This window comes from Oncorhynchus tshawytscha, linkage group LG13, assembly GCF_018296145.1.
Source record: "Oncorhynchus tshawytscha isolate Ot180627B linkage group LG13, Otsh_v2.0, whole genome shotgun sequence".
In the NCBI taxonomy this organism is placed as follows: domain Eukaryota; kingdom Metazoa; phylum Chordata; class Actinopteri; order Salmoniformes; family Salmonidae; genus Oncorhynchus; species Oncorhynchus tshawytscha.
In genome coordinates, this window is record NC_056441.1 from 78,750,651 (window position 1) to 78,821,292 (window position 70,642).

Here is a 70,642-nt window from a genome sequence, read left to right on the forward strand (position 1 = left end):
ATCATGGAATGGTGGTCGGGGTCTGTTGACATCCCCATGTCTCATCATGGAATGGTGGTCAGGGTCTGTTGACATCCCCATGTCTCATCATGGAATGGTGGTCAGGGTCTGTTGACATCCCATGTCTCATCATGGAATGGTGGTCAGGGTCTGTTGACATCCCCATGTCTCATCATGGAATGGTGGTCAGGGTCTGTTGACATCCCCATGTCTCATCATGGAATGGTGGTCAGGGTCTGTTGACATCCCATGTCTCATCATGAAATGGTGGTCGGGGTCTGTTGACATCCCCATGTCTCATCATGGAATGGTGGTCGGGGTCTGTTGACATCCCCATGTCTCATCATGAAATGGTGGTCGGGGTCTGTTGACATCCCCATGTCTCATCATGGAATGGTGGTCGGGGTCTGTTGACATCCCCATGTCTCATCATGGAATGGTGGTCAGGGTCTGTTGACATCCCCATGTCTCATCATGAAATGGTGGTCGGGGTCTGTTGACATCCCCATGTCTCATCATGAAATGGTGGTCAGGGTCTGTTGACATCCCCATGTCTCATCATGGAATGGTGGTCAGGGTCTGTTGACATCCCCATGTCTCATCATGAAATGGTGGTCAGGGTCTGTTGACATCCCCATGTCTCATCATGGAATGGTGGTCAGGGCCTGTTGACATCCCATGTCTCATCATGGAATGGTGGTTGGAGTCTGTTGACATCCCCATGTCTCATCATGAAATGGTGGTCGGGGTCTGTTGACATCCCCATGTCTCATCATGAAATGGTGGTCGGGGTCTGTTGACATCCCCATGTCTCATCATGGAATGGTGGTTGGAGTCTGTTGACATCCCCATGTCTCATCATGGAATGGTGGTTGGAGTCTGTTGACATCCCATGTATCATCATGGAATGGTGGTCAGGGTCTGTTGACATCCCATGTCTCATCATGGAATGGTGGTTGGAGTCAGTTGACATCCCATGTCTCATCATGGAATGGTGGTTGGGGTCTGTTGACATCCCATGTCTCATCATGGAATGGTGGTTGGGGTCTGTTGACATCCCCATGTCTCATCATGGAATGGTGGTTGGGGTCTGTTGACATCCCATGTCTCATCATGGAATGGCGGTTGGGGTCTGTTGACATCCCCATGTCTCATCATGGAATGGTGGTTGGGGTCTGTTGACATCCCCATGTCTCATCGTGGAATGGTGGTCAGGGCCTGTTGACATCCCCATGTCTCATCATGGAATGGTGGTCAGGGCCTGTTGACATCCCCATGTCTCATCATGGAATGGTGGTTGGGGTCCCCATGTCTCATCGTGGAATGGTGGTCAGGGCCTGTTGACATCCCCATGTCTCATCATGGAATGGTGGTCAGGGCCTGTTGACATCCCCATGTCTCATCATGGAATGGTGGTCAGGGTCTGTTGACATCCCATGTCTCATCATGAAATGGTGGTCAGGGCCTGTTGACATCCCCATGTCTCATCATGGAATGGTGGTCAGGGCCTGTTGACATCCCATGTCTCATTGTGGAATGGTGGTCAGGGCCTGTTGACATCCCCATGTCTCATCATGGAATGGTGGTTGGGGTCTGTTGACATCCCCATGTCTCATGAATTTGGGGGTAATCCTGTTTTCTCTATTTTGGACTCCTCTTAGAGAAATATGTATCTGTCAGAGGCGTGGAGCCAAGTGGACCTCAGACACACACACTAACTGGAGGAGAATGCAAATAGTGAATCTGTATAAATTCACGAGACAAAGAGAGAAAGAGGGAAAGAAAGAGACAAAGAGAGAAAGAGAAAGAGATATACACACACCACTGCTCCTGAATGCACAGCATGGATGAGAGGACAGTGGGAGACCTGTCCATATCCTGTAACCCATATTACTCTGTAGCTAGTGATGGGACAGAACAGAAGCATCCTAGCTAGCACATAACGTTCTGAGAACCATATGTTTCTTAAAGCTTGGTGAGAGCGTGCCTCTGTTCTGTGGTTATTTTCACATGACTTTCCCACAACGTTCCCGGAATGGTGCAGGATACCCAGCTAGCACATAACGTTCTGAGTACCATATGTTTCTTAAAGCTTGGTGAGAGCTTGCCTGTCCTATGGTTATTTACACATGACTTTCCCACAACGTTCCCGGAATGGAGCAGGATAGTTGCTTGGCTTTGGAAAATTCTCAGCATATTTAAGGAACTTGCATAAAAAATACGGCATATTAGCTCCATCCTAGTAGCACAGTGGACCAATTCTAATTCTACTCTCACTGATGCCGTGTCACAATAAAATAAAACATATTTTTCCATGATTAATGCCTAAGGAAATGAATTTCCATGTGTCCTATCTGTGATTTAAACAAAGCTAGAAGTGTGATTAAAAGTCATTAGCCGAGGCACCAATACCACGGACAGTCTGCAAAGTTTTATTCAACATTTCAGCTTGTAGAGGACCATTTCCAGAATCGAACACTGTCACATGACAGGTACTGGTAGCCTAGCAGTTAAGACCAGGAACCGACAGGTCGCTGGTTGGAGTCCCCGAGTCGACTAGGTGAAAAATCTGACGTGCCCTTGAGCATGGCATTTAACACTAAATGTTCATGTAAGTCGCTTTCAATAAGAACATCTGCTGAATTACAAAAAGTGTTCCAGGTGGTGTATTAGAAATTCACCGTCTGATCTCCAGGCAACCAATCAACCAACTGTCAGTGGCTGTGCAGGTATGAGTCACTGCCTGATGGCTGTTGTTTAACTTGCTTGTCTTTCATTGCAGAAAGCCCTGAGGCACAGGAGAGTGAAGCATTATGGTTACTAGTTTCGCTACAACAAAACAACATTGTGGACAAAAACAAACCGTTACCTGGAGGTGTTTGTGTCTCTCAGTCCCTATGACCATGATTGCGGTGTTGGAATATACTCTCAGTGAATACACTCTCAATGTTTGTGGTCCTGTTCCCAGGTCTTCTCCAGGTGTGTGTCCCTGTGCTGGGGAAGTGTGTGAGGCACAGACACACAGACGTCATGCCAGACCAGCTGACTGTGAACCAGTACCATTCTGGACAAGGTGAGTGTAATCTCATCTCATCCAGCAGCTGTAGTACTCTCCTTAACCACACAGAGGCAGCAGAGCTCTGCAGTCAGAAAGTAGAAGGCAGTAAAGGCAGTATCAATGCTGTTGTGGAATCAAACTAGTGTGTTGAACTGGAAATGAACAGTTATTCAGAGGTCATTTACAAACCATTATACTTGTTGGTGTTTGGATAACTAATGTTAGTAGTGCTGGTGTTTTAAGGTATACCATTAAGGCAATGGTTCATTTGTGTTCTTGTTGTCAGGTATTCCTCCTCATGTGGACATTCACACTGCCTTTGAAGACCTCTCCCTCAGCCTGGGGGCTATGGTACATCTACATTGTGTGTGTGTGTGTGTGTGTGTGTGTGTGTGTGTGTGTGTGTGTGCATGTGTGTGCGTGTGTGTGTTGAGGGGACCGGGGACAGGGACAGTGAGGGTAGGGTTGATGATGGGGATGGGGACTGTGAGTGTAGGGTAGATGATGGAGACGGGGGACAGGGGCAGTGAGGGTAGAGTAGATAATGGGGATAGTGGAAGGGGACAGTGAGGGTAGGGTAGATGATGAGGGTAGGTTAGAAGATGGGGACGGGGGGACAGGGACAGTGAGGGTAGGGTAGATGATGGGGACGGGGGGACAGGGGCTGTGAGGGCAGAGTAGATTATGGGTTGGGGGACGGGGACTGTGAGGGTAGGATAGATGATGGGCACGGGGGACAGGGGCTGTGAGGGCAGAGTAGATGATGGGGACGGGGGACGGGGACTGTGAGGGTAGGATAGATGATGGGGACAGGGGGACGGGGACTGTGAGGGTAGGATAGATGATGGAGACGTGGGGACGGGGACTGTGAGGGCAGAGTAGATGATGGGGACGGGGGGGGGGGGGGACGGGGGCTGTGAGGGCAGAGTAGATGATGAGGACGGGGGACAGGGGCTGTGAGGGCAGAGTAGATGATGGGGACGGGGGATGGGGGATGGGGACTGTGAGGGTAGGGTAGATAATGGGGATGTGGAAGGGGACAGTGAAGGTATGGTATATGATAGGGATGGGCGGACAGGGACAGTGAGGGTAGAGTATCAAATCAAATCAAATCAAATCAAATCAAATGTATTTATATAGCCCTTCGTACATCAGCTGATATCTCAAAGTGCTGTACAGAAACCCAGCCTAAAACCACAAACAGCAAGCAATGCAGGTGTAGAAGCACGGTGGCTAGGAAAAACTCCCTAGAAAGGCCAAAACCTAGGAAGAAACCTAGAGAGGAACCAGGCTATGTGGGGTGGCCAGTCCTCTTCTGGCTGTGCCGGGTGGAGATTATAACAGAACATGGCCAAGATGTTCAAATGTTCATAAATGACCAGCATGGTTGAATAATAATAAGGCAGAACAGTTGAAACTGGAGCAGCAGCACAGTCAGGTGGAAGTTGAAACTGGAGCAGCAGCATGGCCAGGTGGACTGGGGACAGCAAGGAGTCATCATGTCAGGTAGTCCTGGGGCATGGTCCTAGGGCTCAGGTCAGTTGAAACTGGAACAGCAGCATGGCCAGGTGGACTGGGGACAGCAAGGAGTCATCATGTCAGGTAGTCCTGGAGCTCAGGTCCTAGGGCTCAGGTCCTCCGAGAGAGAGAAAGAAAGAGAGAAGGAGAGAATTAGAGAACGCACACTTAGATTCACACAGGACACCGAATAGGACAGGAGAAGTACTCCAGATATAACAAACTGACCCTAGCCCCCCGACACATAAACTACTGCAGCATAAATACTGGAGGCTGAGACAGGAGGGGTCAGGAGACACTGTGGCCCCATCCGAGGTCAGATGGGTGAAGATGAAGATGATGGAAACGGAGGACGGGGACTATGAGGGTAGGGTAGATGATGGGGACGGGGACTGTGAGGGTAGGGTAGATGATGGGGATGGGGGGATGGGAACAGTGAGGGTAGGGTTGATGATGGGGGATGGGGACTGTGAGTGTAGGGTAGATGATGGAGACGGGGGACAGGGGCAGTGAGGGTAGAGTAGATAATGGGGATAGTGGAAGGGGACAGTGAGGGTAGGGTAGATGATGAGGGTAGGTTAGAAGATGGGGACGGGGGGACAGGGACAGTGAGGGTAGGGTAGATGATGGGGACGGGGGACAGGGGCTGTGAGGGCAGAGTAGATTATGGGTTGGGGGACGGGGACTGTGAGGGTAGGATAGATGATGGGCACGGGGGACAGGGGCTGTGAGGGCAGAGTAGATGATGGGGACGGGGACGGGGACTGTGAGGGTAGGATAGATGATGGGGACAGGGGACGGGGACTGTGAGGGTAGGATAGATGATGGAGACGTGGGGACGGGGACTGTGAGGGCAGAGTAGATGATGGGGACGGGGGGGACGGGGGGACGGGGGCTGTGAGGGCAGAGTAGATGATGAGGACGGGGGACAGGGGCTGTGAGGGCAGAGTAGATGATGGGGACGGGGGATGGGGGATGGGGACTGTGAGGGTAGGGTAGATAATGGGGATGTGGAAGGGGACAGTGAAGGTATGGTATATGATAGGGATGGGCGGACAGGGACAGTGAGGGTAGAGTATCAAATCAAATCAAATCAAATCAAATCAAATGTATTTATATAGCCCTTCGTACATCAGCTGATATCTCAAAGTGCTGTACAGAAACCCAGCCTAAAACCACAAACAGCAAGCAATGCAGGTGTAGAAGCACGGTGGCTAGGAAAAACTCCCTAGAAAGGCCAAAACCTCAGAAGAAACCTAGAGAGGAACCAGGCTATGTGGGGTGGCCAGTCCTCTTCTGGCTGTGCCGGGTGGAGATTATAACAGAACATGGCCAAGATGTTCAAATGTTCATAAATGACCAGCATGGTCGAATAATAATAAGGCAGAACAGTTGAAACTGGAGCAGCAGCACAGTCAGGTGGAAGTTGAAACTGGAGCAGCAGCATGGCCAGGTGGACTGGGGACAGCAAGGAGTCATCATGTCAGGTAGTCCTGGGGCATGGTCCTAGGGCTCAGGTCAGTTGAAACTGGAACAGCAGCATGGCCATGGACACTGTGGCCCCATCCGAGGTCAGATGGGTGAAGATGAAGATGATGGAAACGGAGGACGGGGACTATGAGGGTAGGGTAGATGATGGGGACGGGGACTGTGAGGGTAGGGTAGATGATGGGGATGGGGGATGGGAACAGTGAGGGTAGGGTAGATGATGGGGACAGGGAGCGGGGTCTGTGAGGGTAGGGTAGATGATGAAGGTAAGGTAGGGTAGATGATGGGGACAGGGGCGGGGACAGTGAGGGTAGGGTGGATGATGGGGATGGGGGATGGGGACTGTGAGGGTAGATGATGGGGACAGGGGGCAGGGGCTGTGAGGGCAGAGTAGATGATGGGGACGGGGATGGGGGACGGGGACTGTGAGGGTAGGGTAGATGATGGGGATGGGGAATGTGAGGGTAGGGTGCATGATGCGGATGGGGGACGGAGACAGTGAGGGAGGGTAGATGATGAGGGTAGGGTCGATGATTGGGGCGGGGCTACGGGGACTGCGAGGGTAGGGTAGATGATGAGGACAGGGAACGGGGACTGAGGGTAGGGTGGATGATGGGGACGGGGACGGGGACTGTGAGGGTAGGGTAGATGATGGGGACGGGGGACAGGGACAGTGAGGTTAGGAAAGATGATGGAAACGGAGGACGGGGACTCTGAGGGTAGGGTAGATGATGGGGACGGGGACTGTGAGGGTAGGGTAGATGATGGGGATGGGGGATGGGAACAGTGAGGGTAGGGTAGATGATGGGGACGGGGAGCGGGGTCTGTGAGGGTAGGGTAGATGATGAAGGTAAGGTAGGGTAGATGATGGGGACAGGGGCGGGGACAGTGAGGGTAGGGTGGATGATGGGGATGGGGGATGGGGACTGTGAGTGTAAGGTAATTGATGGGGATGGGGGACGGGGACTGTGAGGGTAGGGTAGATGATGAAGGTAGAGTAGATGATGGGGACGGGGGACGAGGACTGCGAGTGTAGGGTAGATGATGAGGACAGGGAACGGGGACTGAGGGTATGGTGGATGATGGGGATGGGGACTGTGTGGTTAGGGTAGATGATGGGGACGGGGACTGTGAAGGTAGGGTAGATGATGGGGACAGGGACTGTGAAGGTAGGGTAGATGATGGGGACGGGGACTGTGAGGGTAGGGTAGATGATCAGGACAGGGGAACGGGGACTGAGGGTGGGGTGGATGATGGGGACGGGGACTGTGAGGGTTGGGTAGATATGGGGACGGGGACTGTGAAGGTAGGGTAGATGATGGGGACAGGGACTGTGAAGGTAGGGTAGATGATGGGGACGGGGACTGTGAGGGTAGGGTAGTTGATGGGGAAGGGGGCGGGGACTGTTAGAGTAAGGTAGATGATGGGGATGGGGGACTGGGACAGTGAGGGTAGGGTAGATGATAAGGGTAGGGTTCATGATGGGGACGAAGACTGTGAGTGTAGGGTAGATGATGGGGACGGGGGACAGGGACAGTGAGGGTAGGGTAGATAATGGGTATAGTGGAAGGGGACAGTGAGGGTAGGGTAGATGATGGGGACAGGGGGATGGGGACTGTGAGGGTAGGGTAGATGATGGAGACAGGGGGACGGGGACTGTGAGGGTAGGGTAGATGATGGGGACAGGGGATGGGGACTGTGAGGGTAGGGTAGATGATGGGGACAGGGGGACGGGGACAGTGAGGGTAGGGTAGATGATGAAGCTAAGGTAGGGTAGATGTTGGGGACGGGGGACGGGGACAGTGAGGGTAGGGTGGATGATGGGGATGGGGAATGGGGACTGTGAGGGTAAGGTAGGTGATGGGGATGGGGGACGGGGACAGTGAGGGTTGGGTAGATGATGAAGGTAGGGTAGATGATGGGGACGGGGGATGGGGACTGTGAGGGTAGGGTGGTGATGGGGACGGGGACAGTGAGGGTACGGTCGATGATGGGGATGGGGACAGTGAGGGTAGGGTGGTGATGGGGACGGGGACAGTGAGGGTAGGGTTGATGATGGGGATGGGGACAGTGAGGGTAGGGTCGATGATGGGGACGGGCGAACGGGGACTGTGAGGGTAGGGTAGATGAGGGTAGGGTTGATGATGGGGAACGGGGACTGAGACAGTGAGGTTAGCGTAGATGATGCCAAACCCTCCCTAACCCGGATGACGCTAGGCCAATTGTGCGTCGCCCCATGGACCTCATGGTCGCGGCCGGTTACGACACGGCCTGGGCGCAAACCCAGAGTCTCTGGTGGCACAGCTGGCACTGCAGTACAGCGCCCTTAACCACTACGCCACCCGGGAGGCTTGCCCACCCTGTTTCTGTCTCGGTCTCCCTGTCTTGGTCTCCCTGTCTCGGTCTCTCTGTCTGGTCTCGGTGTCTCCCTATCTTGGTCTCTCTGTCTCGGTCACCCTGTATCGGTGTCTCTGTCTCGGTCTCCCTGTCTCTGTCTCTCTGTCTCGGTCTCTCTGTCTCGGTCTCCCTGTCTTGGTCTCCCTGTCTCGTCTCGGTCTCCCTGTCTTGGTCTCCCTGTCTCTGGTCTCCCTGTCTCTGGTCTCCCTGTCTCGTCTCGGTCTCGTCTCGGTCTCCCTGTCTCTGTCTCTCTGTCTCGGTCTCCCTGTCTCAGTCTCCCTGTCTCTGTCTCTCTGTCTCGGTCTCCCTGCCTCGGTCTCTCTGTCTCGGTCTCCCTGCCTCGGTCTCCCTGTCTCTGTCTCTCTGTCTCGGTCTCCCTGTCTTGGTCTCCCTGTCTTGGTCTCCCTGTCTCGGTCTCCCTGTCTCTGTCTCTCTGTCTCGGTCTCCCTGTCTCTGTCTCTCTGTCTCGGTCTCTCTGTCTCGGTCTCCCTGTCTCTGTCTCTCTGTCTCGGTCTCTCTGTCTTGTTCTCCCTGTCTCGTCTCGGTCTCCCTGTCTCGGTCTCCCTGTCTCGGTCTCCCTGTCTCTGTCTCTCTGTCTCTGTCTCTCTGTCTCGGTCTCCCTGTCTCTGTCTCTCTGTCTCGGTCTCCCTGTCTTGGTCTCCCTGTCTCGTCTCGGTGTCTCCCTGTCTCGGTCTCCCTGTCTCGGTCTCCCTGTCTCTGTCTCTCAGTCTCTGTCTCTCTGTCTCGGTCTCTCTGTCTCGGTCTCCCTGTCTTTGTCTCTCTGTCTCGGTCTCCCTGTCTCTGTCTCTCTGTCTCCCTGTCTCTGTCTCTCTGTCTCGGTCTCCCTGTCTCGGTCTCCCTGTCTCCCTGTCTCTGTCTCGGTCTCCCTGTCTTTGTCTCTCTGTCTCGGTCTCCCTGTCTCGGTGTCTCGGTCTCTCTGTCTCGGTCTCTCTGTTTCGGTCTCTGTGTCTCAGTCTCCCTGTCTCGGTCTCTCGTGCCCGGTCCCTCTCCCCTCTCTCTTTTTCTCTCTCTTTTTCTCTCTCTTTTTCTCTCTCTTTTTCTCTCTCTCTCTCTCTCTCTCTCTCTCTCTCTCTCTCTCTCTACCACTGCAGTGAAAAAGCTTTTCAGGGTTTCTGTGAGAGTACTACTGTAGCAGTCTAATTGAAATGTTTGAGGATAAGGAGGTGTAATTTTGTGTACTCACGTCTTTGTATTAAGGTTTCTCCGTCTAATGGGAGGGTTAGTTATATTTAAGTCCTTTCTCTGCTGGAGAGGCCCTCACAATTATGTTTAGTATCCCACAAGAGACCCAGACACATACAAACTCTACCGTGGAGAGCTCCTTCTCATAGACCGAGTTGATGGTGCGTCTCTTTGAAGACTGTTTATTTTCATTCATGGTGAGTTAATGAAAGAAATACAAAGACAGATGGAGAAAGAGGAAAGAGGGGAATGGAAAACGAGAGAGGTCCCAATGTCTCATATGTTTGTGTGACGTTGTTCCCTGTCACAGCAACTGGGGAGACACTGTCAGCACAAGACTGGTTGACAGGCGGGGGCAGCTTTTACTGTGACATGCTGATAGGGCGGCTGCTTCAGATGCGACAGGGGTAGAGGGGGGTGGCTTTATATGCGACACCTCATCTGTTCCTCTGTGCCTGCAGTGCAAGGGTGCCATTAGCAACAGCCTCTCTTATGACACAAGATCAATTACAGACAGCCAGAGTGCACCGTGATCTTGTCTACGTGCCTAACAGAATGATAAGGAACTTCTCGATATGGGATTTTTTTTTTAACCAGGATTCTCTTTTTTTATACTTTTTATTTAAGAACACACAAACAAAAAATGAAAAACGGTCTGGCAGGTACATCACACATCATGCGTACAACAGATTAGTTACAGTAACATTATCTTTGAATTAGGCCATTTTCAAGTAAAAAAACAGTTTTTCCCAGTATTCCTGTACTCTCTCCTCATGTGTTTCACACATTCCATATAGTGTATTTCTATAACAATGCCTACCCATTGTGTCACGACTTGTTTTATATATAATAGACACTGTAGATATCCTTGTCTCTGAAGCTGTGGTGAAGTAGGCAGTGTTGAGTGATCGTTTGTGATACTGATATCATTTGTAATACTGATATGGTTTGTAATATGTTTTTGTGATGAAGTGTCGTGAGGGACGTCTATGTTTTGTAATGAAGTAGTAGGCGGTCTTGAGGGTCTTTGTTTCCTCAGTAGAAATACATAGTGCTGTAACTGATAGTTGTAGGATTATACTGTGTTATTATTTCTGACATAGTGCATTAGGTTATCTAGAGTGATAGGTTAGGATTATACTGTGTTATTATTTCTGACATAGTGCATTAGGTTATCTAGAGTGATATGTTAGGCCGACTTGAAGATATCTTTGTGTCCTCTGCAGTAATAATTTAACAGGAAGTCATCAGGCAATCGTAATGAATCAGTAAATTGAGCTGTCTTTCTATTCAATTGGTGAGTGTGTGTGTGTGTGTGTGTGTGTGCGTGTGTGTGTGTGTGTGTGTGTGTGTGTGTGTGTGTGTGTGTGTGTGTGTGTGTGTGTGTGTGTGTGTGTGTGTGTGATTAATTGTTGAGCGTTGAAGCATAACAAAGCTGTCTGGTTCTGGATTGATTTGGTCACAGCCGAGCGGCTCCATTGATAGGTTAATACTCCTCATCTGAGAGGAGGATGAGAGCCCAGATCCTGTGCGTGTGTGTGCCTTCGCATGTTTTTATCAATAGGGCCTGCGATTTGATGGAAGAGAAAGTGGTGTAGAATGTTGTGATCTGTTCCTGCTATGTAGCACACAGGTTCAGCAGTGTCTGAAGTTCAATTATATCCTGTCACTCTCTCTCTTCTTTCTCTCGCTCTATCTCTCTCTCACATGATGGATTTCCATCATCCTGAAGGGTGCTCCTGTGGTGTTGCCACCACTGAAATGGGGAGGGGGAGGGAGGAAGATGGGGAGGGAGAGAGGGAGTGAGCGAGTGAGAGAGATAGGGGAGAGAGTGAGAACAAGAGAGAGAGTGGGAGAGATGGGGGAGAGAGAGATGGGGGAGAGAGAGAGTGAGAGATAGCGAGAGAGCTGGAGAGAGATAGGGGTGAGGGATGGGGAGGTATGGGGAAGAGAGATCAGCGGGGAGGGAGGGAGAGAGAGATAGAGAGGGAGGGAGGAGATAAAGAGATGGGGAAGGAGGAGAGAGCGAGATGGGGAGGGAGGGAAAGATGTGCGGAGGGAGAAAGAGAGAGACATGAGGGAGTGAGGGAGAGAGATGGGAAGAGAGAGAGATGGGATGGGAAGGGAGGGAAAGATGTGCGGAGGGAGAAAGAGAGAGACACGAGGGAGTGAGGGAGAGAGAGAGATGGGATGGGAAGGGAGGGAAAGATGTGCGGAGGGAGAAAGAGAGAGACACGAGGGAGTGAGGGAGAGAGAGAGATGGGATGGGAAGGGAGGGAAAGATGTGCGGAGGGAGAAAGAGAGAGACACGAGGGAGTGATAGAGAGAGGATGATGGGGAGGAAGAGAGATAGGGAGATGGGGAGGAATGATGATGACTCCATGCTGTCCCCAGTCCACCTGGCCATGCTGCTGCTCCAGTTTCAACTTCCACCTGACTGTGCTGCTGCTCCAGTTTCAACTGTTCTGCCTTATTATTATTCGACCATGCTGGTCATTTATGAACATTTGAACATCTTGGCCATGTTCTGTTATAATCTCCACCCGGCACAGCCAGAAGAGGACTGGCCACCCCACATAGCCTGGTTCCTCTCTAGGTTTCTTCCTAGGTTTTGGCCTTTCTAGGGAGTTTTTCCTAGCCACCGTGCTTCTACACCTGCATTGCTTGCTGTTTGGGGTTTTAGGCTGGGTTTCTGTACAGCACTTTGAGATATCAGCTGATGTACGAAGGGCTATATAAATACATTTGATTTGATTTGATTTGATTTGATACTCTACCCTCACTGTCCCTGTCCGCCCATCCCTATCATCTACCATAGATGGGGGATGGAGAGAGGGAGAGATGGGAGACAGAGCGAGAGAGTTGGGGAAGGGAAAGAAAGGGTTGGGATGGAGAGAGAGAGATTTGTGAAAGAGAGAGATGGGAAGGGATTGGAGAGAGAGAGTGGGGGAGGGAGAGAAAGGTGGGGAGGGAGCTAGAGTGATGAGGGATGGAGAGGGGGAGAGTTGGGGGAGGGAGAGAGATCGATGGGATGGAGAGAGAGAGATGGGTGAAAGAGAGATGGGGGAGGGGGAGAGAGAGCGGTGGGGTGAGGGGTAAATTGAGAGGTGGGGGGTGAGGTGGAGGGAAGGGGAGAGAGAGATGGGGAAAGAGAGATGTGGAAGAAGGTAGAGAGAGAGATGGGGGAGAGATAGAGAGAGAGATGGGGAAGAAAGGATATAGAGAGATGGGAAGGGGTAATGATAGAGAATGGGAAGGTAGAGGGAGATGGGGAGAGGGAGAGAGAGAAGGAGAGAGAGAGAGGGGGAGTGGAGACAGATTGGGAGGGAGAGGGAGATGGGGAGGGAAAGAGAGAGATATGTGGAGGGAGTGAGCGAGAAAGATGGAGGAGGGAGAGAGAGAGATGGGGTGGGAAAGAGCAATGGGGAAGGGAGAGAGAGAGGTGGGAGAGGGAGAGTGAGAGATGGGGGAGGGTGAGAGATCAAGAGATGGGGAAGAAAAGATATAGAGGGAAGGGACAAGGATAGAGAATGGGAAAATTGAGAGGTGTGGGAGAGTGAGGTGGAGGGAGGGGGAAAGAGAGATGGGGAGGGAGACAGATCAAAAGATGGGGAAGCAAGGATAAAGAGAGATGGGAAGGGAAAGGGAGATGGGGAGGGAAAGAGAGAGATGTGGAGGGAGTGAGCGAGAAAGATGAGGGAGGGAGAGAGAGATGGGGTGGGATGGAGAGCAAGTTGGAGAAATGGGGAGGGGAGGAAGATACATAGATAGTTGGGGAGGAAGGGATGGAGAGATGGGGAGGGAGAGATGGGGAGGGAGGGGTAGGGGAGGGAGAGATGGGGGAAGGAGTGAGAGTGACGGTGGATGGAGAGAGGGAGAGAGAGAAAGTTGGGGAGGGAAAGAGAGGGAGAGGATGGAGAGAGAGAGAGAGATGGGTGAAAGAGAGAGATGGGAAGGAGAGAGAGAGAGAGAGAGAGAGAGAGAGAGAGAGATTGGGAGAGAGAGAGAGAGAGAGAGAGAGAGAGAGAGAGAGAGAGAGAGAGAGAGAGAGAGAGAGAGAGAGAGAGAGAGAGAGAGAGAGAGAGAGAGAGAGAGAGAGGGAGAGAGAGAGATTGGGAGGGAGAGAGAGAGATTGGGGAGAGAGAGAGAGAGAGAGAGAGAGAGAGAGAGAGAGAGAGAGAGAGAGAGAGAGAGAGAGAGAGAGAGAGAGAGAGAGAGAGAGAGAGAGAGAGAGAGAGAGAGAGAGAGAGAGAGAGAGAGAGAGAGAGAGAGAGAGAGAGAGAGAGATGGTGAGGGAAAGAGCAATGGGAAAGGGAGCGAGAGAGAGAGGTGTGAGGAGAGAAAGAGGGGTGGGGGGAGAGAAAGAGAGAGATGGGGGAAGACAGCTGGGGGTGGGAGAGATCGGGAGGGAGAGAGAGTTATGAGGGATGGAGAGAGGGAGAGATGGGGGATGAAGAGAGAGCGATGGGATGGAGAGACCTTGTCCATAGACAGTTTACAAGGTAAGGAAACCAATATCATTTTGTAATTTGGGTGATGAGGAAAGAGAGCTGGGGAGGGAGAGATGGAGAGGGATAGAGAGACCAAGATGAGGGAGGGAGAGGGAGCGGGAGAGGGAGAGACATAGAGCGAGATGGGGAGGGATGGAGAGACCTATGGACCCACATGTACGAGAGATGGAGGGGGAGATGAGAATGGAGTAACAGAGAGAGATGGGGAGGGAGAAATAGAGCTGGGGAGAGAGAGTTGATACTTTTGGACTCACTGTTAAGAGAGAGATGTAAATGGAGAGAAGGAGAGACAGAGTTGGAAAGAGAGTGGGGGTAAAGGTTTCAGGATTTCTGCCACAAATGTTAGTATGTGTAAACATTGCCATGGACACCAAGTCATGGATTGGATTAACTCCATGGGGATTGGAGCGGGAGGGCCTGGAGGTGGAACCAACAGGGCCCATTCTGGACGCCCGCGGGCAGCCAACAGGTTGTCTAGTCGGATGGACCTGTCAATAAGTTCTTAGAGGGAGAAGGTGGTGTCCCGACAAGCTAGCTCCCTGCGGATGTCCTCCCGGAGGCTACAGCAATAGTGGTCCATCAGGACCCTGTCGTTCCACCCCGCCCCAGCGGCCAAGGTCTGGAACTCTAGCGCAAAGTCCTGCGCACTCCTCGTCTCCTGACGCAGGTGAAACAGCCGTTCACCCGCCGCTCGGCCCTCCGGTGGGTGGTCGAATACGGCCCGGAACCTCTGGGTGAACTCAGGGTAGTGATCCCTCTCCGAGTCTGGGCCATTCCACACTGCGTTGGCCCACTCCAGGGTTCGACCCGTCAGAGAGGAGACGAGGACGCTCATGCTCTCCTCCCCCGAGGGAGTCGGACAAACGGTAGCCAGGTACAGCTCCAGCTGTAGTAAGAACCCCTGGGACCCAGCCGCCATTCCATCGTACTCCCTGGGGAGCGCCAGACGCGGAGCACCGGATCCGGATGTTGGAGGAAGGGTAGGTGATGCTGGCAGAAGGGGAGCTGGGGGTGAGGTAGGGAGGCCACTCCTCTCCCATCGGTCCATCCTCTCCATCATCTGGTCCATTGCCGACCCAATACGGTGGAGAATGGCCGTATGGTGGAGGATTCGCTCCTCCATAGATGGGAGAGGAGGTGCAGCTGCTCCTGCAGACTCCATTTGAATGGTGCAGGATTCTGTCACAATCGCCTGGAGTGGTGGGTGCAGAGTCAATTGCAGAGAGCAGAGGATACTGGGAAAAAACGTCTTTACTGGGATTTCCACACGAACGCCCAAAACCATAGACGATAAACAGACTAACAGAAAATAATACCACACGAACATAGGCGGACCTAACAAGGGACAGGTGCAACCAATAAGACCAAACGAACAGAAAAGGAAAAAGAGATCGGTGGCGGCTAGTAGACCGCCGAGCGCCGAGCGCCAAGCGCCGCCCGAATAGGCAGGGGAGCCACCTTCGTCGTGACAATACATCTTGTGTCTGAGCCGTTGAATTGTGACTCCACTTTGTCCCTGTACCGGCATTTTGCTTGTTTGATTGCCTTGCGGAGGGAATATCTACAATGTTTATATTCAGCCAATTCCCAGACCTCTTTTCATGGTTAAATGCAGTGGTTCGTGCTTTCAGTTTTGCTTAAAATCTGCCATCCATCCACAGTTTCTGGTTAAGGTAGGATTTAATAGTTACAGTGCGGTACAACATCTCCAATGCACTTCTTTATAAACTCACTCACCGAGTCAGCGTATAGGTCGATGTTGTTCTCTGAGGCTGACTGGAAAATATTCCAGTCCGTGTGATCAGAACATTCTTGAAGTGTGGATTCCGATTGGTCAGACCAGCATTGAATGGTTTTAGTCAAATCAAATCAAATCAAATCAAATTTTATTTGTCACATACACATGGTTAGCAGATGTTAATGCGAGTGTAGCGAAATGCTTGTGCTTCTAGTTCCGACAATGCAGTAATAACGAACAAGTAATCTAACTAACAATTCCAAAAAAACTACTGTCTTATACACAGTGTAAGGGGATAAAGAATATGTACATAAGGATATATGAATGAGTGATGGTACAGAGCAGCATAGGCAAGATACAGTAGATGATATCGAGTACAGTATATACATATGAGATGAGTATGTAAACCAAGTGGCATAGTTAAAGTGGCTAGTGATACATGTATTACATAAGGATGCAGTCGATGATATAGAGTACAGTATCTACGTATGCATATGAGATGAATAATGTAGGGTAAGTAACATTATATAAGGTAGCATTGTTTAAAGTGGCTAGTGATATATTTACATCATTTCCCATCAATTCCCATGATTAAAGTGGCTGGAGTAGAGTCAGTGTCATTGACAGTGTGTTGGCAGTAGCCACTCAATGTTAGTGGTGGCTGTTTAACAGTCTGATGGCCTTGAGATAGAAGCTGTTTTTCAGTCTCTCGGTCCCAGCTTTGATGCACCTGTACTGACCTCGCCTTCTGGATGACAGCGGGGTGAACAGGCAGTGGCTCGGGTGGTTGATGTCCTTGATGATCTTTATGGCCTTCCTGTAGCATCGGGTGGTGTAGGTGTCCTGGAGGGCAGGTAGTTTGCCCCCGGTGATGCGTTGTGCAGACCTCACTACCCTCTGGAGAGCCTTACGGTTGAGGGCGGTGCAGTTGCCATACCAGGCGGTGATACAGCCCGCCAGGATGCTCTCGATTGTGCATCTGTAGAAGTTTGTGAGTGCTTTTGGTGACAAGCCGAATTTCTTCAGCCTCCTGAGGTTGAAGAGGCGCTGCTGCGCCTTCCTCACGATGCTGTCTGTGTGAGTGGACCAATTCAGTTTGTCTGTGATGAGTATGCCGAGGAACTTAAAACTTGCTACCCTCTCCACTACTGTCCCATCGATGTGGATGGGGGTGTTCCCTCTGCTGTTTCCTGAAGTCCACAATCATCTCCTTAGTTTTGTTGACGTTGAGTGTGAGGTTATTTTCCTGACACCACACTCCGAGGGCCCTCACCTCCTCCCTGTAGGCCGTCTCGTCGTTGTTGGTAATCAAGCCTACCACTGTTGTGTCGTCCGCAAACTTGATGATTGAGTTGGAGGCGTGCGTGGCCACGCAGTCGTGGGTGAACAGGGAGTACAGGAGAGGGCTCAGAACGCACCCTTGTGGGGCCCCAGTGTTGAGGATCAGCGGGGAGGAGATGTTGTTGCCTACCCTCACCACCTGGGGGCGGCCCGTCAGGAAGTCCAGTACCCAGTTGCACAGGACGGGGTCGAGACCCAGGGTCTCGAGCTTGATGACGAGCTTGGAGGGTACTATGGTGTTGAATGCCGAGCTGTAGTCGATGAACAGCATTCTCACATAGGTATTCCTCTTGTCCAGATGGGTTAGGGCAGTGTGCAGTGTGGTTGAGATTGCATCGTCTGTGGACCTATTTGGGCGGTAAGCAAATTGGAGTGGGTCAAGGGTGTCAGGTAGGGTGGAGGTGATATGGTCCTTGACTAGTCTCTCAAAGCACTTCATGATGACGGATGTGAGTGCTGCGGGCGGTAGTCGTTTAGCTCAGTTACCTTAGCTTTCTTGGGAACAGGAACAATGGTGGCCCTCTTGAAGCATGTGGGAACAGCAGACTGGTATAGGGATTGGTTGAATATGTCCGTAAACACACCGGCCAGCTGGTCTGCGCATGCTCTGAGGGCGCGGCTGGGGATGCCGTCTGGGCCTGCAGCCTTGCGAGGGTTAACACGTTTAAATGTCTTACTCACTTCGGCTGCAGTGAAGGAGAGACCGCATGTTTTCGTTGCAGGCCGTGTCAGTGGCACTGTATTGTCCTCAAAGCGGGCAAAGTCACTGGTACATCTTGTTTGAGTTTCTGCCTATTAGACAGTAGGAGCAAGATGGCGTCGTGGTCGGATTTGCATTACGAAAGTTAGAGTAGCAATGATTGAGTGTATTACCCCTGTGCATAGTGCAATCAATATGCTGATTGAAATTCCTTGTCCATAGACTGCTTACAGGGTAATGAAACCAATGGAATTTTGTAATTTCGGAGAACTATCCCTTAAAATGTGTGTTTTCTGTGGTTTTTACATTTGAGTAATTTAGCAGACACTCTTATGCAGAGCGACTTCCAGTAGTAAGTGCATACATTTTCATATTTGTTAGTACTGTTCCCCCGTGGGAATTGAACCCACAACCCTGGTGTTGCAAGTGCCATGCTCTACCAACTAATAACCCCCAGGAAGTTTGATGTGGTGCCAGCCTGTGACTCAGAATCTCCTGCTGCAGTGACCTCTGACCTCATTAACCATAGTAACCTCACCCTAAGGGGAGGGGCACCAGGACCTCTCTCACCTTTGTAAGTTGTGCCTGCACACCATGTGACTGCAGTGAGCTCCTTGATTTGTAAAGGAGATGGGATTGATGTTTTTGTGTGTCTCTGTGTGTACTGACTGACGCCTGCCGTATGGAGGCGGAAATTGGTCACATGTACAAGGGGATCGCTGGTCCCTTCAGCATCACTCGACACTCCCCTTAGCCATGTGTGTGTCGCTTCCTGTCTTCCATTGAACCAGAAACCATTCTCGCTGATGTGGGCTCTGGGAACGGAAACTACCTGGGCATCAACCCTGAAGTGATTGAGGTAAGGTGGTCTGTGAGGGTAGTTTATAAATACTAACATCTTTAAACACTATCAATGGAGAAGAGCGAGTTCTGTTTATTGACCCTGCGGCTCTCTCTCTTCTCTCAACTCAATTAGCCTACCATACAAGCTTTTCACAGACTCTCTTTTTTGCTAAATGTTCTCAGCTTTGCGAACCCTGATGAAGGCAATATACAGTAATAAACGCTACGCTATTTTTGTGAAAATGGATTAGGATACCTGCAGATACTCTTCTCCACCTCAGCCATTCTTATAGTGATAACTTCACGACTTTGAATTGAATGTGAATGTTGACCTTTGTGTGTCTGTCTCTGTGTATGAGCAAGAGTGAATGTACATTTTGGTGTGTGTGTGTGTGTGTGTGTGTGTGTGTGTGTGTGTGTGTGTGTGTGTGTGTGTGTGTGTGTGTGTGTGTGTGTGTGTGTGTGTGTGTGTGTGTGTGTGTGTGTGTGTGTGTTTGTGTGTTTGCACTTGCGCATGATGAAAGAGACTATATGAAATTCTCCTCCAGCCCTGCCCCAGATCCCTCCTTATAGGCTAGAGCGAATGACTCATAGAGCTTAATTACATTTCTCCCCTGAACAAGAGTTTTATTGAAAAGATTATTACTGCTATCAATTTCCCTCGCTCTCTCCTCTCCTACTCTGCTGTGAGTTATTGTGGCTCGCTAATCTGACTGTAATTTGTCCACTGCTGGTTTTCATTATGTGGAGTAAATTGGATGGCTTTGATAAGGATGAAAATGTCTTCATGAATCTCTCGATGAGGCTTGTGTACAGGCAGGCCAGTAATGGGGAGCTTTATAATCAGTAGTTGTGTCCTTTCCTTTCATTATTTAATCTGAAAACTGTGGAAAAGGAGAAATTACTCCCAGCCATATTCCCAGCCCTACCCCAAGCTCTACTCCCAGCCCTACTCCCAGCCCCAGCCTTATTCCCAGCCCTACTCCCAGCTCTACCCCAAGCTCTACCCTCAGCCCTGCTCCCAGCCCCAGCCTTGCTCCCAGCCCTGCCCCCAGCCCTGCTCCCAGCCCCACTCCCAGCCCTAACCCAGCCCTACCCCAGCCCTGCTCCCAGCCCTACCCCAGCCCTACCCCAGCCCTGCTCCCAGCCCTAACCCAGCCCTACCCCAGCCCTGCTCCCAGCCCCGCTCCCAGCCCTAACCCAGCCCTACCCCAGCCTTGCTCCCAGCCTTACCCCCAGCCCTACCCCAGGCCCCAGCCCTAACCCAGCCTTACTCCCAGCCCTACCCCCAGCCCTACCCCCAGCCCCAGCCCCGCTCCCAGCCTTACCTCCAGCCCCGCTCCCAGCCCTCCTCCCAGCCTTACCTCCAGCCCTGCACCCAGCCTTACCTCCAGCCCTGCTCCCAGCCCCGCTCCCAGCCCTGCTCCCAGCCTTACCTCCAGCCCTGCTCCCAGCCTTACCTCCAGCCCTGCTCCCAGCCCTGCTCCCAGCCTTATCTCCAGCCCTGCTCCCAGCCTTACCTCCAGCCCTGCTCCCAGCCCTGCTCCCAGCCTTACCTCCAGCCCTGCTCCCAGCCCTAACCCAGCCCTACCCCAGCCCTGCTCCCAGCCCTAACCCAGCCCTACCCCAGCCCTGCTCCCAGCCCCGCTCCCAGCCCTAACCCAGCCCTACCCCAGCCCTGCTCCCAGCCCTAACCCAGCCCTACCCCAGCCCTGCTCCCAGCCCTAACCCAGCCCTACCCCAGCCCTGCTCCCAGCCCCGCTCCCAGCCCTAACCCAGCCCCGCTCCCAGCCTTACTCCCAGCCCTGCTCCGAGCATTACCCTTCACCCAACCCCCAGCCCTTCCCCCAACCTTGCTCCCAGTTCCAGCCCTACCCCCAGCCCCGCACCCAGCCCCGTGTTTCACCGCTACTACCATGTGTTCCAGAAGGGGGAGCTAGAGCTGTTGTATTCAGCACATGTGACATATCAAAATGTGATTTGATTAGAGGAGCTCTGTGTCAGGTTTAGAAGGGTGCACATACAGAGCAGCTACCATGACCAGGTGTGTCAAATTGGGGAAGACTGGAGACAGGTAAACAAACAGTATCAAGATTTGAATGAATTAGTTCCCTAAACTGAAAAACATTGAATTCGGAAATAAATTTGCTTTTCACCTCATCAGATAAAGGCAAGACAATTATACGAGGCAATGATGTGTTTTATTGTCTCTGATTATTGTAAATAATAAAGATTGAAAAACATAATGCCCTTCAAATTAATGAGGAAAGTGTCTGTTTGATTTCCTTCACTCCAAATGTATTGTATTTAGTTTTAAGTGTTAGAAAAAGCCCCAGGATGTTGAATGGAAATGGTAACCTTGAAATACACTACATGACCAAAAGTATGTGGACATCTCATTCCAAAATCAATGTCATTAATATGGAGTTGGTCCCCCTTTGCTGCTTGGGAAGGCTTTCCACTAGATGCTGGAACAGACTTGCTTCCATTCAGCCACAAGAGCATTAGTTCAGGCACTGATGTTGGTCGATTAGGCCTGGCTCGCAGTCGGCGTTCCAATTCATCCCAAAGATTTTGGATGGGGTTGAGGTGACGACAAACTATTTCTGTATGGACCTCACTTTGTGCATGGGGGCATTGTCATGCTGAAACAGGAAAGGTCCTTCCCCAAACTGTTGCCACAAAGTTGGAAGCACAGAATTGTCTAGAATGTCATTGTATACTGTTGCATTAAGATTTCCCTTCACTGGTACTAAGGGGCTTAGCCCGAACCATGAAAAACAGCCCCAGAACATTATTCCTCCTCCACCAAACTTTACAGTTGGCACTATTCATTCGGGCAGGTAGCGTTCTCCTGGCATCTGCAAAACCCAGATTCGTTCGACGGACTGCCAGATGGTGAAGTGTGATTCATCACTCCAGAGAACGCGTTTCCACTACTCCAGAGTCCAATGTCAGCAAGCTTGACACCTCTCCAGCCGACGCTTGGCATGGGGCATTGTGATCTTAGGCTTGTGTGCTGCTGCTCATCCATGGAAACGCATTTTATGAAGCCCTCGACGAACAGTTCTTATCCTGAGGTTGATTCTAGAGGCAGTTTGGAACTCGGTAGTGAGTGTTGCAACAGAGGACAGACGATTTTTATGCACTACACGCTTCAGCACTCTGCGGCCCCGTTCTGTGTGCTTGTGAGGCCTATCACTTTGCGACTGAGCCGTTGTTGCTCCTAGATGTTCCCACTTCACAATATCAGCTGTTACAGTTGACAGCTCTAGCAGGGCAGAAATTTGGCGAACTGACTTGTTGGAAAGGTGGTATGCTATGAGGGTGCCACGTTGAAAGTCACTGAACGCTTCAGTAAGGCCATTTTACTACCAATGTTTGTCTTTGGAGATTGCATGGCTGTGTGCTCGATTTTACACACCTGTCAGCAACGGTTGTGGCTGAAATAGCCGAATCCACTCATTTGAAGGGGTATAGGGTATTTGTGTCTTTGAAGACTTTGGTGTTATGGAAACTTTCGTTTTGGGGTAAACTATTCCTTAAGTACCCTTCATTGCCAAGCTAAGTCACTGTAAGTTCTGGTATTTTTAGTGCAGTGTGTTGGTCTGCTGCTGCCGCCATTGCTTCCCAATGCCAGACTAATTCATCTCAATGAGGGCGGTACCAGACAATCATAGAGAGAGGGGCCCCAAATGTCCAGCTCATCAAAAACTGTATGCTCCTCTTTCTCCTCTCTGTCTCTCTCTTGCTCGCTCCCCTCCATACCTGCTACTGCATGTTCCCTGAGCAGCCTGAGTATCAATATTCAGGACCACATTTGTGCTGTCAGGGAATCTGGCTCTCTGTAGACAGCACCTGAAATGGACATACACACCCAACACACACACTCACACACACCAATCATAATGAGATAAGGTCCAACAGACGAGTTAAATAGCTGAATGGATCTCGGGGTAATGGGCTCTTGTTCGTGGCAGTGACGGTATCTCAAAGCAGCCCCGTGATAATTGAGAAATGGCTCCCGGTAAATTACCTCTGCGACTGTCTGAGTCCACCGGGACTGAAAAAACAGTTATGAAGTTAAAAGGAGGAGGAGGCTGGAGTCTACCGTACCTGGTGTTTTATCTGGCTATTGATTGTTGTGCTGCTGTTGTTGTCTGCCTCCGATAGGCACTTGACATTTTCAGAAAATTAAAGGTGGTTAGATGTCTGCCTGCCCACAGTGTATTGATCAAACGGATAGTGACATCAAGACAACATCATTGCAATGCATTCCTATTCATTATAGGCCATTTTGAATTCCTTATTATGGTAAACATCTTGGCCTTGTCATAGGCAGGCCTATACTGTATAATCCCTTTCCCTTTAGCCTACCCAGCATAACACACTGGAGCCACCACAGAACGAGAATGTAATTTTAATTATATGAGAGCTACACTATATCCCTTCTCTCAAGTAGTGTTCTGCAGACACAGTGAGATTGAGAACAGAGAAAAAGTTAAATAAAGGCCTAAGGGGGGATTGAACCTTGCAGTTATGGGATGAGTGCACTGCCCTACTACCTGTACAATCATTTTCCAGGTAATCCAGGTTGGTTTTTATATCGGTTTGTTCACACGTTCACAAAATACAACTGTATTTCTATCTATTTTAAAAAAAATGTTTTATTTGTTTGTACGATCCAATGCAGTGGACTACATTAACCAGAAACAATGTATTTTCAGGGGTCGTAAATATTTTTGCGACAGTTGATGGAAGCACATTTAACGGCAGTGTTATGGCGACGCACGGAGGCAGTTTTGAAAGTGTTAACAGCATCGAAGTCCGAAAAGAATACAAACGTAAAGCCAGGGAGGAGGTTATTCAGAAGGTATATATGTGTGCTTTATAATTAGATACTAGTCGACATGCGCAATGTAAGATACGTTGATATAACGCCAGTACAAAAGCCAAGTGTATGGCTGCAACAACTAGTTGAATGCTAACAAAAAGCTAGCCTGAAGGTCTGCCATACGACTTAGTGAGCTAGGTTTGTGATGCATTTTCTACAATATTTGCAATTGGTACATATACGTATGTTCAATACAATACAGTGATAATAAGTCGTTTGAATAATGCTATTACATACTAGCTAGTACAGCATATATGTGTAGCTAGCTAGCTATCTTAGCCTGTTCGCTAGCAAACACCAAAACAGTGAGAGGAAGTCACATGGTCCTTGCTAGTAGGGATCATTGGGACGTCTCCCCACCCCACACACTGAAGTTGAACATTAAAATGGGTTAGGGACTTCCGAAAGAATCCGGATAGCACGAACCAGAGTCACATGGCTGGCTGGCTAGCTACTGTACCTATTTCGTCTTAGCTAAGCTAACTATCCTTTAAACGTGTGTTAGAACTATACAGTCGAACACTGCTGACTGAAGTATTTGTAAAAACTAGTTAACATTACTTGCATTCATTTTCAATTCCTTCCCAAGTACATTAACTTGTTTACATGTGGCTTTGCTACAGTACAATGCTGTTATTCTCTCTGGTGGTCAGTCAGGTGTGATGTGAATATGGCAAACACTAGGTGGCGAGGTTGTACATAACAGAGCTGGTGCATGCCTCTTTCTGCCTCTGTCTACCCACCTCAGGTGATCAAATCAAATGTTATTGGTCACATATGTAACCGATGTGAAATGGCTAGCGTTTCAATCGGTGACGTCACTCGCTCTGAGACCTTGAAGTAGTTGTTCCCCTTGCTCTGCTTCGAAGGTGGCTGTTGTCGATGTGTGCAGAGGGTCCCTGGTAAGAGACCAGGAAGGGTGAGGAGAGGGACGTAAACTATACTGTTACACATACACATATTTAGCAGATGTTATTGCTGGTGTAGTGAAATGCTTGTTCCTAGCTCCAACAGTGCAGTAATATCTAACAATTCACAACACTACACACAAATCTAAAAGTAAAATAATGGAATTAAGAAATATATAAATATTAGGACGAGCAATGTCAGAGTGACATTGACTAAAATATAGTAGATTAGAATACAGTATATACATATAAGATGAGTAAAGCAGTATGTTAACTTTATTAAAGTGTCTAGTGTTACATTATTAAAGTGGCCAGTGATTCAAAGTATATGTATATGGGGTAGCAGCCTCTAAGGTGCAGGGTTGGGTAACCGGGTGGTAGTCGGTTAGTGATGGTTATTTAACAGTCTGGTGGCCTTGAGATAAGCTGTGTTTGTCTCTCTGTCCCAGCTTTGATGCACCTGTACTGACCTCATCTTCTGGATGGTAGTGGGGTGAACAGGTCATGGCTTGGGTGGTTGTTGTCCTTGATGAGCTTTTTGGCCTTCCTGTGACATCGAGTGTTATAGGTGTCCTGGAGGGCAGGCAGTGTGCCCCCGGTGATGCGTTTGGCAGACCGCACCACCCTCTGGAGAGCCCTGTGGTTGCGGGCGGTGCAGTTGCCCTACCAGGCTGTGATCCAGCCCAACAGGATGCTCTCAATTGTGCGTAAAGGTTTGTGAGGGTCTTAGAGCCAAGCCAAATTTCTTTAGCCTCCTGAGGTTGAAGAGGTGCTGTTGCACCTTTATCACCACACTGTATTTGTTACTTTTATTATTATTTCGCTGTTGTATTTAGCGCATGTGACAAGTACAATTTGATTTGGTTTGTCTGTGTGGGTGAATCATTTCAGATCGTCAGTGATGTGTAGGCCGAGGAACATCAAGCTTTCCACCTTCTCCACTGCGGTCCCAGCAAAGTGGATAGGGGCGTGCTCGCTCTGCTATTTGCTGAAGTCCACGATCAGCTCCTTCATTTTGTATGGTGTAAGGTGTTAAGATCACTTTTACAATAGATTACTAGGGAGAAATACAGAGCAAATGACGCTGTGCTCTCTGAGGACAGGAAGGAAATGACAAGGCGGGTGGAGGCTTGCATCAATGGAAGCAGATTGTTATTGTTTACAGTGGTGTGATTGATCGAGGCGCGCCATAGTGTGTGTGCAAATATGAGGTGTCGTCAGTCAGGTACTGGCGTCTGAAGGGGATGGCAGGACAAACACTGCTGCAGGGAGATAAGGGCTGTGACGCAACCACTCCGGATTCATTTTAACATGGTTAAATTCCTGTTTCAGAACACACATACAATCACTTAACACCATACATATGCATGTCATGCACACAAAAACATCAACACAGAGTAGTGGGGTCCATGTTATCTCCTGAGCAGCTGTGTTGACTATATAAACACAGTATGGGGTGTTTGTGAAATGGTGACACACCTGAACTCTCTCCATTTATTTCTCTTTCTCACCTCATCTCTCCCTTCTTCCTCCCCCTCTCTCACTTAATCTCCCCCCTCCCTTCCTCAGGCTAAGCAGCAGTATGAGAAGGAGGAGAAAAGGAAGGAGCTGAAGAGACAGCGAGGAGAGGACACCTGGATGCTCCCTGAAGTTGACCTCCGACTGCAGCAGCTAGAACAGGTCAGCAGGTCGTTGCATTGGTAACCCCATGACCTTTTAAGGAGGTAGCTCGTGTGACCTCCCTATCCTCTGCATGGCCTAGTAGTATGGTTGACCCCGAGGTCAATATTTGGTTGTCATCCAGTGACAGTAGACCTAGAGCTGAGCTGTTTTTCATACCGTCATCTTTTTTGTAGCTCTAGCTTATTGATGTTTCCAAACCCTTTATCCTATCTATCACGTCTTCATACTGATCACTTCGTTTTGCATATTTTAATCAGGCCCACTCATTTCTGTCACCTTCAGGAGGTTTCAGGCAAGAAGAAGAAAGAGAAAAAGGCCAAGAAGATTAAGAAGAAGAAGAGGAAGAAGGAGAAGAAGAGAGCTGAAGGAGGAGATGGGTCCAGCTCAGAGGTAAGTGTCATTGGACTGGCATATCTTTGTATTGCACCCCCTCCTTTCCTTTCACCTTTGTTTTCCTCTCACATCTCACATTCCCTTTCATTCTGATTCCCTCTCTTGGGCTTCCTGTCCTCTGTCCTGAACATACAGTGCCTTCAGCAAGTATTCACACCCCTTGACTTTTTCCACATTTTGTTACAGCCTGAATTTAAAATTGATTAAATTGTGATTTAAAAAACAACAATAATAATAATACTTATATCACTGGCCTATACACAATACCTCGTAATGTCAAAGCTGAATAATGTTTACAAATTAATACAAAATTGGGAAGCTGAAATGTCTCAAGTCAATGAATATTCAACCCCTTTCTTATGGCAAGTCTAAATAAGTTCAGGAGTGAACATTTGCTTAATAATTTTCATGGATTCACTTTGTGTGCAATAATAGTGTTTAATGTGATTTTTGTTTAATGACTACCTCTTTTCTATACCTCACACATACAATTATCTATAAGGTCCCTCAGTCAAGCAGTGAATTTCAAACACAAAGACCAGGTAGGTTTCCAATGCCTCACAAAGAAGGGCACCTATTGGTAGATGGGTAAAGTAAAACAAAAGCAGACATTGAAAATCCCTTTGAACATGGTGAAGTTATTAATTATACTTTGGATGGTGTATTGATACACTCAGTCACTACAAAGATACAGGCGTCTTTCCTAACTCAGTTGCCGTAGAGGAAGGAAACCGCTCGAGGATTTCACCATAAGGCCAATGGTTACTTTAAAACAGTTATAGAGTTTAATGTCTGTGATAGGATAAAACTGAGGATGGATCAACAATATTGTAGTTACTCCTCAATACTAACCCAATTGACAGAGTGCAAAGGAAGCCTGTGCAGAATACAACTATTCCAAAACAATTCACTTTTTGTCCTGAATTCAAAGTTCTATTTGGGGAAAATCCAATACAGCGCTTTACTGATTACCACTCTCCATATTTTCAAGCGTAGTGGTGGCTGCATCATGTTATGGGTATGCTTGTAGTTGTTAAGGACTGGGAAGTTTTCAGGATAAAATTAAACTGAATGGCACTAAGCATAGGCAACATTATAGAGGAAAACCTGGTTGTCTGCTTACCACCAGATACTGGGAGATTAATTCCCTTTTCAGCAGGACAGTAACCTAAAACACAATACCAAATCTATACTGGATGGCTTACCAAGAAGACCGTGAATGTTCCTGATTGGCCAAGTTAGTTTGGACTCAAATCTACTTGAAAATCAATGACAAGATCTGAAAATGATTAACGACCATTTGACAGAGCTTGAAGAATAATGGGCAAACATTTTACAATCCAGCTGTGTTAAGCTCTTAGACTTACCCAGAAAGACTCACAGCTGTAATCACTGCCAAAGGTGCTGCTTTTTCTTATTCTTTTTATTTTATCCAATTGTCCCATCGCTGCAACTCCCTTATGGGCTCGGGAGAGGTGAAGGTCTAGAGCCGTGCCTCCTCCGAAACACAACCCAACCAAGCTGCACTGCTTCTTGACACAATGCCCACTTAACCCGGAAGCCAGCCACAATTTTCAATACTTTTGTGAACATTTTAAATGTTTCATTATGGGTTTTTGTAAGGCTTGATCCTAGGCCCCATGCTCAATTTACATCAACAACCAAGCTCAGGCAGTAGGAAGCTCTCCTATCCATGTATATGCAGATGATACAGTCTCATACTCAGCTGGCCCCTCCCTGGATTTTGTGTTAAATGCTCTACAACAAAGCTTTCTTAGTGTCCAACAAGCTTTCTCTACCCTTAACCTTGTTCTGAACACATCCAAAACAAAGGTCATGTGGTTTGGTAAGAAGAATGCCCCTCCCCACAGGTGTGATTACTACCTCTGAGGGTTTAGAGCTTGAGGTAGTCACCTCATACAAATACTTGGGAGTATGGCTAAACGGTACACTGTCCTTCTTTCAGCACATATCAAAGCTGCAGACTAAAGCTAAATCTAGACTTGGTTTCCTCTATCGTAATCACTCCTCTTTCACACCAGCTGCCAAACTAACCCTGATTCAGATGACCATCCTACCCATGCTAGATTACGGAGACATAATTTATAGATTGCCAGGTAAGGGTGCTCTAGAGCGGCTAGATGTTCTTTACCATCAGCTTTACCACCAATGTTCCTTATAGGACACATCACTGCACTCTATCCTCCTCTGTAAACTGGTCATCTCTGTGTACCCTTCACAAGACCCACTGGTTGATGCTTATTTATAAAACCCTCTTAGGCCTCGCTTCCCCCTATCTGAGAGATCTACTGCAGCCCTCATCTTCCACATACAACACCCATTCTGCCAGTCACATTCTGTTAAAGGTCCCCAAAGCACACACATCCTTGGGTCTCTCGTCTTTTCATTTCGCTGCAGCTAGCGACTGGAACGAGCTGCAACAAATACTCAAACTGGACAATTTTATCTCAATGTCTTTATTCAAAGACTCAATCATGGACACTCTTACTGACAGTTGTGGCTGCTTTGTGTTATGTATTGTTGTCTCTACCTTCAAAAAATCTAATCAAAGTTTGTCACGTGTGCCGATTACAATACTTACAGTGAAATGCTTACTTACAGGCTCTAACCAATAGTGCAAAAAATGTATTATGTGAACAATAGGTAAGTAAAGAAATTAAACAGTAAAAATACATTTTCAGTAGAGGGGCTACATACAGTAGAGGGGCTACATACAGTAGAGGGGCTACATACAGTAGAGGGGCTACATACAGTAGAGGGGCTACATACAGTAGAGGGGCTACATACAGTAGAGGGGCTACATACAGTAGAGGGGCTACATACAGACATCGGTTAGTCAGGCTGATTGAGGTATTATGTACATGTAGATATGGTTAAACTGACTATGCATATATGATAAACAGAGAGTAGCAGCAGCGTAAAAGAGGGGTTGGGGACACACACAATGCAGATAGTCCGGGTAGCCATTTGATTACCTGTTCAGGAGTCTTATGGCTTGGAGGTAAAAACTTTTGAGAAGCCTTTTTGTCAGAGACTTGGCACTCCAGTAGTGCTTGCCATGCGGTAGTAGAGAGAACAGTCTATGACTGGGGTAGCTGGGGTCTTTGACAATTTTTAGGGCCTTCCTCTGACACCGCCTAGTGTAGAGGTCCTCTGGTATAGAGGTCCTGGATGGCAGGCATCTTACCCCCAGTGATGTACTGGCCCGTACGCACTACCCTCTGTAGTGCCTTGCGGTTAGAGGCCGAGCAATTGCCATACCAGGCAGTGATACAACCAGTCAGGATGCTCTCCATGTCGATTCTTGCCCTTTGTGCTGTTGTTTGTACTATGTTTTGTGCTGCTACCATGTTGCTACCATGTTGTTGTGTTGTCACCATGCTGTGTTATGTGTTGCTGCCTTGCTATGTTGTCTTAGGTCTCTCTTTATGTAGTGTTGTCTCGTTGTGATGAGTGTTTTGTCCTGTATTTATTTTGAATCCCCGTCTCCGCAAGCGGCCTTATGCCTTTTAGTAGGCCGTCATTGTAATCAAGAACAAATTCTTAACTGACTTTCCCAGTTAAAAAAAGGTTCAATTAAAGATTTTTTTATTTATTATATTGCGTGTAGATGGGTGAGGGGGGAAAAAAACTATTTAATCCATGTTGAATTCATGCTCTAACACAACTAAATGTGGAATAAGTCTGTGTATGAATACTTGCTGTAAGCACTGTATTCATTTTTGCCCTCTTTTCTGGCTCTCCAGGGGACAGGAAATGAGTGGGTTGAGGCCCAGCCCCAGACAGAGGCCTCGGGTAAAGCCTGGAAGATTCCTGCCAAGCCCACAGACAACAGCCCTACCCCACCCGAGAACAACCAGGTAACACCCCCATCTTCCCCCCTCCACAGCACCGGTAAACCCTAAGACAGGGATCATCAACTGCATAGATTCAGCCGTGGGTAAAAACAATTCTTGAGCAGATGGTCAGTGGGTCAGAACATAAATAAAACATTATTTGTGGACTGATATAATATTTAATTAAAGCATAATAATTTCAAACCTTGCTTACATTTGTAAACAGTTACCCATATACATGTCATTGTGCTAACACTAGTTAGCATTTGCTTGCAAAATTACATCCTAAATGCCTTCATACTGGACACAGAGAAATAGAAATGGTATCCACAAGTTCATCTGACTCTGGGGAAGTAAATCAAGGGCATCATTGTCAGAATCCCACAGTATCCCTTTAACCATTCCTGGGTGCTTTTTGATGCGTCTTTTGGGGTCATTGTCCTGCTGGAAGACCCAAGAACTTAAACTGTGTTGAATATTGGACGACAAAACAACTGATAATCTTCTGATTTCACTAAGCCTCCCCCACGGCATGATCAAACCTCCCCCACGGCATGATCAAGCCTCCCCCACGGCATGATCAAGCCTCCCCCGCGGCATGATCAAGCCTCCCCGCGGCATGATCAAACCTCCCCGCGGCATGATCAAACCTCCCCGCGGCATGATCAAACCTCCCCACGGCATGATCAAACCTCCCCACGGCATGATCAAACCTCCCCACGGCATGATCAAACCTCCCCCACGGCATGATCAAACCTCCCCACGGCATGATCAAACCTCCCCACGGCATGATCAAACCTCCCCCACGGCATGATCAAACCTCCCCCACGGCATGATCAAACCTCCCCCACGGCATGATAAAACCTCTTGATCTTTCATTGATGCTCAAAGAGAACAAGTAGCTAGGCAAGTAGTCAAGATGGGGTTTGAGTTGGAGGGTTCTACGCTGCTCTTGGTTTGTATAGTGGTGTGGCTTTATTGAGCTCTGGTTGGAGGGTTGGAGGGTTCTACGCTGCTGTTGGTTTGTATAGTGGTGTGGCTTTATTGAGCTCTGGTTGGAGGGTTGGAGGGTTCTACGCTGCTCTTGGTTTGTATAGTGGTGTGGCTTTATTGAGCTCTGGTTGGAGGGTTCTACGCTGCTCTTGGTTTGTATAGTGGTGTGGCTTTATTGAGCTCTGGTTGGAGGGTTCTACGCTGCTCTTGGTTTGTATAGTGGTGTGGCTTTATTGAGCTCTATGGTTGGAGGGTTCTATGCTGCTCTTGGTTTGTATAGTGGTGTGGCTTTATTGAGCTCTGGTTGGAGGGTTCTACGCTGCTCTTGGTTTGTATAGTGGTGTGGCTTTATTGAGCTCTGGTTGGAGGGTTCTACGCTGCTCTTGGTTTGTATAGTGGTGTGGCTTTATTGAGCTCTATGGTTGGAGGGTTCTACGCTGCTCTTGGTTTGTATAGTGGTGTGGCGTTATTGAGCTCTATGGTTGGAGGGTTCTACGCTGCTCTTGGTTTGTATAGTGGTGTGGTGTTATTGAGCTCTATGGTTGGAGGGTTCTACGCTGCTCTTGGTTTGTATAGTGGTGTGGCGTTATTGAGCTCTATGGTTGGAGGGTTCTACGCTGCTGTTGGTTTGTATAGTGGTCTGGTGTTATTGAGCTCTATGGTCTAGGAAGTTTGTATGTATTTGTATTAAAGGTGTGATGAAATGCTTGTGTGTGTGTTTCTAGGAGAAGGGTTCAATAGAGCCCCACTCTTAATGAGGTCTGATCGATGCACAGCCTGTGTCAACAACAATTAATAGCCAGGCTTTTCTAACAAGGTGATGTTGATGAGTAAGGCGGGGTGGTCCGGAAAGTTTTACTGATGCTGTCACACAGTCACACACCTTCCCTCGTTAGAGTTACCCCCACTGTGTGTGTGTGTAACGGCCTGCTAAGTGAGAGATTTCCCAGGTAGTTTTTTTGGGGGGAGATACTTTTAGGATCCTATATTATGGCTTGATGGTTGTGTTAGCGTTGAGGGTTGTGTTAGCGTTGAGGGTTGTGTTAGCGTTGAGGGTCGTGTTAGCGTTGAGGGTCGTGTTAGCGTTGAGGGTTATGAACCCATGTACTGTTTACATTAACCTACATGTACATAATGATTTTATGTTCTATATTGATTTCTTTATTGATTGGTTTGCTGTTATTGTCAGGCAATTATTGTCGAGTTTCATAACATGATTCATGTGTGTTGTCCGTTCCTCTCTCTCTATCCCTGTCGCCATCATCTGCTAGAGAGATGAGTGGATGACTTTTGACTTCTTGACAATGAGAACAACGTCAACGGCAGAGAAGAGGGCTGAGAAAGAAAGGTTGAAAGAGGAAGAGAAACAGAAGGCCTGGGTCATCGAGCAGGTATGTACTCGCTATGATTAAATGAAGGTTGATGGAAGTCCATTGCCTTATCTGTTGGTTACCTGGGCAACCAAAAGTGCCGAACTGAGCAGGGACAAGGGACTTGACAATTGTGTGTGTGTGGGTGGGGGGGGTGCCGTAGGCTGGTCTGCACAAGCTGGAGTTGAACCCATTCTGGAAGGACGGGGGGAGTGGCCTGCCCCCAGAAGAGAAGGCCAGTAATGTGCTTGTAAAAGGTAACTGAAACCCCTTACACAACTTCACTCTTATCAACCTTTTCTACTCTCATACCTAAAGTTGAATCATCAAACCCATGTACACAACTCTCTATCAGCCCAGTCTTTGGTCAACCCCCTCCCCTCTGTCTGTGTTAGGAATCCCCCTCCCTCTGTCTGTGTTAGGAATCCCCCTCCCTCCCTCTCTCTGTGTTAGGAATCCCCTCCCTCTCTCTGTGTTAGAATCCCCCCTCTCTGGGATAGGAATCCCCCCTCCCTCTCTTTGGGCTAGGAATCCCCCCCTCCCTCTCTTTGGGCTAGAATCCCCCCCCCCTCTCTTTGGGCTAGAATCCCCCTCCCCCTCCCTCTCTTTGGGCTAGGAATCCCTCTCCCTCTCTTTGGGCTAGGAATCCCTCCCTCCCTCTCTTTGGGCTAGGAATCCCCCCCCTCCCTCTCTTTGGGCTAGAATTCCCCCTCCCTCTCTTTGGGCTAGAATCCCCCCTCCCTCTCTTTGGGCTAGGAATCCCCCCCCTCCCTCTCTTTGGGCTAGGAATCCCCCCTCCCTCTCTTTGGGCTAGGAATTCCCCCTCCCTCTCTTTGGGCTAGGAATCACCCTCCCTCCCTCTCTGGGCTAGGAATCACCCTCCCTCTCTCTGGGCTAGGAATCACCCTCCCTCTCTCTGGGCTAGGAATCACCCTCCCTCTCTCTGGGCTAGGAATCACCCTCCCCTCCCTCTCTCTGGGCTAGGAATCTGTATGTACAGTCACTGAGGGCCCAGACACCACTTAAATCACAGACAGACAGAATGTGGGAGAAGGTGACACTGTCATGGCAAATCAGGTAAAGCATTTCTGGCACATGGAATGAGGCAGGCAGAGGGTGGAGGCAGGCAGGCAGAGGGTGGAGGCAGGCAGGCAGAGGGTGGAGGCAGGCAGGCAGGCAGAGGGTGGAGGCAGGCAGGCAGGCAGAGGGTGGAGGCAGGCAGGCAGGCAGAGGGTGGAGGCAGGCAGGCAGGCAGAGGGTGGAGGCAGGCAGGCAGGCAGGCAGAGGGTGGAGGCAGGCAGGCAGGCAGGCAGAGGGTGGGAGGCAGGCAGGCAGGCAGAGGGTGGAGGCAGGCAGGCAGGCAGAGGGTGGAGGCAGGCAGGCAGGCAGAGGGTGGAGGCAGGCAGGCAGGCAGAGGGTGGAGGCAGGCAGGCAGGCAGAGGGTGGAGGCAGGCAGGCAGGCAGAGGGTGGAGGCAGGCAGGCAGGCAGAGGGTGGAGGCAGGCAGGCAGGCAGAGGGTGGAGGCAGGCAGGCAGGCAGAGGGTGGAGGCAGGCAGGCAGGCAGAGGGTGGAGGCAGGCAGGCAGGCAGAGGGTGGAGGCAGGCAGGCAGGCAGAGGGTGGAGGCAGGCAGGCAGGCAGAGGGGTGGAGGCAGGCAGGCAGGCAGAGGGTGGAGGCAGGCAGGCAGGCAGAGGGTGGAGGCAGGCAGGCAGGCAGAGGGTGGAGGCAGGCAGGCAGGCAGAGGGTGGAGGCAGGCAGGCAGGCAGAGGGTGGAGGCAGGCAGGCAGGCAGAGGGTGGAGGCAGGCAGGCAGGCAGAGGGTGGAGGCAGGCAGGCAGGCAGAGGGTGGAGGCAGGCAGGCAGGCAGAGGGTGGAGGCAGGCAGGCAGGCAGAGGGTGGAGGCAGGCAGGCAGGCAGAGGGTGGAGGCAGGCAGGCAGGCAGAGGGTGGAGGCAGGCAGGCAGGCGGAGGGTGGAGGCAGGCAGGCAGGCGGAGGGTGGAGGCAGGCAGAGGGTGGAGGCAGGCAGGCAGGCAGGCAGAGGGTGGAGGCAGGCAGGCAGGCAGGCAGAGGGTGGAGGCAGGCAGGCAGGCAGAGGGTGGAGGCAGGCAGAGGGTGGAGGCAGGCAGGCAGGCAGAGGGTGGAGGCAGGCAGGCAGGCAGAGGGTGGAGGCAGGCAGGCAGGCAGGCAGAGGGTGGAGGCAGGCAGGCAGAGGGTGGAGGCAGGCAGGCAGGCAGGCAGAGGGTGGAGGCAGGCAGGCAGAGGGTGGAGGCAGGCAGAAAGGATTTGCTGGAGGCAGGGAGTATAGAGAGAAATGGGAGAAGACATTCATTTTAAAAGGAAGAGGTACAGAGAGAGGCGCTTGGTTCTGTTAAGCTGACTGTGTCATCTCCGCTCAGAAGGGTGCACTCTGCCATCTCCTAAGCTTCACTTTAACAGAGTGGCAGAATAAGCAGATTTAAAACACTCATACAGACAGTGACGCACACTGTCACTTATGTATGCAAACCAACCTCATTAATACAGACATTGACAGTACACACACACACACTCTTTTCTCTCTCTAAGCTGTGTGTGTCAGAAGGGAATGTTGTTTTCCCCATTCCTGGTTTGACTAAGAGGGTAATGAAGAGGTGTGAGAGAGAATGGGGGGAGGCTGTTAAACCTCACTTATAACTTGGGCTTTTGACACACGTGCGCGCACACGGTGTGAGAGGAAAGAGATTGAGGGAGAGAAGGGGGTGACTTCTCTGGGGAAGGCAGATGTGAAATGTTCCCATTCTCTGTGCTGTGTTCCGGAGAAGAGGGTGAGGCCTAGCTGTTCTCTTGGGAAGTTGAATATGATGTTCTGATTTCCCACAGGTAAAATGTTAACTCTAGTTATTCCCCTCCTACCTCTGGTCTTTGTCCACCTCTTGCTCACTCTCTCTCTCCTTTGCCATCTCCACCTTTCCTCCCTTCTTACTGCCTTACACTGTCTCTCCTCACCATCTCTCCCCCGTCTGTCTGTAGCTGCAACTGTAGATGATGGAGGACTAGGTTGGCTCAGGAAGTCTTACCAGAGGATGAGAGAGCAGGCAGAGCGAGAGCAACGCAGTCTGGAGGTCATAGTGGCAGAGCGATATGGGGTGAGAGTACATGCACACACAGGCAGGCAGACATAATCCATACAAAAACACCTGTATAAACCGTATGAACAGATCACTATGTAAACATTCTCACATGTACACAAATTCTCCAACGTGCATCCTTCCATACGTGTTCCTGCTGCTGACGCGTTCCTGCTGCTGACGCGTTCCTGCTGCTGACGCGTTCCTGCTGCTGACGCGTTCCTGCTGCTGACGCGTTCCTGCTGCTGACGCGTTCCTGCTGCTGACGCGTTCCTGCTGCTGACGCGTTCCTGCTGCTGACGCGTTCCTGCTGCTGACGCGTTCCTGCTGCTGACGCGTTCCTGCTGCTGACGCGTTCCTGCTGCTGACGCGTTCCTGCTGCTGACGCGTTCCTACTGCTGACGCGTTCCTGCTGCTGACGCGTTCCTGCTGCTGACGCGTTCCTGCTGCTGACGCGTTCCTGCTGCTGACGCGTTCCTGCTGCTGACGCGTTCCTGCTGCTGACGCGTTCCTGCTGCTGACGCGTTCCTGCTGCTGACGCGTTCCTGCTGCTGACGCGTTCCTGCTGTCAGACTCTTTCCCTATCTCCCTGGTTATTTCCTTCTATGCAGTGTCGGCGCTCCGTCTGTCAAAAGTTAGAAAACTCATGAACTGCACCTTAGATACATTGAAATGCACCATGGAAACATCATATCACACTGCTCACCTGTGTGTATGTTTATTATTTGTGTTTGTGTTTCTCACATGCAGTCCATGGAGAACTTTCAGAAGAGGATGTATGAGGCTGAGATTGCTGTGTATGGCTACAAGAGAGGAGAGGGGGAAGGAAGAGGGAGAGGAGAGGGGGAAGGAAGAGGGAGAGGAGAGGGGGAAGGAAGAGGGAGAGGAGAGGGGGAAGGAAGAGGGAGAGGAAAGGGGGAAGGAAGAGGGAGAGGAGAGGAAGAGGGGAGAGACCGACAAAGATGGAGGAGAGGACAGGAAGATGGAATGTGGAGGAAAGGAGAAGTGGGGATGGATAGAGAGAGGTGGAGGAGACCAGACAAGGGTAGGGACTTACCTGGAGAGAAAGAGAGGGATGGAGAAAGAGATAGTGAAAGAGATGGAGAGAGGGAAAGAGCTCGTCACCGAGACAGAGATCGGGATAGGAACAGAGCTAGAGATGGAGACAGCGAGCGGGATGGCGGTAGACCTAGTGACAGGGATAGAGAGAGGGATGGAGGTAGACCTAGTGACCAGGAAAGAGAGAGAGCTGGAGGCAGAGAGAGGGATGGAAGTAGACCTAGTGACCGGAATAGAGAGAGGGCTGGAGGCAGAGAGAGGGACAGAGGCAGAGAGAGGGGTGGGGATGAGAGCCTTTGCTCTGGGCTTGGCCAGATTCATCCTCCCCTGTCCCTCGGAGCTCTGAAAAGTCGCTTCCTCAAGCCTGCTGCTGATGATGATGATGGTGAGTTGAGTGTAGTACCTCGTTCCGTATGTGGTGTGTGTGTGTGCGCGCGCACACTCTACTGATAAGTTTCTTTTCTAGGAGTGTCAGCCCCTGCTCTGGCCCGAGCTTCCATGGGTTTCCTGAAACCTGGGTCTGACAATGAGGAGTTGGATCGGAAGAGCAGCTGTCCGGCCTGGAGCAAGAGCAGCTCCGGACAGAGATCTGCTTCAGGAAATTCGGAGCAGAATAAAGAGAGGGAGTCTGGGAAAACCATGTCCACTCCTGACCAGGGTCATAGCAGCAACAGGCTTGCAGTGACATCATCCAGGTCAGAGGTCAAATACAGTCACCACAGCACTGTTCCAACTGTTTAGCAATTAATGTTGTCTTCCTCTCCCCTATACCAATCACTCATCTAACATGCTTGGATATTTAAGCAAGCGTTCCAACAGGATTCACAGACATGCATGTTGGTGACAAGGGCAGGTTAATATGTTGGAGACAAGGGCAGGTTAATATGTTGGAGACAAGGGCGGGTTAATATGTTGGAGACAAGGGCAGGTTAATATGTTGGAGACAAGGGCAGGTTAATATGTTGGAGACAAGGGCAGGTTAATATGTTGGAGACAAGGGCAGGTTAATATGTTGGAGACAAGGGCAGGTTAATATGTTGGAGACAAGGGCAGGTTAATATGTTGGAGACAAGGGCGGGTTAATATGTTGGAGACAAGGGCGGGTTAATATGTTGGAGACAAGGGACGGGTTAATATGTTGAGACAAGACAAGGGCGGGTTAATATGTTGGAGACAAGGGCGGGTTAATATGTTGGAGACAAGGGCGGGTTAATATGTTGAGAGACAAGGGCAAGGGCGGGTTAATATGTTGGAGACAAGGGCGGGTTAATATGTTGGAGACAAGGGCGGGTTAATATGTTGGAGACAAGGGCGGGTTAATATGTTGGAGACAAGGGCGGGTTAATATGTTGGAGACAAGGGCGGGTTAATATGTTGGAGACAAGGGCGGGTTAATATGTTGGAGACAAGGGCGGGTTAATATGTTGGAGACAAGGGCGGGTTAATATGTTGGAGACAAGGGGGTTAATATGTTGGAGACAAGGGCGGGTTAATATGTTGGAGACAAGGGCGGGTTAATATGTTGGAGACAAGGGCGGGTTAATATGTTGGAGACAAGGGCGGTTTAATATGTTGGAGACAAGGGCGGGTTAATATGTTGGAGACAAGGGCGGGTTAATATGTTGGAGACAAGGGCGGGTTAATATGTTGAGAGACAAGGGCGGGTTAATATGTTGGAGACAAGGGCGGGTTAATATGTTGGAGACAAGGGCGGGTTAATATGTTGGAGACAAGGGCGGGTTAATATGTTGGAGACAAGGGCGGGTTAATATGTTGGAGACAAGGGCGGGTTAATATGTTGGAGCGGTACTAGAGATCTTTAGTTATTGGCTAGACTGAACATGTAGAAGCATTCTTTCAATCCCCAGAAGATTATCTGAACCTGAAGTAATTTTATTCTCTGTGAGAATAAGATAGTATGCTTCCACACACACACACTGTCCTTGACCCTGTTCCTGTCTACTGATGGAGAAAACCTTCTCTTCATCCTAACTTTAAAATGACCTCTCACACGAATCTCTCCTCCACTTGACCTTCTCCTTTTTTTTGTTTACACGCAATCATTCCCCCCATTCATCAGACAGTCTGCACAGTGACAGTCTGCACAGTGACAGTCTGCACAGTGACAGTCTGCACAGTGACAGTCTGCACAGTGACAGTCTGCACAGTGACCGTTTACCCATTCAGCAGTTATCACGTCACTCACCATAGAACTCACTGAATTAACCAGACCTTCTCTCCTTCATATTTACTCTCGCTCTTTTTCTCGCCCTCACTCCCTCTATTCCCACCTCAACTCCCATCTCTCCCCATTCCTCTTACTCTTTCTTTCCTTTCTCTCTGTCCTTTTTGCTCTAATGCTCCCCCTTCTCTCTCTATCATTAGCTCAGTCATTAAGTTAAACCAGCACCCAGAAGCCCTTTAAACCTCTGCAGCGTGAAATTAAGGTGCCGTTTTAGAAGGGTAGGTAATCTGTGAGAGAGAAACAGTCTGGAGGGAACGAGACAGAAGAAGACTGAGACAAGACGGCCATCAGAAAGAACATGGCAGAAAGAGGGGGGAGGGAGAGGTGGTTAGAGATGGATAGAGGGTGAAAGAGAGCAGGGAAATGGACCGGAAAGAGCGACGGGTGGAGATGGAGGGAGAGAGTGAGCCATCGGTGGAGAAGAGAGCAGAACAAGCTGTTTATTTGTACGCAGTTGAGTGCTGGGACAGCTATAATGTCCTGATGGATCGGTGTGTCTATTCCCATGCTGCCAAGACTACATTTAGTAGAACCTCTTGGACATCCCTCTAACACACACAGGTCTCTGATGTTTACAATGTGTTGTCTTTGCTTCATTTAACTTCTTCCCTGTGTCTTCAGATCTGACAGCAGTAGTGACAGTTTGAGTGAGGAGGAGGAAGAGGTACCGATCCTCACAGATGAAGAGATGAACAAATTGGGGGCCAGGCTGGTGAAGGCAGAGATTATGGGTAACACGGTGAGGTCATCCACATGATCGCTGTGTTGCATCTCCTCATCCTACCTAGTCACACACAAAAAATACACAGATAATGACCCATTCTAAACGCGTTCCATACACCCCTGCCCATAGGCCCTTCCCCTAGCATATCAGTTCCCTCGGCTCTCTATCTCCTTGATCAAAGCAAACGATTCATTTTATACAATGCTCAAAAAAATAAAGGGAACACTAAAATAACACATCCTAGATCTGAATGAATGAAATATTCTTATTAAATACTTTTTTCTTTACATAGTTGAATGTGCTGACAACAAAATCACACAAGCATTATCAATGGAAATCAAATTTATCAACCCATGGAGGTCTGGATTTGGAGTCACTCAAAATTAAAGTGGAAAACCACACTACAGGCTGATCCAACTGTGATTTAATGTCCTTAAAACAAGTCAAAATGAGGCTCAGTAGTGTGTGTGGCCTCCACGTGCCTGTATGACCTCCCTACAATGCCTGGGCATGCTCCTGATGAGGTGGCGGATGGTTTCCTGAGGGATCTCCTCCCAGACCTGGTCTAAAGCATCCGCCAACTCCTGGACAGTCTGTGGTGCAACGTGGCGTTGGTGGATGGAGCGAGACATGATGTCCCAGATGTGCTCAATTGGATTCAGGTCTGGGGAACGGGCGGGCCAGTCCATAGCATCAATGCCTTCCTCTTGCAGGAACTGCTGACACACTCCAGCCACATGAGGTCTAGCATGGTCTTGCATTAGGAGGAGCCCAGGGCCAACCTCACCAGCATATGGTCTCACAAGGGGTCTGAGGATCTCATCTCGGTACCTAATGGCAGTCAGGCTACCTCTGGCGAGCACATGGAGGGCTGTGCGGCCCCCCCAAAGAAATGCCACCCCACACCATGACTGACCCACCGCCAAACCGGTCATGCTGGAGGATGTTGCAGGCAGCAGAACGTTCTCCACGGCGTCTCCAGACTCTGTCACGTGCTCAGTGTGAACCTGCTTTCATCTGTGAAGAGCACAGGGCGCCAATGGCGAATTTGCCAATCTTGGTGTTCTCTGGCAAATGCCAAACGTCCTGCACGGTGTTGGGCTGTAAGGCCAACCCCCATCTGTGGACGTCGGGCCCTCATACCACCCTCATGGAGTCTGTTTCTGACCGTTTGAGCAGACACATGCACATTTGTGGCCTGCTGGAGGTCATTTTGCAGGGCTCTGGCAGTGCTCCTCATGCTCCTTCTTGCACAAAGGCGGAGGTAGCCGTCCTGCTGCTGGGTTGTTGCCCTCCTACGGCCTCCTCTACGTCTCCTGATGTACTGGCCTGTCTCCTGGTAGCGCCTCCATGCTCTGGACACTACGCTGACAGACACAGCAAACCTTCTTGCCACAGCTCGCATTGATGTGCCATCCTGGATGAGCTGCACTACCTGAGCCACTCTACCACTAGAGTGAAAGCACCGCCAGCATTCAAAAGTGACCAAAACATCAGCCAGGAAATATAGGAACTGAGAAGTGGTCTGTGGTTATCACCTGCAGAACCACTCCTTTATTGGGGGTGTCTTGCTAATTGCCTAATTTCCACCTGTTGTCTATTCCATTTGCACAACAGCATGTGAAATTTATTGTCAATCAGTGTTGCTTCCTAAGTGGACAGTTTGATTTCACAGAAGTGTGTTGATTTGGAGTTACATTGTGTTGTTTAAGTGTTCCCTTTATTTTTTTGAGCAGTGTAGAAGTCACTCTGTCCACTCAAGCCCCATCCATCTCTGTCAATCGATAAGGTTTTACTGGCATCATTACTATATATGACAGTTTGGCTGGCCTCGGTACTATATACTACAGTTTGGCTGGCCTCGGTACTCTGTACGACAGTTTGGCTGGCCTCGGTACTCTATACGACAGTTTGGCTAGCCTCTGTACTCTGTACGACAGTTTGGCGTACCGAGGCCAGCCAAACTGTCGTATATAGTACTGAGGCCAGCCAATCTGTCGTATATAGTACTACAGTTTACATGGGCATCTGTCACTAGAGACAGGCTTCAGAGGACTGAGTGTGGATGTGGCCACTACTTATCTAGATCCCCATCAGAGGACTGAGTGTGGATGTGGCCACTACTTATCTAGATCCCCATCACAATGTCTGCTCTGACAGTGTCCAGTCACAGCCAGCTCCTCTTAGTTGACAAGGGCCTGGTAGAGATGGGCCAGGCACATACTACTACTACTACTACACACACACTCATTGGCTTCCTCTGCTACTTTTCCACATTGTCCACATCCCTGTCATGAGACAGAGGGTTAGATGGTGGTGAGAACATCTGTTATCCAGTAGGCTGTAATATTTAGACTCATGGGAAGGGCAGCCGCGGTGAAGGACACCAGACTACTATGTTGTGTTCAATCAGTGATTCTACTCTCAGCCTCTTGTAATGGTGGAATACAATCAGGAGAGGTTGTTAAATGTTATTCTGTGTGACATGGATGGAGAAACAGCACTCTGTGTACGAGAAATCCACACATGCAACATCTGACATCATTAGTGTGGGTGGGGTGGGGTGCAGTCATGTGAAGTTTTTAAATGTGTGTCACCTTTAGGCTCTGATGGAGAAACTGAAGACCCAGCTGGAATCAGCCCGTAATGCCAAGGAGAATCGTGCCGCACAGCAACCTGGGAAATCGGACAGGGTGAGTGGAGGTGTATAGGGAGGGACAGGCATTACCCGTCAGGGGGCCAAGAGGATAAGGTAGTAGCCTACTGTATGTATGTGCTACTCTTGTGGAGATGACCACTAGCACATTAGAACAGACTAAATCACTGTCAGCTGACTGACTGAGTGCTCAGTAGGTACAAGCCTGCAGGCTGATTGACTGCTTTAGCCCTGTCTGCCTGCCTGCCTTTCTCTCTGAATACCTGCTGTCTGAATGCCTGTATAGAAGTTTATATTCTCTGGTTCGCAGTAAGAGTTGTCTTTGACAATAACCCATTTTCTCACTCCTTCAGATTTATATACTCTAGTATTCTAGAGTATCTCCACTCCCAACACATCTCCATCAGATTACATACACCTTAGTCAAATGCATTTAAACTCAGTTTTTCACAATTCCTGACATTTAATCTGAGTAAAAATGTCCTGTTTTTGGTCAGTTAGGATCACTTTATTTTAAGAATGTAAAATGTCAGAATAATAGTGTTGAGAATGATTTATGTCAGCTTTTATTTCTTTCATCACATTCCCAGTGGGTCAGAAGTTTACATACACTCAATTAGTATTTGGTAGCATTGCCTTTAAATAGTTTAACTTGGGTCAAATGTTTTGGGTAGCCTTCAACAAGCTTTCCACAATAAATTGGGTGAATTTTGGCCCATTTCTCTTGACGGAGCTGGTGTAACTGAGTCAGGTTTGTAGGCCTCCTTGCTCACACACGCTTTTTCAGTTCTGCCCACACATTTTCTATAGGATTGAGGTCAGGGCTTTGTGATGGCCACTCCAGTACCTTGACTTTGTTGTCCTTAAACTTCTTGACGCACCCATCCCGTTAGCGGGATCATTGTCATCAACATCCGCTGAATTGCAGAGCGCCAAATTAAATTACTAAAAATATAAAAAATTTATGAAATCACAAGTGCAATATAGCAAAACACAGCTTAGCTTGTTGTTAATCCACCTGGCGTGTCAGATTTCAATAAAGCTTTTTGGCAAAAGCATACGAAGCGGTTATATAAGAACATCTCTCTCAGTAGACAAAATATTACAAACAGCTAGCAGCCAAGTAGATTGGTCACAAAAGTCAGAAAAGCAATAAATTAAATTGCTTAGCTTTGATCTTCGGATGTTTGCACTCACGAGACTCCCAGTTACACAATAAATGTTCCTTTTGTTCCATAAAGATGATTTTTATATACAAAATACCTCCATTTGTTTGGCGCGTTTATGTTCAGAAATCCACAGGCTCGAGCGGTTACGACATCGCAAACGAAAATTCCAAATAGTGTCCGTAATAGTCGTAGAAACACGTTTTTTATAATCAATCCTCAGGTTGTTTTTACAATATAATCGATAATATGTCAACCGGAATGTAGCTTCTTCCATAGGAGAGAGAGAGAAAATGGCTGTTGCGCATTAAAAACTCTGCTGCACCCAGCCATCCACTGACGCGATGGGTTCTTTCTCGCTCATTTTTCAAAATAAAAGTCTGAAACTATGTCTAAAGACTGTTCACACCTTGAGGAAGCCAAAGGAATAGGAATCTGGTTGATATCCCTTTAAATTGAGGCAAGGCATCCAATGGAACAGAGAGCTTTCAGGAAAAACAGCACTTCCAGGTTTTTGCCTGCAATATCAGTTCTGTTATACCGTACTCACAGTAGGCAGTTTCAAACGGGTACGTTTTTAGCCAAAAACTAAAATACTGCCCCCTACACTCAACAAGTCATTTTGCTGCAACTTTGGAAGTGTGCTTGGAGTCATTGTCCATTTGGAGGACCCATTTGCGACCAAGCCTTAACTTCCTGACTGATGTCTTGAGATGTTGCTTCAATATATCCAAATAATTGTCCTTCCTCATGAAGCCATCTATTTTGTGAAGTGCAACAGTCCCTCCTGCAGCAAAGCACCTCCACAACATGATGCTGCCACCCCCTTGCTTCACGGTTTTGATGGTGTTCTTCGGCTTGCAAGCCTCCCCCTTTCCACCAAACATAACAATGGTCATTATGGCCAAACAGTTCTATTTTGTTTCATCAGACCAGAGGACATTTCTCCAAAAAGTACGATCTTTGTCCTCATGTGCAATTGCAATCTGTAGTCAGGCTTTTTTATGGCGGTTTTGGAGCAGTGGCTTCCTTGCTGAGCGGCCTTTCAGGTTATGTCGATATAGGACTTGTTTTACTGTGGATGTAGATACTTTTGTACCTGTTTCCTCCAGCATCTTCACAGGGTCCTTTGCTGTTGTTCTGGGATTGATTTGTACTTTTCGCACCAAAGTACGTTCATGATGTCAAGCAAAGAGGCGCTGAGTTTGAGGTAGGCCTTCAAATATATCCACAGGTACACCTCATATTGACTCAAATGATATCAAATAGCCTGCACACACCTATCAGAAGCTTCTAAAGCCATGACATTTTCTGGATTTTTCCAAAATGTTTAAAGGCACAGTCACTTCTGACCCACTGGAATTGTGATACAGTGAATTGTTAGTGAAATAATCTGTATGTAAACAATTGGTGGGAAAATTACTTGTGTCATGCACAAAGTAGATGTCCTATCCGACTTGTTAACAAACTATAGTTTTGTCAAGAAATTTGTGGAGTGGTTGAAAAATAAGTTTTAATGACTCCAACTTAAGTTTGTATGAACTTCCGACTTCAACTGTATATACTCTAGTATTCTGGAGTATCTCCACTTCCAACACATCTACCCCCATCAGATGTATATACTCTAGTGGTCTCTTCTGGTAAGGGTTTATCCTAACAGAGAGCTCATATCTCCACTATATAATAACATTTACCACTTATTGCATCATCCATCTTCCACCAGGCGTGAGGAATCTTACACACTCAAAGCTGAGGAACCTTCAAAACAACCATCTTGGCAGCCTAACGCTGCACTGCTCACGCCGTCTTGGCAGCCTAATGCTGCACTGCTCACGCCGTCTTGGCAGCCTAACGCTGAACTGCACACAGTGTCTTGGCAGCCTAACGCTGAACTGCACACAGTGTCTTGGCAGCCTAACGCTGAACTGCACACAGTGTCTTGGCAGCCTAACGCTGAACTGCACACAGTGTCTTGGCAGCCTAACGCTGAACTGCACACAGTGTCTTGGCAGCCTAACGCTGAACTGCACACAGTGTCTTGGCAGCCTAACGCTGAACTGCACACAGTGTCTTGGCAGCCTAACGCTGAACTGCACACAGTGTCTTGGCAGCCTAACGCTGAACTGCACACAGTGTCTTGGCAGCCTAACGCTGAACTGCACACAGTGTCTTGGCAGCCTAACGCTGAACTGCACACAGTGTCTTGGCAGCCTAACGCTGAACTGCACACAGGGTCTTGGCTTGTTTGTATGGGGCGGTAGTCGTTTAGCTCAGTTACCTTAGCTTTCTTGGGAACAGGAACAATGGTGGCCCTCTTGAAGCATGTGGGAACAGCAGACTGGTATAGGGATTGATTGAATATGTCCGTAAACACACCGGCCAGCTGGTCTGCGCATGCTCTGAGGGCGCGGCTGGGGATGCCGTCTGGGCCTGCAGCCTTGCGAGGGTTAACACGTTTAAATGTCTTACTCACTTCGGCTGCAGTGAAGGAGAGACCGCATGTTTCCGTTGCAGGCCGTGTCAGTGGCACTGTACTGTCCTCAAAGCGGGCAAAAAAGCTATTTAGTCTGCCTGGGAGCAAGACATCCTGGTCCGTGACTGGGCTGGATTTCTTCCTGTAGTCCGTGATTGACTGTAGACCCTGCCACATACCTCTTGTGTCTGAGCCGTTGAATTGAGATTCTACTTTGTCTCTGTACTGGCGCTTAGCTTGTTTGATAGCCTTGCGGAGGGAATAGCTGCACTGTTTGTATTCAGTCATGTTACCAGACACCTTGCCCTGATTAAAAGCAGTGGTTCGTGCCTTCAGTTTCACACGAATGCTGCCATCAATCCACGGTTTCTGGTTAGGGAATGTTTTAATCGTTGCTATGGGAACGACATCTTCAACGCACGTTCTAATGAACCCATCTACTGTATCTTGCCTATGCTGCTCTGTACCATCACTCATTCATATATCCTTATGTACATATTCTTTATCCCCTTACACTGTGTATAAGACAGTAGTTTTGGAATTGTTAGTTAGATTACATGTTGGTTATTACTGCATTGTCGGAACTAGAAGCACAAGCATTTCGCTACACTCGCATTAACATCTGCTAACCATGTGTGTGACAAATAAAATTTGATTTGATTTGGGTGGTTTTCAATGATCAGGCCCCTTCAGTGAAACGCTTGACTAACCTATGTGTTTTTTTTAGAAAGGTTATGGCCCATGTCTATTGTTAGCGGTGTCAATCAAAGCTGTCTATCTCTCTTTAGCTTCTCTCGCTAGCCTTGAATGTCCTCTCCTATTCCCCCCTCTCTCTTTCCTCGCTCCCCTCTGTCATATCAGCTTTGAATGAAACCCTTTAGTGCAGGGATCACAAACTGGATTCAGCTGGGCCCACTTTTTTTTCTTGAATGTATGGTCAGAGGTCCGACAGTTAGGGAACCCTACTCTAGTGAGCTGAACTCTCCCCTCCACCTCTCCTCAGTTTAGGTTTTTCTGTGTTGCTTCTATTTTCGCAAGTGAGGAATACGTATATGGATAAGTAGGCTAATGTATTACTGTTCCTCTCTTGGTGAGATCTGCTATAATCTCTTAAGACTCCTCAGTGAGAGAGGGGCTGTTGGTGTTTTTTTCCACACTCTTCATTGTCCCCCACGATGAAATCAGGGAGGGGAATGTGGATCGGTCACCATCCGTACATAGTCACAAGCGATGTCTGACACCACTGGCCTGATTTTGACACAACTTGGGTGAATGATGCATCTTGCCATAGAGATCTGACATTTACAAAATGACACCGATTGGCTAGATGGTGGCGCTAAAATGCAGACGTGCGCAACCTTTCAACGTCATATAGCTTATTCCCTTATATACTTATACACTTCCCTTATACACATCCCTTTATATACTTATTCTCCTCACCCCGTTTGACCTAAAGTCATGAAATTCAGTACATAAGTCCATCTCCTCACACATGCCTCAGGAGACCCATAGTCTGCCATGGTGGATTTCCCCAAAACACACCTTCTGGCACCTAATGACCGATCTGCACAACATTTGATATGTGGCATCGATGGACAAAGGTCTCTCAATGCAATATTTTCAGACTAGTACCTAAAAAAACATGGCCACTATTGACCAATAAACATTCACGTGGGCGTGGTCTGGCACAAATGCATATACATTAGTCAAGGATTTTCGTATTGGAACACAATTTGGTACACATGTTGCAAACACAGGCACATGTTTATCTCTTGATCTGTTTGACTCAGTGCTGAAATTTGGCACATGCATCTTGCCATAGAGAGAGGATATTTACAAAATGTCACTGATTATCCCAAAGGGGGCACAGCATCATTCATGGGGGACTGCATGTTTACTGTTGCCTTTTTTTGTGATCATGGTTAGTGATACACCCGGCAGTCATACGAGACAATTTACTTACCGCGCTCTCTCTCTTTCAAGACTGATTGGAGAGGTCGTGTGGAGGGCTCTGTCCTTTTTCTTCTGCTTATTTATACTTTCACCATGGAGGGCTTAAACAACATGAAATCGGAGGGGGAACTATGCATCTGTCGCCATCTTTTAGTACGTTAGTCACATTCAATATCTCACCACTGGCCTGATTTTGACAAAAACTTGGGTGAATGATGCATCTTGCCATAGAGATCTGGCATTTACAAAATGACACTGCTAGGCCCTAGGGGGCACTGTAGTAATCAACTGAAATTCCAAACTTTGAACAAGCATATCCCTGTCCTGTTTGAGCTCGAATTGTTGTCAATAATTGGCCCGGGTGGGCTGTGTCATTCGTGGGGGACAACATGTTTACTGTTTTCTTATTTGTCTAAGTTAGGGTATTATCAGTGTGCCGTTATTCTGTGTGTATGGTCAGTGTTCCTCTAAGCTAACCCAGTTATGAAATAACTGCCTTGTCCACTGTCGTGTTCCCCTTATAAATAATACTGGATTCTTTATTTTACTGTAGAGCATGAATGCACTGCTTCTATAATGTCTGCTATGTGATCAATCGGGTTTGCATATGCTTTTCTGTTCTATGTTCGTCTCCATAACCCTCTCCCTTTGTTTGTTCAGGCTCCAGGTCAAACAGAGGAGGACCAGGAAGTACTTCTCTTCAGAACAGACCAATCGGGTCGTGCCTGGCCGGTCAATGCCTCTTCGGAACCCCAGGAGCCCAGAGGAAGACGTAGGAAAAAGAAGGCGGTGAGCAGTGTGTGTTATGATAGGTTGTGAGAGATGAGGTTACGGTGTCTTGACTTGCCTGGGAGTAAAGAGGTGTATCCCAAATTGATTTTGCCCCATCAACAATGCAAACACAGTCTCCCTCTCAGATGAACTGTGCTTATGTAAACAGTTCTGAAGTATATTCTCTATTGGTTACACAAGGTGGATGGGGAAAGAGTGATATTTTCAGTATTCTAATGGTGTCTCTCTCCCCTGGTCAGATTGAGACCCACAGGGATGGGGAGCGTATGAGATACTTCCAGGATGATGACAGTGTGGGTCTTCATGAGATGGTCCGCAGGGAGAAGATGAGCTCTGCAGAGGACCAGAACTCCCTGTACGCACGCATGGCTGGCAAGGTACGCTGCATTCGCTCCAAACAACCTGTCCTCTCTGTAAAATGTAAATGTGCTCATCCAATACACCAATATGGCAACCCAGAACACCATAGAGTTTTGGACCACTTTTTATTTTTATATTTTTAATCTGCGTTTTATTTGAGGTCATTTAGAGTCCATACTGCACAACCACTAGCAGGGTAGAGTTTGTTTCCCTATCAAGACTGGCATTTCTTTGTCAGTGACCATTTCCAGGTTTTCTGGGTTAAGTAATCCTCGGTTACAGCAGAACACCGCAGTGGGTAGCTACCCAATCAGGGACGAGGAGGGAACTACTCGTTATCCTCGCATCGGTAAAATAATTAAACCGTTTTATACAATTCTTGTGTATATTGTTTTTAAACCTTCCCCCTCTCTCTGGAATTGAAACAATAAAATGTAGAATTCCAGTTAGGCAGCAGTGAGCTCCCTTCTCCTACGTTGTAGAGCAGCCTCAGTGTCTGTCTGCAGGGTGAGGAAACAGTCTGCGCACGTTGTCAGGAGGATGTCAGGACTGGGTGCAGGGATCACTGAGGTCCAGCTGTTGTCAAGTTAAACATCATCCTCAAGCACTGTCCTCCTATGTGATAGAACTGGATGACATCAAGTCTTCTGAATACTGACCAGCACCGAGACCTCCAGGCCACGGGATGTTGGTGACAGCTTAATTGGGGAGGATATATTTGTTGTAATGGCTAGAGCTGAAAAAGTGCAATGGTATCAAATACATCAAACGCATGGTTTCCAGGTGTTTAATTCAGTTAGCTCCATTCCGGCATTATTATGAGCCTTCCTCCAGTCAGCAGCCTCCTGTGATTCAGGCACTGTGTTGTTGGCCTCCTGACTACCCACGTAGAACTATTTGAACTGTCAGCAATAGACACCCACTTCCCCAGATACTCATTGAGGTTGCGCAGCTTCAGTGGTCTCAGGAGATCCTCACAGGTTAGAAGGACTGCCTGGGAGCCCCCCACTGAGAGACTGCCAGCATCACTATAACTCCTCAATATGTCCTCCCTGTGTTTCTGTACAGAAAGTCTCACAGTAAGTCAATGTGCAGGGGCACCGGTTAGTCGAGGTAATTGAGGTAATATATACATGTGGGTGGAGTAATGAAAGTGACTTATGCAAAAATAATAAAAGTGTAGCAGCAGTGTTAAAAAGAGGGGGGGGGCTGTGCAAGTAGTCTGGGTAGCCATTTGATTAGATATTCAGTAGTCTTATGGCTTGGGGGTAGAAGCTGTTCAGAAGCCTCTTGGACTTAGACATGGCACTCCGGTACCACTTGCCGTGCGTTATCAGAGAAAACAGTCAGACTAGGGTGGCGGGAGTCTTTGACAATTTTTTTGGGCCTTCCTCTGACACCGCCTGGTATAGAGGTCTTGGATTGCAGGAAGCTTGGCCTCAGTGATGTACTGGGCCGTACACACTACCCTCTGTAGTGCCTTGCGGTCGGAGGCCGAGCAGTTGCCATACCAGGCAGTGATGCAACCAGTTACGATGCTCTCGATGGTGCAGCTGTAAAACCTTTTGAGGATCTGAGGACCCATGCCAAATCTTTTCAGTCTCCTGAGGGGGAACAGGTTTTGTTGTGCCCACTTCACAGCTGTCTTGGTGTGCTTGGACCATGTTAGTTTGTTGGAGATATGGTCACTGAGGCACTTGAAGCTCTTATTAACCTGCTCCACTGCAGCCCCGTCGATGACAATGGGGGCGTGTTCGATCCTCCATTTCCTGTAGTCCGCAATCATCTCCTTGGTCATGTTGAGGGAGAGGTTGTTGTCATGGCACCACACTGACAGGTTTCTGACCTCCCTATAGGCTGTCTTGTCATTGTTGGTGATGAGGCCTACCACTGTTGTGTCATCGGCAAACTAAATGATGGTGTTGGAGTCGTGCCTGGCCGTGCAGTCTTGAGTGAATATATGGACTACAGGAGAGGACTGAGCACGCAACCCTGAGGGGCCCCCGTGTTAAGGATCAGCATGGCGGATGTATTGTTACCTACCCTCACCACCTGGGGGCGGCCCATCAGGAAGTCCAGGATCCAGTTGCAGAGGGTGGTGTTTAGTCCCAGGGACCTTAACTTAGTGATGAGCTTTGAGGGTACTATGGTGTTGAACGCTGAGCTGTAGTCAATGAATAGCATTCTCACACAGGTGTTCCTTTTGTCCAGGTGGGAAAGGGCCGTGTGGAGTGCAATTGTGAATGCATCATCAGTGGATCTGTTAAGGAGGTATGCATATTGGAGTGGGTCTATGGTTTCTGGGATGATGGTGTTGATGTGAGCCATGACCAGCCTTTCAAAGCACTTCATGGCTACAGACATAACTGCTACGGGTCGGTATTCATTTAGGCAGGCTACCTTAGTGTTTTTGGGCACAGGGACTATGGTTGTCTGCTTGAAACCTGTTGGTATTACAGACTCGGACAGGGAGAGGTTGAAACTGTCAGTGAAGACACTTGCCAGTTGGTCAGCGCATGCTCGTAGTACATGTCCTGGTAATCCGTCTGGCCCAGCGGCGTTGTGAATGTTGACCTGTTTTCAAGGCCTTACTCACACCGGCTTTGGAGAGCGTGATCAGAAAGTCATCCTGGAACAGCTGGTGCTCTCATGCATGTTTCGGTGTTACTTTCTTCGGAGCGAGTATAGAAGTAAGTTAGCTCATCTGGTAGGCTCGTGTCACTGGGCAAATCTCGGCTGTGCTTCCCTTTCGTGGTCTAATAGTTTGCCACATCCGACGAGCATCGGAGCCGGTGTAGTGCGATTCGATCTTAGTCCTCTAGTGACGCTTTGCCTGTTTGATTGTTCGTCCGAGGCATGGCGGGATTTCTTATAAGCTCCTTGAAAGTGGCAGCTCTACCCTTCAGCTCAGTGCGGATGTTGCCTGTAATCCATGGCTTCTGGTTGGGCTATGTACGTACGGTCACCGTGGGGATGAAGTCATCAATGCACTTATTGATGAAGCCAGTGACTGTGGTGTACTCAATGCCATCGGAAGAATCCCAGAGCATATTCCAGTCTGTGATAGCAAACCAGTCCTGTAGCTTAGCATCTGTTTCATCTGACTATTTCTTTATTGACAGAGTCACTGGTGCTACCTACTTTAGTTTTTGCTTCTAAGCAGGAATCAGGAGGATGGAATTATGGTCAGTTTTGCCAAATGGAGGGTGAGGGAGAGTTTTGTATGCGTTTCTGTGTGTGGCACAAAGGTGCTCTGGAGTTTTTTTCTATCAGCATTTAACATGCTGATAGAAATTTGATAAGATGGATTTCAGTTTCCCTGCATTAATGTCCCCAGCCACTAGGAGCTCTGCCTCTGGATGATCGCTTCCCTGTTTTCTTATGGCGCTATACAGCTCATTGAGTGTGGTCGTAGTGCCAGCATCAAACTGTGGTGGTATGTAGATGAAAACACTCTAGGTAGATAGTGTGGTATACAGCTTATCATGAGATACTCTACCTCAGGTGAGCAAAACCTTGAGACTTCCTTAGATATTGTGCACCGGCTGTTATGCGTTGTCTTAATGGAGGCTGCTGTTCTATCGTGCCGATGCTGTATGTTAATCATGTCGTTGTTTAGCCACGACTCGGTGAAACATAAGATATTTAATGTCCAATTGGTAGGATATATGTGCATTTAGCTCGTCAATTGTGTCCTGGCCAGTAGTACGGATGGCAAGGGCAGATTAGCCACTCGTCGGCGGATCCTCACAAGGCACCCTGATCTCTTTCCGTCTCTTTCTCCTGCGAATGACGGGGATGAGGGCCTGTTCGGGTGTCTGGAGTAAATCCCTCTCGTCCGACTCAATAAAGAGAGATTCCTCATGCCAGAGTACAAAGATAGCTATACTTTTTATACACTCTGACATTTGCTCTCAATGGCACATCAGGTCCAGGAACATAGACTCTTTGCACTTTCTGTGGTTCCCTGTTCCATCACTGTTGCTGAATCTAAACAAGGCAGTCCCATTCAGAGCAGGGTACCATTTGGATTTACTAAAGTCCCCTCCTTTATCATGATAACGTGAACATGTGTATGTTAGTTTTGGACTATCAGGACAGTCAAGGCCATTGTAAAACCATATCCCAGCAGTTGTATCTTACTCATACCAGATTTCGTATTCCAAATAACAGATGGAGAGGGTGGAAGGGATAGAGGGATGGAGAGAGGTGAGATGTAGGCGGGGATGGGGAGAGGCGAGATGTGGATGGAGAGAGGGATGGGAGAGAGGGAGATGGGGAGATGGAGGATGGTGGGGTGAAAAGGGGGAAGATGGGTGGATGGAGAGAGGCGAGATGTGGATGGATGGATGGAGGGAGGGATGGATGGAGGGAGGAAGGGATAGAGGGAGGGAGGCAGGGAGGGATAGAGGGAGGGAGGCAGGGAGGGATAGAGGGAGGGAGGCAGGGAGGGATAGAGGGAGGGAGGCAGGGAGGGAGGCAGGGAGGGATAGAGGGAGGGAGGCAGGGAGGGATAGAGGGAGGGAGGCAGGGAGGGATAGAGGGAGGGAGGCAGGGAGGGATAGAGGGAGGCAGGCAGGGAGGGATAGAGGGAGGCAGGGAGGGATAGAGGGAGGCAGGGAGGGATAGAGGGAGGCAGGGAGGAGGGGGATAGAGGGATGGAGAGAGGTGAGATGTGGATGGGGAGGCGGGGATGGGGAGATGGAGGATGGTGGGGTGAAAAGGGGGAAGATGGGTGGATGGAGAGAGGCGAGATGTGGATGGATGGATGGAGGGAGGGATAGAGGGAGGGATAGGGGGATGGGGAGAAATGGAGAGATGGGGATGGGTAGAGGGAGAGATGGGGATGGAGAGATGGATGGGGAGGGAGAGAGGGGGATGGAGATTGGGGGATGGAGAGGGATGAGGTTGAGATGGGGATGGAGAGAGGGCTGAGGGGGCATATGGAGAGGGAGAGGGAGCATTATTAATAAACTCTTGGAGACATCGGAGTTGCCATGGCGATTCAAAATGAAAGCGACAAAGTTGCACCTTTTTAGCTCACTCTCTGTGGGCTGTATCATTAACGCCACACACACTCTCCTTTAGCAGGGACTAGACTCTATAAATACAACTACAGTTACCATGACATAGTGACTATACATATACTACATCTAATAATTGTTATATTTATAATGTGCATGGAGAGAAAGTCATTGTCTCAACACCACCACCCTGGTCCTCATGGCTTTAACACTGGCCCTGTTATACTCCTCATCCACCACCCTGGTCCTCATGGCTTTAACACTGGCCCTGTTTTACTCCTCATCCACCACCCTGGTCCTCATGGCTTTAACACTGGCCCTGTTTTACTCCTCATCCACCACCCTGGTCCTCATGGCTTTAACACTGGCCCTGTTTTACTCCTCATCCACCACCCTGGTCCTCATGGCTTTAACACTAGCCCTGTTTTACTCCTCAACCACCCCCAAAATCTCAATTTTGATTTCTTCAGTCAAGATGTTCTGATAACCAGTTAATAGCTCTATGGTCTTAAAATGTTGTACATCTGTCTCCTGTATCAACGTTTGTCTGGGTTTAGTTTTCCCTTACCACATGCAAATATATATTTTCAGCAGCTGGATGCATCTACACTATGCCTAAATCCTAGACCTGGAATTTCTGTTGATGTTTCAATGGTGCCAGGTTAGGATAGCTAGTCTTTAATGAGGCCAGGGTAGGATAGCTAGTCGTTAATGGGGCCAGGGTGGGATAGCTAGTCTTTAATTGGGCCAGGGTAGGATAGCTAGTCGTTAATGGGGCCAGGGTAGGATAGCTAGTCGTTAATGGGGCCAGGGTGGGATAGCTAGTCTTTAATGGGGCCAGGGTAGGATAGCTAGTCGTTAATGGGGCCAGGGTGGGATAGCTAGTCGTTAATGGGGCCAGGGTGGGATAGCTAGTCGTTAATGGGGCCAGGGTGGGATAGCTAGTCGTTAATGGGGCCAGGGTGGGATAGCTAGTCGTTAATGGGGCCAGGGTGGGATAGCTAGTCGTTAATGGGGCCAGGGTGGGATAGCTAGTCGTTAATGGGGCCAGGGTGGGATAGCTAGTCGTTAATGGTGCCAGGGTGGGATAGCTAGTCGTTAATGGGGCCAGGGTGGGATAGCTAGTCGTTAATGGTGCCAGGGTAGGATAGCTAGTCGTTAATGGGGCCAGGGTAGGATAGCTAGTCGTTAATGGGGCCAGGGTAGGATAGCTAGTCGTTAATGGGGCCAGGGTAGGATAGCTAGTCGTTAATGGGGCCAGGGTAGGATAGCTAGTCGTTAATGGGGCCAGGGTGGGATAGCTAGTCGTTAATGGGGCCAGGGTGGGATAGCTAGTCGTTAATGGGGCCAGGGTGGGATAGCTAGTCGTTAATGGGGCCAGGGTGGGATAGCTAGTTGTTAATGGGGCCAGGGTGGGATAGCTAGTCGTTAATGGGGCCAGGGTGGGATAGCTAGTCGTTAATGGGGCCAGGGTGGGATAGCTAGTCTTTAATGGGGCCAGGGTGGGATAGCTAGTCGTTAATGGGGCCAGGGTGGGATAGCTAGTCGTTAATGGGGCCAGGGTGGGATAGCTAGTCGTTAATGGGGCCAGGGAGGGATAGCTAGTCGTTAATGGGGCCAGGGTGGGATGGCTAGTCTTTAATGGGGCCAGGGTGGGATGGCTAGTCGTTAATGGGGCCAGGGTGGGATGGCTAGTCTTTAATGGGGCCAGGGTGGGATGGCTAGTCTTTAATGGGGCCAGGGTGGGATGGCTAGTCTTTAATGGGGCCAGGGTGGGATGGCTAGTCTTTAATGGGGCCAGGGTGGGATGGCTAGTCTTTAATGGGGCCAGGGTGGGTGGCTAGTCTTTAATGGGGCCAGGGTAGGGTGGCTAGTCTTTAATGGGGCCAGGGTAGGGTGGCTAGTCTTTAATGGGGCCAGGGTGGGATAGCTAGTCGTTAATGGGGCCAGGGTAGGGTGGCTAGTCTTTAATGGGGCCAGGGTGGGTAGGGTTAATGGGGCCAGGGTAGGGTGGCTAGTCTTTAATGGGGCCAGGGTGGGATAGCTAGTCGTTAATGGGGCCAGGGTGGGATAGCTAGTCTTTAATGGGGCCAGGGTGGGATAGCTAGTCGTTAATGGGGCCAGGGTAGGGTGGCTAGTCTTTAATGGGGCCAGGGTGGGATGGCTAGTCTTTGATGGGGCCAGGGTGGGATAGCTAGTCGTTAATGGGGCCAGGGTAGGGTGGCTAGTCTTTTATACACTACTGTATTTTCTTCCCTATACCTTCTATATTGTAACCGTTCGGATTCCAGAAGCATTTTCTGTTTGCACTTTCTTGGTTCCCTGTTCCACCATTGTTTCTCAATCTAAACAAGGCAAAGTCCCATTCAGGGAGTAGGGTACATGTGTGCGTGTGGCCCAGGTAGAAGTTGTCTAGAATACCAGCATTGAGGTGTGGCAATTAACCACAGGTCTGTGTGTGTGTAATTGATTCATTATCCACCGAGTGAAGGCTGGCAATATAAGCCCCACACTGGCCCAGCACACATAGTCAAACATGCACTTATCACATCTCTGCCTTAGTATCCATAAGCGGCTTTAGCTAGAGCGACTGTCTCCCCTTTGCTCTGTCTGAGAGAGAAAGAGGAAATTAGTGCTGGAATTGGAGTAGAGCAATTGTATCTAATATTAGATCAGCCTTTTGTTCCTGTTCTAGAGTCTTCTCCCCTGAAGGGAGGCACTGGTAGAGGTGTGGTATGGGTGATGCAGTTCTGACTACCCAATGAGGTGTTGGGTTTTCATGGGTGATAAGGTGATGGACTGCACACACCATGCTCACACACATACAATAGACTAGATGGACATGTTGTACACACACCTAGGCCTGCTTTCACACAGACCCAGACCTGCCAATCATCAGTCAGGACAGTGTGGGGAGACACGACATCCCAACGGCTCACCCTGTGTCCATGGAGATGCCTCTCTGTCACTGCCATAAAAAGAAAATCCTAGAAGCAACACTTAGTTGTGACAACTGAACCAACACAAACAACTTTTCAAAGCACCCTATTATCTTGTTTCTGTGTGCGATGTGAATAGTGGGAATATTCGCCCGCTGTTCGATGCTCTCTAGTGTGATGTTTATTCAGCTACAGAGATGACGTCTGTTAACTGACCCGGCTACAGCAATATGGATTTGTATTGATAGACTGATTGATTAGCCCTTTGGGTCTCTCTCTCTCTCTGTGTGTGTGTGTGTGTGTGTGTGTGTGTGTGTGTGTGTGTGTGTGTGTGTGTGTGTGTGTGTGTGTGTGTGTGTGTGTGTATGTGTGTTGAAAACGTAACTCAAGGCCATGCACCGACTCATGGGGAAATCAAAATGATATGTAAATAATCACACTTTAGGCAAACAAACACATTTCTCTCTCTCTCTCTCAGATGATGGGGAAGACAGACGATGACAACTACACCCTGGATGACATGTTTGTTTCCAGCGTGGCTCAGAGAGAGGGCGAGGGGCGGGACGAGGAGAGGATGAGGAGCAGAGCCATAGCGGAGCACAGGCGACTGGCCGTTACCATGGAGAAATGCCATCACTGCTTCAGCAACCCCGAGCTCCAGAAACACCTGCTCATCGCAATAGGAACCAAGGTGAAAGTAGGGAAGGAGAGTTTGGCCCATTGGGATTTGTGGTGTCAGATTGGGGTGTCTGTTTTTTGACTGGGTGTGTGTTTTCTGACTGGTGTGTGTGTCTCCGCAGGTGTATCTGAGCCTGCCTGGGGGTGTGTCTCTGACAGAGGGTCACTGTCTGATCACTCCACTGCAACACCACTGCTCTGCCACTGGATTGGATGAGGACGTGTGGACCGAGATCCAGGTCAGCCAATCAGAAACTCTACTACAGCCTAGACATGCCCTCCCACCTTTCCGATTTTCACTGATTGGTCTAGAAGGCAGAGATTGTGAGTTTGTGTGTGACGTTGTGTTTGTCCGTCCTGTGTGCAGGTGTTCCGCAGGGCGCTGGTGCAGATGTTTGAGTCTCAGGATCAGGACTGTGTGTTTATGGAGACCCACATGAACCCAAAGAGACGCCAGCACATGGTCCTGGAGTGTATCCCTCTACCCAGAGAACTGGGAGACATGGCTCCTATCTACTTTAAGGTGTGTGTATCTTCCTATAGAAACCATCTATAGAATAGATGAGCTGTCTGGGTTAATACTGCGTGTGTCCTACAGAAAGCCATCATGGAATGTGATGAGGAGTGGGCAATGAATAAGAAGGTAGTGGATCTCTCCTCCAAAGACATCCGCCACGCTGTGAGTTATACCTCCATCTTCTCGTTCCTTCTTCCTCACTCCTGACATGTTTTCTCCCCTCTTCCCTCCCCGTCTGTCCCTCCCTTCCTGCATGCCTCCCTCCCTCTACCAAGCTCCAGGACCAGGTGCCTGTCCCAGCCCCTGAGAGAGGGTTTCTAGAGGCATGTATTCTTTGAGTGCGTTTGACGGTGTGTTCTCTCTGTGCCAGGTGCCGCGGGGTCTGCCATATTTCTCAGTAGACTTTGGTCTTCAGGGGGGCTTTGCTCACGTCATTGAAAACGAACACAAGTTCCCCCACTACTTTGGCAAGGTCAGTGAACTACAACCTCTATGGGGTGCTTTTACTGTCCACTGTGTCACTCTAAACCTTCTCCCTCCTTTCCCCATCCTTCTCCTCTTCCCTCCTCTCCTTCTCTCCCGCTCCTCCTCTCCCCTCTTCAGGAGATTGTTGGGGGGATGTTGGACGTGGAGCCGAGGATATGGAGGAAGTCCATCAGAGAGAACTTTGACGACCAGCGGAAGAAAGTCCTTGAGTTCTCCCAGTGGTGGAAACCCTTCGACTGCACCAAGACGGACAGCTGAACCAACCAACCAACACATCTCAATAAACCCCTAGCCCCTGAAAATATACAGTAGATGTAACTGCAAGCCATATGGCGTTAGCCCCCTTCTGCGTTAGCCCCTTGTCTTCTGAGACTATGACTCTGTCTGCTTTATAATCCTCTGATCCTGTCAACACATTGTTTTACTCTGAGATTATTCTGATTAAATACGGGCAGAAGGCCATAAAATAACTATTTTAAAAGCTGATGTATAATTGTTGTGTATGTTGGGATACGTTGTTTACTATCTTAAAAATAAATGAATATGATGCTTTCTGTTCTTTTACTTTTGTCTTTTAGCAGACACTCTTATAAAGAGCCACTTACAATTTGTGTATTCATCTTCAAATATCTATCAATTAGTGCATTCATCTTCAAATATCTATCAATTACTGTATTCATCTTCAAATATCTATCAATTAGTGTATTCATCAAATATCTATCAATTAGTGTATTCATCTTCAAATATCTATCAATTAGTGCATTCATCTTCAAATATCTGTCAATTAGTGCATTCGTCTTCAAATATCGAGGGGAGACAACCATATATCACAATCGTAGCGAGTACATTTTCCCCTCAAAGTACAGTAGTTATCAACCAAGTCAGTTTTAGTAGAAAAAGTGTTGGTTCATTTTAATTTACTGCTTTGTCATTAGGTAACTTGTAAACACCTAAAACAGCCCCACACACACACTTTTACTCGTGGCTAAACAGCAAACCTGAACAAGCAGCTGCTTTCATCATTCAGACACTAGATTGTTCCTGACATGAGTTAACCACTACAATGGCTCTTATTACTGTCCCCTGGAAGACCTCTCTCCTCCCTATCCTGTTATTTAAGTTATTTAACTCTCCTCTCTCCATCTTTCTCTTTTCAATCATCTCCACTCCTGTGTGTATCAGTGGTATGTCTCTGTGTGTGTTCTAGACAGTAAATGGTCATCAGTAATGGTGTTATAGTGGTGACGAGTGATCTGTGATTATGTCCACTTAGATGGACCTGGGACAGATTCACAGCCAAGCTCCACTCTACTGTCCTCTTCCTGCTGACGCATTCTATCCGTCTCCCTCACACCCAGCCATCCACACACCGTCAGCCCATATCCCGTGACTAACCCTACCACTTCTGATTAACTGTCGTTTATCACAGTATGTTTCAGACAAGTGCTCTACTTGGTTTTACAGTTTTACACACACAGGGTAGAGCAAACTGTGTTAGTCCTACAGGGCCTGTATGGCTGCGTTTAGACAGACAGACCAATTCTGATATTTTATTCATGAATTGGCCCTTTTTTTTACCAAACAGATCTTAAAAAGATAATTTAGACGAATTAGTGGGGGGAAAAATCAAATGGGCTGCCTGTCTAAATGCAGCCTACGTTTTGTTCGGAAATACAAGCCTACAGTCAGTTGGAACTAGATCAGACAAGGGGGAGGTGAGTGTATCTCTGAATGACTTGAGGCACCTGTGTGACTCAACGGTAGGCGCCTCGGAGCCACTTCATGCACCATCTCTGCTAGCGCTGCTAATTTCATGTGACTGACCGATTTATGTTACCTTTGGGTGTGTGAGTGTCTCTGACTGACATTAACATTGTTTGTGTTTTATTCTGTCTGTAGTATTTGGGTGCATTGTGATGTCTGGGCAGTCTCTTGCTCAACAGCTCTAGAAAAAGCATACCCTAAGGCAATTACAACAATTACCTTCTGAAGATTCAGTTTGTCGAAATGGGCTTTTATGGATTAAATGGATAACACACACAACGCAATCTAAATAATGGCTTTCGAATTGAAGCTGGGTTTTCGGTAATGTCAACTGAAGGGACGAGGCTTCATACTGTAGGCTATGTTCCCTTTCAGTAATAACAAGCATTGCGTAAGCACTATTGGTGTCTTTGTGTAACATTTAATTATAATCTTCAATAAACCTAATGATTTGTTAAAGGTATTATACAATCGAGCCATCTTCGGAGTGCACACACAGCCAAGGCTTTCCCTTGCTTTTAATCTCCAGAGAGTTATGGTTAAATTGTTGCTGCAGATTTATTAAATATCCTTCTGGCAGAGTTATTGATTTATCGTCTTATGGTGATTGAGGTTGTGTAGCTAGATAAGTGAGGGGGGATGGGGAGGGACTGAACATACACTACATGAACAAAAGTATGTGAACACCTGCTCGTAAAAAAATCTCATTACAAAATCATGCATTAATCAAATGTTATTTGTCACATACACATGGTTAGCAGATGTTAATGCGAGTGTAGCGAAATGCTTGTGCTTCTAGTTCCGACAATGCAGTAATAACCAACGAGTAATCTAACCTAACAATTCCACAACTACTACCTTATACACACAAGTGTAAATGGATAAAGAATATGTACATAAAGATATATGAATGAGTGATAGTACAGAATGGCATAGGCAAGATGCAGTAGATGGTATAGAGTACGGTATATACATAAGAGATGAGTAATCTAGGGTATGTAAACATAAAGTGGCATAGTTTTAAAGTGGCTAGTGATACATGTATTACTAGCCATAAGGAGTCGGTCCCTCCTTTGCTGCTTTAACAGCCTCCACTCTTCTGAGGAGGCTTTCCACTAGATGTTGGAACATTGCTGCAGGGACTTGCTTCCATTCAGCCACGAGAGCATTAGTGAGGTTGGGCACTGATGTTGGGTGATTAGGCCTGGCTCGCAGTCGGCGTTTCAATTCATCCCAAAGGTTTTGCATGGGGTTGAGGTCAGGGCTCTGTGCAGGCCAGTCAAGTTCTTCCCCACCGATCTCGACAAACCATTTCTGTATGGACCTCGCTTTGTGCACAGGGGCATTGTAATGCTGAAAAAGTAAAGGGCCTTCTCCAAACTGTTGCCACAAAGTTGGAAGCAGAGAATCGTCTAGAATGATATTGTATGCTGTAGCATGAAGATTTCCCTTCACTGGAACAAAGCTCTTAGCCCAGACCATGAAAAACAGCCCCAGATTATTATTCTGTCTCTACCAAACTTTACAGTTGGCACTATGCATTCGGGCAGGTAGTGTTTTCCTGGTATCTGTCAAACCCAGATTTGTCCGTTGGATTGCCAGATGGTGAAGCTTGATTCATCAGTTCAGAGAATGCGTTTCCACTGCTCCAGAGTCCAATGGCGGCGAGCTTTACACCACTCCAGCTAACGCTTGGCATTGTGCAAGCTCGGCCATGTAAACCCATTTCATAAAGCTCCCGACTAACAGTTCTTGTCGTGACTTTGTTTCCAAATGTAGTTTGGAACTTGGTAGTGAGTATTGCAACTGAGGACAGACGATTTTTACATGTTAGACGCTGCAGCACTCGGCGGTCCCATTCTGTGAGCTTGTGATTCACAATAACAGCACTTACAGCTGACCGGGGCAGCTCTAGCAGGGCAGACATTTTACAAACTGACTTGTTGGAAAGGTGATGTCGGTGTCACATTGAAAGTCACAGCTCTTCAGTAATACCATTCTACTGCTAATGTTTGTCTATGGAGATCACATGGCTGTGTGCTCGATGTTATATACCTGTCAGCAACGGGTGTGGCTGAAATAGCCAAATCCACTAATTTGAAGGGGTTGCCACATACTTTTGTATATAAAGTGTATTTCAATGTAAACTATTTGTGTCAGGGCACACTGCTTTGGCAAAGAAAAAACTATCAAGAATCTGTCACGTCCTGACCATAGAGAGTCCTTATTTTCTATGGTGGAGTAGGTCAGGGCGTGACTGGGGGGTTAGTCTAGTTTATTTCTATGTGGGTGTTCTAGTTTTCATGTTTCTATGTTGATTTGTATGATTCCCAATTAGAGGCAGCTGGTAATCGTTGTCAGTAATTGGGGATCATATTTAAGTAGTGTTTGTTCCCACCTGTGGTTATGGGATATTGTATTTTGAGTAAGTGTATGTAGCACCTCTGTAGTCACGGTTCGTTTATTGTTTTTGTTAAGTTTCATTATTAATAAATGATGTGGAACTCAACATTCACTGCGCCTTGGTCCGTTCGCCGATTGGAATTAGCCTAATAACTTCAGTTACATTCATCATGTGTTTACTATTGTGACAGAGAGCTGGTTCTTATAGGAGGGGAGGCTGTGTGACTCTAGTGGTGTACTATATCATAGTCTAGCCGACTAGAACCAAGTCTACCTTAAGTTATCGTTTTATCTCAATTACCTATGGCAAATTGGTCTAGAATACAAACACATGGAATATGTTCTGCTGGCATTGCACAGTGGGGCCAGATGGGTTAGTGTGTGGCATGTAAAAAAAATAAAGGATAAAATCACATGCAAACACTCGGCCTATTTGATTTGTAGGTTATGTCTTGGTGTCTCATGCAGTTGCTTGTATGTAGTAGTCTGGTGTCTCCTCCATCAGTATCTGCGCCATACATTAGCATAGCTCTAGACTAAATTCTCCCTCTCATATGGATGGTAGGAGGGGCAGGGTTAAATCTGATGTTATATCTGATTGGCTGTGGCGGATGGAGGTAGTGTAGAATAGTGATGCTGTAGAGCTTGAGCAGAGTGGACAGATATAACTCCACCGGGCAGCGGCTCGAGCTGATGTTTGACTGCATGCTGACTGCGCGAGCATCTCTCGGTATCTTCCGATCCTCAGTTCTGAACCTGGACACACCGTTTCCTGCCCACCGGAGAGGAGAGGAATACAGCCAGCCAACTGCAGGGATGAAAGGATGAGCAGATCACACAGACAGAGTCTGAAAGCCGTGAAGCCGCACATGACTTGATCGTAGAGGTGCGCAGCAGGCAAAATACTTCCACCTGAGATTTCAAAGGGAAAACAAAAAGGACAACCGTTAAAACCGTTAGACATGAGATTCAGCTGGTGAACCTAGTCCCTATCTGGACGTCGCGATAGCATATTTGTTTGTTCTCTAAATGCTCGCGTGCCGTTAGTGTCGCTCTTAACCGGCGCGCGCGCCTCCCAATCTTTCCCACGCAAGTGAATCTGATGAGTCCCCGTAGCCGCGTGTCGTTTCGTCGCCGCACGCGTACGCGCCCGGACTTCTCGCGCTTAGCAGCAGCAGCATGTCCTCGCGCAAGATCTCGTCAGAGTCGTTCAGCTCGATGGGCTCGGAGTGCCTGGAGAGCCCTGGAGATGATGGCGACTCCTGCCCATTTTCACGCATCTGGAACGGCAAGAGCCCCGTGGAGAAGCTCGCGTGCCCGTTCGAGGACGCACCGGGACCCAAACGGGCGACAAGACGGAAGCGCGTGAACCTGGACTCGCTCGGGGAGAGCTTGAGGAGGTTAACGTCGCCCACGGTAGGATACAGTAACAAAAACAGCAGATTTTCTCCGGTATTTCTCTCTCCCCTCGGCATGCATCACCTGCGTGATTACAAAAGGGCCAGCACCCTAGAGATGACTGTTAGAATAACGAGAGAGAGAAGAATGGGTAGTAGGTACGCCTATTCTATATCACTCCTTACTGGGTGATGAGGTTGTTCTGGTGAGTGTACTGAAGGCAGACTGTTTACAGTGTGTAGTTTAGCTGATTCCATCAAGCCTCCTCTCCCCCATCTGCACTGACATGAAAGAAGTGGACAGGTGAAATAAATGACCTGGTAGGGAGGGCTCAAGCTTACTGCATCATTAACCTGTGTTTTCAGAACAGTGTAGGTTAAGGAATAGAAATTAGGAAAGAAGCTACATAGTAAAGATGCATTTGATGATTGTTGTGATAAAGATATCCTGGTCTAATACAAGATTTTTGTATTCCCTTGGTCCAAGGGAAGTGCTTAACTTGCTACTCACTGGCCAAAAGCAGAGCGACCAGAGCCTGCTTTGAAATGAAAAGCTTTATGATACCTGATTCTGTCAGAATTAGTACTGGGTCTGTGCCTCAGTACTGGTAATAAGAGGCCTACAGTCACAGTGAACCCCCACCCCCCCACACACACACTGCAATCATGGTGACCCAATCGTACAAGAGCAAGGCAAGGAGTGGACCCCTCCTTAGCGACCAGTCAGCCATGACCGGGAGAACAGAGCATGTACTTGGTGTTCGCTTCACGGTTCTGATACTATCAACCAGGCCAGTCACGGTGACCCAGAACAGAGGACACACACACAGCGTCTTCACACACAGATGGGCATACCCTCCCCCTGTCTCCACACATTATACTGCTTGAGGAGAGATGAGAACTGCTTGAGGAGAGATGAGAACTGCTTGAGGAGAGATGAGAACTGCTTGAGGAGAAAGAGGAGAGATGAGAACTGCTTGAGGAGAGAGGAGGAGAGAGAATAACTGCTTGAAGAATGAGAACTGCTTGAGGAGAGAGGAGGAGAGAGAAGAACTGCTTGAAGAAGTAGGATACAGGAGAAAGACATATGAAGGATACAGATGATGGAGGGAGGGGAGAGAGGAAAGGAGGGCAGAGGAAGGATACAGATGAGGGGAAAGGAGGGCAAAGGAAGGATACAGATGATGGAGGGAGGGGAGAGAGGAAAGGAGGGCAAAGGAAGGATACAGATGATGGAGGGAGGGGAGAGAGGAAAGGAGGGCAGAGGAATGATACAGATGAGGGGAGAGAGGAAAGGAGGGCAGAGGAATGATACAGATGAGGGGAGAGAGGAAAGGAGGGCAGAGGAAGGATACAGATGAGGGGAGAGAGGAAAGGAGGGCAGAGGAAGGATACAGATGAGGGGAGAGAGGAAAGGAGGGCAGAGGAAGGATACAGATGAGGGGAGAGAGGAAAGGAGGGCAGAGGAATGATACAGATGAGGGGAGAGAGGAAAGGAGGGCAGAGGAAGGATACAGATGAGGGGAGAGAGGAAAGGAGGGCAGAGGAAGGATACAGATGAGGGGAGAGAGGAAAGGAGGGCAAAGGAAGGATACAGATGAGGAGAGAGAGGAAAGGAGGGCAAAGGAAGGATACAGATTATGGAGGGGAGAGAGGAAAGGAGGTCAGAGGAAGGATACAGTTGAGGGGAGAGAGGAAAGGAGGGCAGAGGAAGGATACAGATGAGGGGAGAGAGGAAAGGAGGGCAGAGGAAGGATGCAGATGAGGGGAGAGAGGAAAGGAGGGCAAAGGAAGGATACAGATTATGGAGGGGAGAGAGGAAAGGAGGGCAGAGGAAGGATGCAGATGAGGGGAGGGAGGGGAGAGGGAGGTTACAGATGAGGGGAGAGAGGAAAGGAGGGCAGAGGAAGGATACAGATGAGGAGAGAGAGGAAAGGAGGGCAGAGGAAGGATACAGATGAGGGGAGAGAGGAAAGGAGGGCAGAGGAAGGATACAGTTGAGGGGAGAGAGGAAAGGAGGGCAAAGGAAGGATACAGATGAGGGGAGAAAGGAAAGGAGGGCAGAGGAAGGATGCAGATGAGGGGAGAGAGGAAAGGAGGGCAAAGGAAGGATACAGATTATGGAGGGGAGAGAGGAAAGGAGGGCAGAGGAAGGATGCAGATGAGGGGAGAGAGGAAAAGAGGGCAGAGGAAGGATACAGATGAGGGGAGAGAGGAAAGGAGGGCAGAGGAAGGATGCAGATGAGGGGAGAGAGGAAAAGAGGGCAGAGGAAGGATACAGATGAGGGGAGAGAGGAAAAGAGGGCAGAGGAAGGATACAGATGAGGAGAGAGAGGAAAGGAGGGCAGAGGAAGGATACAGATGAGGGGAGAGAGGAAAGGAGGGCAGAGGAAGGATACAGATGAGGAAAGGAGGGCAAAGGAAAGGAGGGCAGAGGAAGGATACAGATTAGGGGAGAGAGGAAAGGAGGGCAGAGGAAGGATATAGATGAGGGGAGAGAGGAAAGGAGGGCAGAGGAAGGATACAGATGAGGGGAGAGAGGAAAGGAGGGCAAAGGAAGGATACAGATTATGGAGGGGAGAGAGGAAAGGAGGGCAGAGGAAGGATGCAGATGAGGGAGGGAGGGAGGGAGGGGAGAGGGAGGTTACAGATGAGGGGAGAAAGGAAAGGAGGGCAGAGGAAGGATACAGATGAGGGAGGGAGGGGAGAGAGGAAAGGAGGGCAGAGGGAGGATGGAGGGAGGGGAGAGAGGAAAGGAGGGCAGAGGAAGGATACAGATTATGGAGGGAGGAAAGGAGGGCAGAGGAAGGATACAGATGAGGGAGGGAACAAAGGAGGGCAGAGGAAGGATACAGATGATGGAGGGAGGAAAGGAGGGCAGAGGAAGGATACAGATGAGGGAGGGAACAAAGGAGGACAGAGGAAGGATACAGATGATGGAGGGAGGGGAGAAGAAAGGAGAGAGTAAAACTAAAAACACTAATTAACACATTTTTCATTGTGTGTGTGTCAGTGTGTGTTTGTATGGATCAGCCAGCTGATCCACTGTGTGTTAACAAGCCAACACACATTTTCATTGTGTATGTGTGTGGGTGTATGGATTAATGTACAAGACTTTGGGATGTGAATGTTTGCTAGTGAAATGTGATAAAAGATGTGTGCTTGTCATTGTGTTTACTGGTTTTCTGCTGGTTATGTGTGGAGAGAGTGAGTGTGTGTCGATGACGTATGTTCTGTGAATGAATGGCTAAAACAAGGACATTCTCACAGGACACACACACACTATGCCTGTATGTATAACGTTAGATGAGCCAGATGCCGGTCTCCTGTACACCAGGTTTCAGCAGAGGCCGTTAGATGAGCCAGATGCCGGTCTCCTGTACACCAGGTTTCAGCAGAGGCCGTTAGATGAGCCAGATGCCGGTCTCCTGTACACCAGGTTTCAGCAGAGACCGTTGGATGACCCCAGGCTGACACGGTGTTCTTTTACCATTGCTACAGGATTGTATTAATGTTCATCATATTAAGCCCTCTCCCTCTGGCTCAGTCTCTCTCTTTCTCTCTCTCTCTCTCTCTCTCTCTCTCTCTCTCTCTCTCTCTCTCTCTGTCTCTGTCTCTGTGTGTCTGTCTGTCTCTCTCTCTGTTGCTCTCTCCTCTCTGTCTCGCTCTCTCTATCTCGCACTCTCTCTCACACATGCATGCACACACACACACTCCGTCTGTCAGAGCCTCTCAGTCAGAGGATAGTGTTTTTGTCGTTGTTGATAGGAAAGGATAGTGTTTTTGTCGATGTTGATAGAAAACAAAGGTGTTTTTGTAGTTGTCGATAGAAAAGGATAGTGTTTTTGTCATAGCAAAGGATAGTGTTTTTGTCATTGTTGATAGGAAAGGATAGTGTTTTTGTCATGGTTGATAGGAAAGGATAGTGTTTTTGTAATTGTCGATAGAAAAGGATAGTGTTTTTGTCATTGTCGATAGGAAAGGATAGTGTTTTTGTCATAGAAAAGGATAGTGTTTTTGTAGTTGTCGATAGGAAAGGATAGTGTTTTTGTCATGGTTGATAGGAGAGGATAGTGTTTTTGTCATTGTTGATAGAAAAGGATAGTGTTTTTGTCATTGTCGATAGAAAAGGATAGTGTTTTTGTCATTGTCGATAGACAAGGATAGTGTTTTTGTCATAGAAAAGGATAGTGTTTTTGTCATTGTCGATAGAAAAGGATAGTGTTTTTGTCGTTGTTGATAGAAAAGGATAGTGTTTTTGTCATTGTCGATAGGAAGGGACAGTGTTTTTGTCATTGTCGATAGGAAGGGATAGTGTTTTTGTCATTGTCGATAGAAAAGGATAGTGTTTTTGTCATTGTCGATAGGAGAGGATAGTGTTTTTGTCGTGGTTGATAGGAGAGGATAGTGTTTTTATCGTGGTTGATAGGAGAGGATAGTGTTTTTGTCGTGGTTGATAGGAGAGGATAGTGTTTTTGTCGTGGTTGATAGGAGAGGATAGTGTTTTTGTCATTGTCGATAGAAAAGGATAGTGTTTTTGTCATTGTCGATAGGAAAGGATAGTGTTTTTGTCATTCTTGATTGGAAAGGATAGTGTTTTTGTCATTGTCGATAGGAAAGGATAGTGTTTTTGTCATTGTCGATAGGAAAGGATAGTGTTTTTGTCATTGTCGATAGGAAAGGATAGTGTTTTGTCGTAGAAAAGGATAGTGTTTTTGTCATAGAAAAGGATAGTGTTTTTGTCATTGTCGATAGGAAAGGATAGTGTTTTTGTCGTGGTTGATAGGAGAGGATAGTGTTTTTGTCATTGTTGATAGGAGAGGATAGTGTTTTTGTCATAGAAAAGGATAGTGTTTTGTCGTTGTTGGTAGGAGAGGATAGTGTTTTTGTCGTGGTTGATAGGAGAGGATAGTGTTTTGTCATAGAAAAGGATAGTGTTTTTGTCATGGTTGATAGGAGAGGATAGTGTTTTTGTCGTGGTTGATAGGAGAGGATAGTGTTTTTGTCATTGTTGATAGGAGAGGATAGTGTTTTTGTCATTGTCGATAGAAAAGGATAGGGTTTTTGTCATTGTCGATAGGAAAGGATAGTGTTTTTGTCGTGGTTGATAGGAGAGGATAGTGTTTTTGTCATAGAAAAGGATAGTGTTTTGTCATTGTTGATAGGAGAGGATAGTGTTTTTGTCGTGGTTGATAGGAGAGGATAGTGTTTTGTCATAGAAAAGGATAGTGTTTTTGTCGTTGTTGATAGGAGAGGATAGTGTTTTTGTCATGGTTGATAGGAGAGGATAGTGTTTTTGTCGTGGTTGATAGGAGAGGATAGTGTTTTTGTCGTTGTTGATAGGAGAGGATAGTGTTTTTGTCATGGTTGATAGGAGAGGATAGTGTTTTTGTCGTGGTTGATAGGAGAGGATAGTGTTTTTGTCGTTGTTGATAGGAGAGGATAGTGTTTTTGTCATGGTTGATAGGAGAGGATAGTGTTTTTGTCGTTGTTCATAGGAGAGGATAGTGTTTTTGTCGTGGTTCATAGGAGAGGATAGTGTTTTTGTCGTGGATGATAGGAGAGGATAGTGTTTTTGTCGTTGTTCATAGGAGAGGATAGTGTTTTTGTCATAGAAAAGGATAGTGTTTTGTCATTGTTGATAGGAGAGGATAGTGTTTTTGTCATTGTTGATAGGAGAGGATAGTGTTTTTGTCGTTGTTCATAGGAGAGGATAGTGTTTTGTCATAGAAAAGGATAGTGTTTTTGTCATGGTTGATAGGAGAGGATAGTGTTTTTGTCATTGTTGATAGGAGAGGATAGTGTTTTTGTCATTGTCGATAGAAAAGGATAGTGTTTTTGTCATTGTCGATAGGAAAGGATAGTGTTTTTGTCGTGGTTCATAGGAGAGGATAGTGTTTTTGTCATAGAAAAGGATAGTGTTTTGTCGTTGTTGATAGGAGAGGATAGTGTTTTTGTCGTGGTTGATAGGAGAGGATAGTGTTTTGTCATAGAAAAGGATAGTGT

The 70,642-nt window shown here is 48.3% G+C and overlaps 3 protein-coding genes across 3 annotated transcripts in view; 2 read left to right on the top strand and 1 right to left on the bottom strand.

Moving 5' to 3' along the window:
* Positions 1-5,154: 5,154 nt before the first annotated feature.
* On the bottom strand, positions 5,155-15,244 carry LOC121838974 (proline-rich protein 36-like). The gene is made up of 6 exons (XM_042294965.1): positions 14,904-15,244; positions 8,047-8,173; positions 6,777-7,904; positions 6,489-6,695; positions 6,226-6,406; positions 5,155-5,558 (listed from the first exon to the last, which is right to left on the bottom strand). Exons 1-6 carry the CDS (start codon positions 15,242-15,244, stop codon positions 5,155-5,157), a joined length of 2,388 nt encoding a protein of 795 aa, XP_042150899.1.
* An 8,298-nt stretch (positions 15,245-23,542) lies between these two features.
* Positions 23,543-59,624, top strand: cwf19l2 (CWF19 like cell cycle control factor 2). Its single transcript, XM_042294966.1, has 20 exons — positions 23,543-23,670; positions 26,169-26,279; positions 26,565-26,672; positions 30,443-30,556; positions 32,797-32,916; positions 33,059-33,152; positions 35,903-36,018; positions 36,751-36,861; positions 36,922-37,444; positions 37,526-37,754; positions 39,926-40,043; positions 42,632-42,721; positions 48,937-49,065; positions 49,308-49,445; positions 57,870-58,082; positions 58,192-58,308; positions 58,437-58,592; positions 58,668-58,748; positions 58,957-59,058; positions 59,190-59,624. The coding sequence occupies exons 1-20, from the start codon at positions 23,578-23,580 to the stop codon at positions 59,328-59,330; spliced, it is 2,904 nt and encodes a 967-aa protein (XP_042150900.1). The 5' UTR covers positions 23,543-23,577; the 3' UTR covers positions 59,331-59,624.
* A 4,260-nt stretch (positions 59,625-63,884) lies between these two features.
* The window catches only part of LOC112265698 (guanylate cyclase soluble subunit alpha-2-like), an 83,858-nt gene continuing 77,100 nt past the window's right edge, over positions 63,885-70,642 (top strand). Inside the window, exon 1 of the mRNA XM_024443246.2 lies at positions 63,885-64,655. Within this exon, the coding sequence (XP_024299014.2) occupies positions 64,419-64,655 (237 nt within the window). The 5' untranslated portion in view covers positions 63,885-64,418. The remainder of the gene's footprint in view (positions 64,656-70,642) is intronic.

Excerpts from the sequence above, each read along its gene's own strand:
- LOC121838974 (XM_042294965.1), bottom strand. The coding sequence starts at position 15,244 with ATGGACCAGATGATGGAGAGGATGGACCGATGGGAGAGGAGTGGCCTC. Across the intron at positions 6,696-6,776 it reads TCATCTACCCTACCCTCAGA|TCCCCGTCCCCGTCCCCATC; the intron begins GTCCCCGTCCTC and ends CTACCCTCACAG. Across the intron at positions 5,559-6,225 it reads TCATCTACCCTACCCTCACA|TCCCCATCCCCCATCCCCCG; the intron begins GTCCCCGTCCCC and ends CTACCCTCACAG.
- cwf19l2 (XM_042294966.1), top strand. The coding sequence starts at position 23,578 with ATGGCGACGCACGGAGGCAGTTTTGAAAGTGTTAACAGCATCGAAGTC. Across the intron at positions 30,557-32,796 it reads CCCCACCCGAGAACAACCAG|AGAGATGAGTGGATGACTTT; the intron begins GTAACACCCCCA and ends ATCATCTGCTAG. Across the intron at positions 49,066-49,307 it reads GACGTAGGAAAAAGAAGGCG|ATTGAGACCCACAGGGATGG; the intron begins GTGAGCAGTGTG and ends TCCCCTGGTCAG.